Here is a 52860-nt window from a genome sequence, read left to right as displayed (position 1 = left end):
ATGGGGGAGGGGGGGTTATGGGGCAGGGATAGGGGCACAGGGACGTAAGTGCGGGTTATGGGGCGGAGATGGGGATTAACACGGGGTTATGGGGCGGGGATGGGGCGGGTTGGGGGGTAACGGGGTAGGGATGGGGGTAATGGGGGGGGTTATGGGGCAGGGATAGGGGGACAGGGAGATAACCGGGGGTTGTGGGGCGGGGATGGGGTGGGGTTGGGGGTAACGGGGGGTTATGGGGCAGGGATGAGGAGTAATGGGGGATAACGGGGAGTTATGGGACTGGGCTTATGGGGCAGGGATGGGGGTCACGGGGGTATTGGGGAGTTATGGGGCAGGGATGGGGGTGACGGGAGTAATGGGCGGGGCTATGGGGCAGGGGACGGGGGTGATGGGGTAATGGGGGCAATGGGGGCAGGGGATGGGGGCTGTGGGGCAGGGACGGGGGTGACGGGGGTAACGGGCGGGGCTATGGGGCAGGGATGGGGGTGATGGGGTAATGGGGGCAATGGGGCAGGGGATGGGGGCTGTGGGGCAGGGACGGGGGTGACGGGGGTAACGGGCGGGGCTATGGGGCAGGGATGGGGGGGATGGGGTAATGGGGGCAATGGGGCAGGGGATGGGGGCTGTGGGGCAGGGACGGGGGTGACGGGGGGTAACAGTTACCCCGTTACCCCCCCACTCCCCCTTGTCACCCCATGTCGCCCCCCACTGCCCCCCACCCTTCTGCCCCCTGTTACGCCCCACTGCGCCCACGTTACCCCCCGTTACCCCCATTACTTACCCCCACCCCACCACGTTACTCCCCGTTACCCGCTGTTACTCACCCCCCATCCCACCACGTTACTCCGTCGCCCCACGTTACTCCATTACTCCCCGTTACCCACCGTTACTCGCCCCCCATCCCACCATGTTACTCCCCATCGCCCCACGTTCCTCCGTTACTCCCCGTTACCCACCGTTACTCACCCCCATCCCACCACGTTACTCCGTCGCCCCACGTTCCTCCATTACTCCCCGTTACCCACCGTTACTCACACCCCCATCCCACCATGTTACTCCCCATCGCCCCACGTTCCTCCATTACTCCCCGTTACCCACCGTTACTCACCCCCATCCCACCATGTTACTCCCCATCGCCCCACGTTACTCCATTACTCCCCGTTACCCACCGTTACTCACCCCCATCCCACTATGTTACTCCCCATCGCCCCACGTTCCTCCATTACTCCCCGTTACCCACCGTTACTCACCCCCATCCCACTATGTTACTCCCATCGCCCCACGTTACTCCATTACTCCCCGTTACCCACCGTTACTCACCCCCATCCCACTATGTTACTCCCCATCGCCCCACGTTACTCCATTACTCCCCGTTACCCACCGTTACTCACCCCCATCCCACCACGTTACTCCGTCGCCCCACGTTCCTCCGTTACTCCCCGTTACCCACCGTTACTCACCCCCATCCCACCACGTTACTCCGTCGCCCCACGTTCCTCCATTACTCCCCGTTACCCACCGTTACTCACCCCCATCCCACCATGTTACTCCCCATCGCCCCACGTTACTCCATTACTCCCCGTTACCCACCGTTACTCACCCCCATCCCACTATGTTACTCCCCATCGCCCACGTTCCTCCATTACTCCCCGTTACCCACCGTTACTCACCGCCATCCCACCCATGTTACTCCCCATCGCCCCACGTTCCTCCGTTACTCCCCGTTACCCACCGTTACTCACCCCCATCCCACCACGTTACTCCGTCGCCCCACGTTCCTCCATTACTCCCCGTTACCCACCGTTACTCACCCCCCATCCCACCATGTTACTCCCCATCGCCCCACGTTACTCCATTACTCCCCGTTACCCACCGTTACTCACCCCCCATCCCACCATGTTACTCCCCATCGCCCCACGTTCCTCCGTTACTCCCCGTTACCCACCGTTACTCACCCCCCATCCCATGTTACTCCCCATCGCCCCACGTTACTCCATTACTCCCCGTTACCCACCGTTACTCACCCCCCATCCCACCATGTTACTCCCCATCGCCCCACGTTCCTCCGTTACTCCCCGTTACCCACCGTTACTCACCCCCCATCCCATGTTACTCCCCATCGCCCCACGTTACTCCATTACTCCCCGTTACCCACCGTTACTCACCCCCAATCCCACCATGTTACTCCCCATCGCCCCACGTTCCTCCGTTACTCCCCCGTTACCCACCGTTACTCACCCCCCATCCCATGTTACTCCCCCATCGCCCCACGTTACTCCATACTCCCCGTTACCCACCGTTACTCGCCCCCCATCCCACCATGTTACTCCCCATCGCCCCACGTTCCTCCGTTACTCCCCGTTACCCCACCGTTACTCACCCCCCATCCCATGTTACTCCCCATCGCCCCACGTTACTCCATTACCTCCCCGTTACCCACCGTTACTCACCCCCATCCCACCATGTTACTCCCCATCGCCCCACGTTCCTCCGTTACTCCCCGTTACCCACCGTTACTCACCCCCCATCCCATGTTACTCCCATCGCCCCACGTTACTCCATTACTCCCCGTTACCCACCCGTTACTCACCCCCCATCCCACCATGTTACTCCCCATCGCCCCACGTTCCTCCGTTACTCCCCGTTACCCACCGTTACTCACCCCCCATCCCATGTTACTCCCCATCGCCCCACATTACTCCATTACTCCCCGTTACCCACCGTTACTCGCCCCCCATCCCACCATGTTACTCCCCATCGCCCCACGTTCCTCCGTTACTCCCCGTTACCCACCGTTACTCACCCCATCCCATGTTACTCCCCATCGCCCCACGTTACTCCATTACTCCCCGTTACCCACCGTTACTCACCCCCCATCCACCACGTTACTCCCCATCGCCCCACGTTACTCCATTACTCCCCGTTACCCACCGTTACTCACCCCCCATCCCACCACGTTACTCCCCATCGCCCCACGTTACTCCATTACTCCCCGTTACCCACCGTTACTCGCCCCCCATCCCACCATGTTACTCCCCATCGCCCCACGTTCCTCCGTTACTCCCCGTTACCCACCGTTACTCACCCCCCATCCCATGTTACTCCCCATCGCCCACATTACTCCATTACTCCCCGTTACCCACCGTTACTCGCCCCCCATCCCACCACGTTACTCCGTCGCCCCACGTTACTCCATACTCCCCGTTACCCACCGTTACTCGCCCCCCATCCCACCATGTTACTCCCATCGCCCCACGTTACTCCATTACTCCCTGTTACCCGCTGTTACTCACCCCCCCATCCCACCACGTTACTCCGTCGCCCCACGTTACTCCATTACTCCCCGTTACCCGCTGTTACTCACCCCCCATCCCACCATGCTACTCCCCGTCAACCCACGTTCCTCCGTTACTCCCCATTACCCGCCGTTACTCGCCCCCACCCTACGTTCCTGTTACTCCCCGATACCTGCTGTTACTCACCCCCATCCCACGTTACTCCCCATCGCCCCACGTTCCCCGTTACCCCCCGTTACCCCCCCCATCCCACATTACTCCCCGTTGTCCCACGTTATGCCTCTCACCCTGCTGTTACTCCACATTACTCCCCGTTACCCCGTGTTACTCCCCGTTACTCGTCACCCCGTCACTCCCTATTACCCCACGTTACTCCACACGCACGTCACCCTGCATTGCCCCCCATCTTGCCCCCCACACTCCGCGTTGCTCCCCATTACCCTGTTACTCCCCGTTATTCGTCACCCCGTGGCTCCTCGTTACTCCCTTCATTACTCCCCGTTACCCTGCGTTACTCCACGTTGCCCGTCACCCCCTCACTCTGCATCACTCCCTGTTACCCCACGTTACTCCCCATTGCCCCCGCTGCCCCCCGTTCCCGGCGTTACTCATCCCCCCTCGCCCCACGTCGCCCCCCGCTCCTCCTCGTCCCCCTCGCCCCACGTTGCTCCCTCGCTCCTCCTCGTCCCCCCTCGCCCCACGTCGCTCCCTGCTCTCCTCGTCCCCCTCGCCCCACATCGCTCCCCGTTCCTCATCCCCCCTCGCCCCACATCGCTCCCCGTTCCCCGGTGTTCCTCGTCCCCCTTCGCCCCACATCACTCCCTGCTCCTCCCCGTTCCTCGTCCCCCCTTGCCCCACGCCCGCTCCCCGTTGCTCGTCCCCCTTCACCCCACATCGCTCCCCACTCCTCCCCGTTCGTCCCCCCTCGCCCCACATCGCTCCCCACTCCTCCCCGTTCCTTGTCTCCCCTTGCCCCACATCGCTCCCCGCTCCTCCCCGTTCGTCCCCCTTCGCCCCACATCACTCCCCGCTCCTCCCCGTTCCTTGTCTCCCCTTGCCCCACATTGCTCCCCGCTCTTCCTCGTCCCCCCATTGCCCCACGCCGCTCCCGTTGCTCGTCCCCCTTCACCCCACATCGCTCCCCGCTCCTCCCCGTTCGTCCCCCCCTCGCCCCACATCGCTCCCTGCTCCTCCCCGTTACTCGTCCCCCCTCGCCCCCACATTGCTCCCGCTCCTCGTCCCTCCTCGCCCCACATCGCTCCCCACTCCTCCTCGTCCCCCTCGCCCCACATCGCTCCCCGCTCCTCCTCGTGCCCCCTCGCCCCACATCGCTCCCGCTCCTCCCCGTTACTCGTCCCCCCTCGCCCCACATTGCTCCCGCTCCTCGTCCCTCCTTGCCCACATCGCTCCCCACTCCTCCTCGTCCCCCTCGCCCCACATTGCTCCCCGCTCCTCCTCGTGCCCCCTCGCCCCACGCCGCCCCCCGCTCCTCCTCGTGCCCCCTTGCCCCACGCCGCCCCCCGCTCCTCCTCGTGCCCCCTCGCCCCACGTCGCCCCCCGCTCCTCCTCGTGCCCCCTCGCCCCACGTCGCCCCCCGCTCCTCCTCGTGCCCCCTCGCCCCACGCCGCCCCCCGCTCCTCCTCGTGCCCCCTCGCCCCACGTCGCCCCCCGCTCCTCCTCGTCCCCCTCGCCCCACGCCGCCCCCCGCTCCTCCTCGTGCCCCCTCGCCCCACGTCGCCCCCCGCTCCTCCTCGTGCCCCCTCGCCCACGCCGCCCCCACGCTCCTCCTCGTCCCCCCTCGCCCCACGTCGCCCCCCGCTCCTCCTCATGCCCCCTCGCCCCACGCCGCCCCCCCGCTCCTCCTCGTGCCCCCTCGCCCCACGTCGCCCCCCGCTCCTCCTCGTCCCCCCTCGCCCCACGTCGCCCCCCGCTCCTCCTCGTGCCCCATCGCCCCACGCCGCCCCCCGCTCCTCCTCGTGCCCCCTCGCCCCACGTCGCCCCCCCGCTCCTCCTCGTCCCCCTCGCCCCACGCCGCCCCCCGCTCCTCCTCGTGCCCCCCTCGCCCCACATCGCCCCCCGCTCCTCCTCGTGCCCCCTCGCCCCACGCCGCTCCCCGCTGCCCCCCGGCGCGGCGCAGGCGGTGCTGGACGCGGCGCTGGTGCTGCGGGAGACGCAGCTCCGGGGGGGCCCCTCGCTGCCCCCTCGCGCTCGTGGCCGCCGGGCAGAGCCTCTACGCGCTGCAGCGCCTGCGCCACGAGGTGCCCGGACGCCTGGGCCCACGGGGGGGGGGGGAGGGGGGCACCCGGACGCCTGGGCCCACGGGGGGTGGGGGGAAACGTGCCTGGATGCCTGGGTCCACTGGGGCGGGGGCACCCAGGTCCCTGAAGGGGGATAAGCACAGGGCCCCCCCGGACGCCTGGGCCCACAGGCAGGGGATAGATGGGGGGGGAATGGAGGCTGGTGCAGGGCCCCCCCGGACGCCTGGGCCCTGCAGGTGGGCGATGGATGGGGGGGGGGGGGGACGGAGGCCGGTGCAGGGCCCCCCCGGACGCCTGGGCCCTGCAGGTGGGGGATGGATTGGGGGGGGGAATGGAGGCCGGTGCAGGGCCCCCCCCGGACGCCTGGGCCCTTCAGGTGGGCGATGGATTGGGGGGGGGAATGGAGGCCGGTGCAGGGCCCCCCCGGACGCCTGGGCCCTGCAGGTGGGGGATGGATTGGGGGGGGGGGAATGGAGGCTGGTGCAGGGCCCCCCCGGACGCCTGGGCCCTGCAGGTGGGCGATGGATGGGGGGGGGGGGGGACGGAGGCCGGTGCAGGGCCCCCCCGGACGCCTGGGCCCTGCAGGTGGGGGATGGATTGGGGGGGGGGAATGGAGGCCAGTGCAGGGCCCCCCCGGACGCCTGGGCCCTGCAGGTGGGGATGCATGGGGGGGGGAATGGAGGCCGGTGCAGGGCCTCCCCGGACGCCTGGGCCCTGCAGGTGGGGGATGGATTGGGGGGGGGGAATGGAGGCCAGTGCAGGGCCTCCCCGGACGCCTGGGCCCTGCAGGTGGGGGATGGATTGGGGGGGGGGGACGGAGGCCGGTGCAGGGCCCCCCCGGACGCCTGGGCCCTGCAGGTGGGGGATGGATTGGGGGGGGGAATGGAGGCCAGTGCAGGGCCCCCCCGGACGCCTGGGCCCACAGGTGGGGGATGGATGGGGGGGGGGAATGGAGGCCAGTGCAGGGCCCGCCCCGGACGCCTGGGCCCTGCAGGTGGGGGATGGATTGGGGGGGGGAATGGAGGCCAGTGCAGGGCCCCCCCGGACGCCTGGGCCCTGCAGGTGGGGGATGGATTGGGGGGGGAGAATGGAGGCCAGTGCAGGGCCCCCCGGACGCCTGGGCCCTGCAGGTGGGGGATGGATTGGGGGGGGGGAATGGAGGCCAGTGCAGGGCCCCCCCGGACGCCTGGGCCCTGCAGGTGGGGGATGGATTGGGGGGGGGGAATGGAGGCCGTGCAGGGCCCCCCCCGGACGCCTGGGCCCTGCAGGTGGGCGATGGATTGGGGGGGGGGAATGGCAGAGGCCAGTGCAGGGCCCCCCCCCGGACGCCTGGGCCCTGCAGGTGGGGGATGGATTGGGGGGGGGAATGGAGGCCAGTGCAGGGCCCCCCCGGACGCCTGGGGCCCACAGGTGGGGGATGGATTGGGGGGGGGAATGGAGGCCAGTGCAGGGCCCCCCCCGGACGCCTGGGCCCTGCAGGTGGGGGATGGATTGGGGGGGGGAATGGAGGCCGGTGCAGGGCCCCCCCCGGACGCCTGGGCCCACAGGTGGGGATGGATTGGGGGGGGGAATGGAGGCCGGTGCAGGGCCCCCCCCCGGACGCCTGGGCCCACAGGTGGGGGATGGATTGGGGGGGGGAATGGAGGCCAGTGCAGGGCCCCCCCGGACGCCTGGGCCCTGCAGGTGGGGGATGGATTGGGGGGGGGGGAATGGAGGCCAGTGCAGGCCCCCCCCCGGACGCCTGGGCCCTGCAGGTGGGGGATGGATTGGGGGGGAGAATGGAGGCCAGTGCAGGGCCCCCCCGGACGCCTGGGCCCTGCAGGTGGGGGATGGATTGGGGGGGGGAATGGAGGCCAGTGCAGGGCCCCCCCCCCGGACGCCTGGGCCCTGCAGGTGGGGGATGGATTGGGGGGGAGAATGGAGGCCAGTGCAGGGCCCCCCCGGACGCCTGGGCCCTGCAGGTGGGGGATGGATTGGGGGGGGGGGGAATGGAGGCCAGTGCAGGGCCCCCCCGGATGCCTGGGCCCTGCAGGTGGGGGATGGATTGGGGGGGGGGGAATGGAGGCCGGTGCAGGGCCCCCCCGGACGCCTGGGCCCTGCAGGTGGGGATGGATTGGGGGGGGGAATGGAGGCCAGTGCAGGGCCCCCCCGGACGCCTGGCCCACAGGCGGGGGATGGATGGGGGGGGGGGGAATGGAGACCAGTACAGGGGGCCCCCCCGGACGCCTGGGCCCCGCGGGAGTTGGGGGAGTGGGGGGGGGGGGGCCGGAGGCCGGTGCAGGCCCCCCCCCCGGACGCCTGGCCCTGCAGGGGGGGGCGGGGCCGCCGGCGGCCGGGGGCTTCCTGGGCGCCTTCGGGGCGCTGGCCTGGCTGCCCTTCGGCGCCAGCCTCCCGGCCCAGTTCCTGCTGGCCCGGCCCGGGGGGGGGCTGCGGCCCCCCGCCGCCACCGCCCTCGTCCTGCTCTACGGTGCGTGGGGGGGGGGGCACGGGGGGGACACGGGGGGATGGGGGGGGACGGGGGAGGGATGGGGGGGTCAGGGAGGGGGACTTGGGGGGGATGGGGGAGGGATGAGGGGACACGGAGGGGACATGGGGGGTAATGGGGGAGATGTGGGGAGATGGGGGGTAATCGGGGGGACACGGAGCGATGGGGGGCGTGGGGGGGGACACAGGGGGGGTGGAGGGGGGACGTGGGGGGGACACGGGGGTGATGGGGGAGACGGAGAGATGGGGGAGCGGGGGGGACGTGGGGGGTGATGGGGGGACATGGGGGACACAGGGAGATGGGGGGCACACAGGGGGGTGATGTGGGGAACCCGGGGGGGGCAGGGAGGTAACGGGGTGATGGGGGGGGATGTGGGGGGGGGATATGGGGGGGATGGGGGGAGGTGGGGGGATATGGGGGGCAAATGGGACGCCGGGGGGGGTCCTGGGGTCCCCCCTCACCTCCCCCCCCCCAGCTCTCGGCTTCACCATCTCGCGCGGCGCCAAGGCCCAGAGGAGCCTCTTCAGCCGGGACCCCCGGGACCCCCGCGTGGCCGGTGCGCCCGGACGCCTGGGCCCCCCGGGGGGGGGGTCGGGGGGGGAGGAGGGGGGGGACCCCCGCGGTGGCCAGTGCGCCCGGACGGCCTGGGCCCCCCGGGGGGAGGGGGGGAGGAGGGGGGGGACCCCCGCGTGGCCAGTGCGCCCGGACGCCTGGGGCCCCCCGGGGGAGGGGGGAGGAGGGGGGGACCCCCGCGTGGCCGCTGTGCCTGACGCCTGGGCCCCCGGGGGGGGGGGCAAGGGGGGGGAGGAGGGGGGGGGACCCCCCGCGTGGCCGGTGTGCCCGGATGCCTGGGCCCCCGGGGGGGGGGGGCAAGGGGGGAGGAGGGGGGGGACCCCCGTGTGGCCGGTGCGCCCGGACGCCTGGGCCCCCGGGGGGGGGGGGAGGACCCCCGGGACACCCACATGGCCGGTGTGCCCGGATGCCTGGGCCCCTTTTTGGGGTGTGTTTCGGGGGGGGGGGGGGGGGGGGAGCGGGATGCAGGAAGGCGCGGCCCCTCTAACCCGCCCCCCGGACGCCTGGGCCCCTTTTGGGGGTGTGTGTCGGGGGGTGGGGGCGCACAGGGAAGCGCAGCCCCTCCTCTGACGCCCCCGCCCCCCCCCCCCCCGGACGCCTGGGCCCCCGCAGGGCTGCCCACGGTGCCCACGGCCACGGGCCGCCTGCTGCTGGCCGGGGGCTGGTGGGGGGCTCGTGCGGCGCCCCGACGACCTGGGCGACCTGCTCATGGCGCTGGCCTGGACCCTGCCCTGCGGTGAGCGCCCGCCCGGACGCCTGGGCCCCCGCCGCGCGGCTCCGCCCCATCCCCCCCACCCCCACCCCCCCGGGACGCCTGGGCCCCGCCGCGCGGCCCGGCTCCCCCCCCAACCCCCCCACCCCCCCGGGACGCCTGGGCCCCGCCGCGCGGCCCGGCTCCCCCCCAACCCCCCCACCCCCCCCTGGACGCCTGGGCCCCGCCGCGCGGCTCCGCCCCATCCCCCCACCCCCACCCCCCCGGGACGCCTGGGCCCCCGAGGCGCGGCTCCTTCCCTCCCCCCCCCCCCCCGCCCGGGACTCCTGGGCCCCTCCAGCCCCACAGCCCCAGACACCTGGGGCCCGGACACCTGGGCCCCCTCCAGCCCCACAGGCCCGGACACCTGGGCCCGAGACACCTGGGCCCCTCCAGCCCCACGGGCCCGGACACCTGGGGCCCGGACACCTGGGGCCCTCCAGCCCCACAGCCCCAGACACCTGGGGCCCGGACACCTGGGGCCCTCCAGCCCCACAGGCCCGGACACCTGGGGCCCGGACACCTGGGCCCCTCCAGCCCCACGGGCCCGGACACCTGGGCCCCTCCAGCCCCACGGGCCCGGACACCTGGGGCCCGGACACCTGGGCCCCTCCAGCCCCCACGGGCCCGGACACCTGGGCCCGGACACCTGGGCCCCTCCAGCCCCACGGGCCCGGACACCTGGGGCCCGGACAACCTGGGCCCTTCCAATCCCAGAACCCCACACACCTGGGGCCCGGACACCTGGGCCCCTGCGGCCCCACAACCCTGGACCCCTCCGCCCCACACACCTGGGGCCCGGACACCTGGGCCCCTGCGGCCCCACAACCCTGGACCCCTCCGCCCCACACACCTGGGGCCCTGGACACCTGGGGCCCCTGCGGCCCCACAACCCTGGACCCCTCCGCCCCACACACCTGGGCCCGGACACCTGGCCCCTGCGGCCCAACAACCCTGGACCCCTCCGCCCCACACACCTGGGGCCCGGACACCTGGGCCCCTGCAGCCCCACAACCCTGGACCCCTCCGCCCCACACACCTGGGGCCCGGACACCTGGGCCCCTGCAGCCCCACAACCTGGACCCCTCCGCCCCACACACCTGGGGCCCGGACACCTGGGCCCCTGCGGCGCCCCACAACCCTGGACCCCTCCGCCCCACACACCTGGGCCCTGGACACCTGGGCCCCTCCGCCCCACACACCTAGGCCCCTGCAGCCCACAGCCCCGGACACCTGGGCCCCCACAGCCCCACAACCCCAGGCCCCCACAAGCCTGGACACCTGGGCCCCGAACACCTCGGTCCCTCTGCCCCACACACCTGGGCCTCACACACCTGGGCCCCACCCCCCCACCCCAGCCCCCGGACACCTGGGCCCCACAGCCTGGGCCCCTGCGGCCCCACAACCCCAGGCCCCCACAAGCCTGGACACCTGGGCCCCTCTGCCCCACACACCTGGACCCCAGACACCTGGGCCCCTGCAGCCCCACAGCCCCAAACACCTGGGTCCCTCCGCCCCGGACCCCTGGGCCCCACACACCTGGCTCCCCGGGGGCACCAAGAGCAGCCGCCCCCTCCCCCAATCCCCCCCCCCTCCCTCCCCCCCCGCAGGCCTGAGCCACCCGCTGCCCTATGCGCCGCTGGCGGCGGCGGCGGCGGCGCTGGGGCTGCGAGCGGCCCGGGACGAGCGCCGCTGCCGCCGCCGCTTCGGCCTCGCCTGGGAGCGCTACTGCCGCCGCGTGCCCTACCGCCTGCTGCCCTACGTCTACTGAGCCCGCGGGGGGGGGGGGGGGGGGGAGGGGGGGGCCCAGGCGTCCGGGACATCCCCCCCCCCCCCACAACACACACCCCCCAAAAATAAAACCGGCCGGAGCCACCGCGGCGTCGTCCCGCCGCCCCGCGCGTACCTGCCCGCTCCGAGCTCTGCCCGCGCCGCTCGCTCGCTCCGTTAGCGCTGCCCTCGTTAGTGCTGCCCTCGTTAGCGCTGCGGCCACCGGGGGGGGGGGGGGTTTATTTAGCCCCGGGGGTGGGGGTGGAGAGGAGGGGGACGAGCCCCCCCCCCTCCCCACCCACCCACCCGCCCTGCGCGCGCGCCGAAGGTTCGCGCCCGCTCGGCCGGCCGTCGAGGGTTCCCACCCGCCGGGTCTCGGGGGCTCGTTAGCCTCGCTCCTTAACGAGGAGCGTCCTTCCCCCTTCTGCCCCCCCCCCCCTTTTCAAATTAGGGCTGGGGGGGGGGGTCGTTAGCCCGGCGCCCCAACGAGCGAGTCCTTTTCCGGCGGCGTTTTCCCCGGACGTTCACCAACACACGGCTCCTGTCCCCGACAGCGGCTCGTTAACCCGGTTCGTTAACGAGCAGCTCCGTCCCCAGTCGCTTTTTTTTTTTGGGGGGGGGGGGGGGGGGGGGGCTCGTTAGCCCAGTTCCCCCAATAAGCATCCTCCTTCTCTTCCTCTTCTCCTCAGTGGCCTCTCCCGGACGTTCGTTAGCCCGATTCATCTGCAAGCGGCTTGTTCCCCACCGCTGGTTTTGGGGGCTCGTTAGCCCAGATCCTTAACGAGCGGCTCTGCCTTAACGGGCAGCTCTTCGCCCAGTGCTGATTCTGGGGCCTCGTTAGCCCAATCCCTTAATGAGCAGCTCCTTCCCCAGTTGTTTTTTGGGGGCTCGTTAGCCCAGTCCCTTAATGAGCAGCTCCTTCCCCAGCGGCATTTTGGGGGCTCGTTAGCCCAGTCCCTTAATGAGAAGCTCCTTCCCCAGCTGCATTTTTGGGGCTTCGTTAGCCCAATTCCTCCACAAATGGCAGCATTTTCGGGCTCCTTCCCCAGTTTGTTTTTTGGGGGCTCGTTAGCCCCGTTCCTCAATCACCAGCTCCTTCCCCAGCGGCGTTTTTGGGGCTCGTTAGCCCAATCCCTTAATGAGCAACTCTTCGCCCAGTACTGATTTCTAGGGGTTCATTAGCCCAGTCCCTTAATGAGCAGCTCCTTCCCCACTTGTTTTTTTGGGGGGCTCGTTAGCCCAGTCCCTTAATGAGCAGCTCCTTCCCCACTTGTCTTTTGGGGGGCTCGTTAGCCCAGTCCCTTAATGACCAGCTCCTTCCCATTTGTTTTTTTGGGGGGCTCGTTAGCCCAATCCCTTAATGAGCAACTCTTCGCCCAGTACTGATTTCTAGGGGTTCATTAACCCAGTCCCTTAATGAGCAGCTCCTTCCCCACTTGTTTTTTTTGGGGGGCTCGTTAGCCCAGTCCCTTAATGAGCAGCTCCTTCCCCAGTTGTTTTTTTGGGGGGCTCGTTAGCCCAGTCCCTTAATGAGCAGCTCCTTCCCCAGTTGTTTCTTCGGGCCTCGTTAGCCCGGTTCCTCGGGCTGGCGGCGCCTCCCGCGGGGGCCGTTAATCCAGTTCCTCGACGAGCGGCTTCTTTTCCGGCGGCCTTTTGCCGCCCCACATCCGCTCCAGCCGCCGGCTGACGGCGCTCACCTCGCTCCGGGCCTGCCGGAGCCTCTCGTACTCGGCCTCCGCCTCGGCGGCCAGCAGGCTCAGAGCCTCGGCGTTCTCCCAGCTCCAGGCGAGCAGGAACTCGCACTTCTTCTTGGCGCGGTAAAACCGGCTCCGCTCCTCCTCCTCGGGCACCAGCTTCCCGGCTCTTGCCCAGCAGCCGGGCGAGATGCGAGAGGGCGGCGGCGGCGAAAGCCGGCCGCTCGCCCCGCAGCAGCTGGGCCGCGGCCAGCGCCAGCCCCGCGTCGCCCAGGGGACACGGCGGGTAGCCGCGAGCGGCGACGGCGCCCAGGGCGGCTTGCAGAGCTTCGGCGGTGGAGGCGAAGACCTGCCGGGCTCCCAGGGCGCCGGAGACGTCGAGGGCGGCGGCGGGCACCTCGGGCAGCAGCTCGTCGTCGCCGTTGTGCAGGGCCAGGGCGAAGGCGTAGCCGCAGAGCGCGTTGGGCACCTGGAAGCGCAGCAGGGGCGAGGGCGGCCGGCAGCAGAGCGAGCGCAGCGGCGGCACGGCGGCGGGCGGCGCGGGGCCTTCGTCTCCCTCCTCCTCCTCCTCCTCCTGCTCTTCCCCTTCTCCTCGCCCCGGGGGCTCCCCCAGCTCCTCCACCAGCCGCCGCGGCGGCTCCGCCGCCACCACCACGGTCTCCAGGGCGGCACCAAGGCGGCCACGTCGCCGCTGGCCACGAGGCGCTGGAAAGCGGCTCGTTCCTGCGGGCTGAGGCGCTCCCAGAGGCCGCGGCCTAGCGGCTCCGCCTCATCCCCGGCCTCGCGTAGCCTCCTCAGAGCGGCGTCCAGGCGGGCGCGGCCGGCGGGGGGGCCGCGGCCGCGCTCGGCCTCCAGCGCCTGCAGGACCTGCTGCCGGTAGAAGGCCTCGGCGCAGCCGCCGTGGCCCCGGTAGCAGGGCAGGGAGCAGAGGCGGCGGTTGCAGCGCGGGCAGGTGTAAGGAGCCGCCGCGGCGCCGCACAGGCCGCACGGAGCCGCCGCCATCGCCGCCATCTTAGGCGCCGCCGTCTTCCTCACAGCGCCCGGCTCCTTCCGGTCGCGCTTCGGGTCCTTCCGGTCGCGCTTCGGCGCCTCTCGGCAGCGCTCGGCTCCTTCCGTCGCCCCTCGGGAGCGCTCGGCTCGGCCGGCCCCCGCCCCCCCCCGCGAACGTTCGGCCCTTTCCGTCGCCCCTCGGGAGCGCTCGGCTCGGCCGGCCACGCCCCCCCCCCCGCGAACGTTCGGCCCTTTCCGTCGCCCTTCGGGAGCGCTCGGCTCGGCCGGCCACGCCCCCTCCCTCGATGCTCCGCCCCTTCCCCGGCGCCGCTCGGCTTCTTCCGCCACCGCTCGGCTCTTTCCGCCCCTTCGCCATGCGCAGCCTCCTCCGCACGCGTGCAAACCGCCGCGCGCGTCAATTAGCGCTAATTAACGCCCTCCCGCGAGCCACCCACCCCCACAGGACCCCCACGGGACCCCCACACTCTCCCTGCAGCCACGAACCCCCCCCCTCAATCCGAGGTGGAAGCAGAGCCGGCTTTAACACAACTTTTAACACCCAGCCCCATTTTTTAACACTTTGAGGCTCAAAAAAACCCCCAAATATCTGGGCAAAAACACACCCAGATGGGGGAAAGGGGGTGTTAACCCCCCTCTCAGCACCCCCCCCCACACCCCCCAGAAGGATCGGGGCTCCCGGCGGGGTGTTTCCAGTGCCGTTTATTGAGGCCAGGGCGGAGCGGGGGGCGATTTAGGAGTTGGCGTTGGGGCCCTTCTTCTTGCCGAAGCCCGGCACGATGTTGACGAAGCGGCGGTTGTACTGCATGCGCCGCTTGGCCCGGCCCGTCTTCTTCTTCTTCTTCTCCTGCTTAGGCCACCTGCGCGGGGGACGCGGGACGCGCACGAGCTCAGCGGCGCTCGCCCCGACCCGAGTTTTGCGCCGTCCCATCCCAAAAATAAGAGGAGGAACGCGGAGCCCCGGGTTGTCCCCGTCGCTCACATCACCTTCGGGGTCTGACCCCTCACTTTGCCGGCACGGGCCAAGGAAACCGTGGACTTTACCTGCGCGGGGAAGCGGAAACGACACGTGTGTTGAAGCCGGCCGGCTCGTTAGGCTTAGGCGGTTAACGAGGGCAGCCGCCGTACTCACCCCCCAGCACGCGGGCGGCCACCTCCACGGTGGAGAACTCGGCCAGGCGGCTCTGCCCACGACGGCGTCGTCCTCCAAGGGGGCCCCGGCGAAGAGCAGCACCTGGTCCTGCGGCGCGATGCCCTCCAAGGCGGCCCACGCGCGCCTGCCGGGACGCGGGCGCCAGCGTCACCCCCGAGGGCGACGAGAGACCCCCCCACACACACCCCTCTCCAAATCCCAAACGCCCTCCTCCCGCGGGGCGCTCACCTTGAGCTGGGCGACGGTCTCATCGCCGGAGACCTCGAGGGCGTGCAACTTCTGCGCGCGGACGAAGAGCTGCATGGTGCCGAAGGCTGCGGCGGGGCGGAGAGGGGCTCAGCGCCGCCCCGCTCCCAGAGGTTGCGTCGTCGTCAACCCCCCCCCCCAAAAAAAAAAAAAAAAAAAAAAAAACAGAAAAGGAGCCGGCGAACGGCTTCCCCGCTCCGCTTCTGACTCCTCTCGGCAGCTCTCGGAAGGCTCCGGTCGAGCTCTCGCTGCCTCAGCCGCCGGAGCGCGTTTCGGCAGCTCTGCGCCTGCTCCTTTCCCCCAAAAGGGACTTTGCACCCCAGCCGGGTGCTGAACGCGGAGGCCGGCGGTGGCGGCAGCAACCCCAGGGTGCCCCTCCGAGGTGTGTGTGTGTGGGGGGGATGGACGGACGAGTCCCCTCCGGCACCTCAAGGAGTCACCCCGCGGCTTCCCAGATGCCTCCCCAAATCCTCCAGCACCTTCCAGGCCTCTCTCGTCCCCCTCCCAGGCTGCCCCAAAGCCTCAAAGCTCCCCTCTAGATTCCTCCCAGCTCCCTCGTCAGCACCCCAGGCCTCAGAGACTCCCTAAATCCTCCATGCTCGCTCCCAAGCCCCCCTCCCAGCCATCACAGCCCCCCCCTCAGTCACAAGGGCCCCCCTAAACCTACAGCCCTCCCAAAAGCCCCCTAATACACGGCTATAGACAGCTTTAGGCTCCTCAGACTCCCAGCCCACACAGCTACCCCCAAAGCCTCTCACACCCCAGCCCCCAAAAGGCTCCCCAGGCCTTTCAACCCCCCCAAAGCCCTTTGAGGCTCCCCAAAAGGCTCCTCTGGGCCTCTCACACCCCCCAGAAGCCCCTTCAAGGCCCCCCAAAAGGCTCCTCTGGGCCTGTCACACCCACAAAAGCCACCCGAGGCCCCCCCAAAAGGCTCCTTCAGGCCTCTCACACCCCCCAGAAGCCCCTTCAAGGCCCCCCAAAAGGCTCCTCTGGGCCTGTCACACCCACAAAAGCCACCCGAGCCCCCCAAAAGGCTCCTCCGGGCCTCTCACACCCCCAAAAGCCCCTTCAAGGCCCCCCAAAAGGCTCCTCTGGGCCTGTCACACCCTCAAAAGCCCCTCGAGCCCCCTCAGAGGCTCCTCCGGGCCTCTCACACCCCCAAAAGCCCCTCGAGCCCCCTCAGAGGCTCCTCCGGGCCTCTCACACCCCCAAAAGCCCCTCGAGCCCCCCCCTCACACCCCAAAAGCCCTCGAGCCCCCTCAGAGGCTCCTCCGGGCCTCTCACACCCCCAAAAGCCCCTCGAGCCCCCCCTCACACCCCCAAAAGCCCCTCGAGCCCCCTCAGAGGCTCCTCCAGGCCTCTCACACCCCCAAAAGCCCCAAAAGCCCCCTCAGAGGCTCCTCCAGGCCTTTCACATGCCCGGAGGCCCCTTGAAACCGCCCCCAAAAGGCTCCTCTGGGCCTGTCACACCCTCAAAAGCCCCTCGAGCCCCCTCAGAGGCTCCTCCGGGCCTCTCACACCCCCAAAAGCCCCTCGAGCCCCCCCCCTCACACCCCCAAAAGCCCCTCGAGCCCCCTCAGAGGCTCCTCCAGGCCTCTCACACCCCCAAAAGCCCCTCGAGCCCCCTCAGAGCTCCTCCAGGCCTCTCACACACCCCCAAAAGCCCCTCGAGCCCCCTCAGAGGCTCCTCCAGGCCTTTCACATGCCCGGAGGCCCCTTGAAAACCGCCCCCAAAAGGCTCTTCCGGGCCTCTCCCACACCCCAAAGCCCCTCGGGGCCCCTAAGAGCCTTCGCCCGGGGCCCCCGGGGCCCCGCGGCCGCCCCCGCTCCCGCCTCACCTCAGCGCCGCCACACAAGATGGAGCCGCGAAGCGCCGCGGAGAGGGCGGCGCCGCGCATGCGCGCGCCCCTTATACCGCGCGGCGCGTCACGCACGCACGGTGGTGACCGTAGCCACGGCGGTGACGCAAGCGCGTCGCCGTGACGCCGCTCCCAGGGTGCTTCGCGGCGCGAGATGGCGGCGCTGGTGCTGGGCCGGCGGCTGGCGGCGCTGGGCCTCGCGGGGGGGAGGCGCCTGGGGCAGGTACCGGGGTATGGGGCGAGCTATGGGGCGAGCTATGGGGCGAGCTCCGGTAGAGCCGAGCTTGGGGGGCTCCTGAGGGGACTTGGGGGGCGGGGGGGGAGCTATGGGGCGAGCTCCCGGTAAGAGCCGAGCTTGGGGGGCTCCTGAGGGGACTTGGGGGGCGGGGGGGGAGCTATGGGGCGAGCTCCCGGTAGCGCGAGCTTGGGGGGCTCCTGAGGGGACTTGGGGGGCGGGGGGGGAGCTATGGGCGAGCTCCCGGTAGAGCCGAGCTTGGGGGGCTCCTGAGGGGACTTGGGGGGCGGGGGGGGAGCTATGGGGCGAGCTCCCGGTAGAGCCGAGCTTGGGGGGCTCCTGAGGGGACTTGGGGGGCGGGGGGGGAGCTATGGGGATTGGGGGGGGGCTGCTGGGGGGGGTGGTGTGGGGGAAGCTTGGGGGGGGCTGCTGGGGGGGGCGGTGTGGGGGAAGCTTGGGGGGGGCTGCTGGGGGGGGCGGTGTGGGGGAAGCTTGGGGGGGGCTGCTGGGGGGGGCGGTGTGGGGGGAGCTTGGGGGGGGGCTGCTGGGGGGGGCGGTGTGGGGGAAGCTTGGGGGGGCTGCTGGGGGGGCGGTGTGGGGGAAGCTTGGGGGGGGGCTGCTGGGGGGGGGCGGTGTGGGGGAAGCTTGGGGGGGGCTCTAGGGGAATTTGAGGTCTCCCGGGGGGGCGGAATTGAGGTTGAGGGGATGGAGAGAAACTTGGGGGGCTGGGAGGGGGGGGAAGGAACTTGGGGGGGCTGCTGGGGGGGGGCAGCGTGGGGGTCTTGGGGGGTGGGGGAGCAACCGCAGCCTCGCCCCGCCCCCCCCCCCCCCAGAGCCCCCCGGGGGCCCCGGCCGTGCCCGAGCCCCCCCCCGAGAGCCCCCCCGAGCCCGGCTACCCCGGCGTCGTGGAGTCCGCGGCCGAGTACGCCGCCTTCGTGGAGCGCCTGCTGCCCCCCACCCGCGTCCCCGCGCCCCCCGAGCACCCGTCGTACCCCACGCCCTCGGGCTGGAGCCCCCCCCGAGGTAAACGGCCTAAACCCCCCCCCCCCCCCCCCCCCCCCGTGAAGTAAAAAGGGGAGGAAAAAAAAAAAACCCAGTTCAATAGTCCATTTTTTGAGCCCCGCGCGTTAAAAAGGCGGCGGGGGGGGGGGGGGACGACGCAGTTTTTTGGCTTAGATCCCTATGCAAAGCCGAGGAAAATATAAAAAATGGGTTAAATACCCCGTTTTCGGAGGCTGGACCCCCCCCCCCCATGAGATAAAGAGGGGTGGAAAGGGGTTTAAACCCCCCCCCCGCCCCAAAATAAACAGGGATAAAACCAGCCCCCAACAGCCTAACGCGTTGCAGCTACAATTTCCCAGGAGGAAGGGAAAAAAAAAGGGGGGGGGGTAAAAAGGGGGGTAAACAGCCCCGTTTTTTGGGACTGGAGCCCCCCCCCCCCCCCCAAAGTAAAGAGGAGCAAGAAACGGTTCAAAAAAAGAAAAAAAAGCAAAATGCTCTCTTTGGACTGGCATCGCCCCTGAGCTAAAAAACAGGAAGGAGGAAAAAAAAATCAGGTTTAATAGCTGTTTTTTTTTTTGCTCGTTTGTTTGTTCTGGAGCCTTCCCGCGAGGCTAAAGCGGGTAGAAACAGGCCAAACGCGCGAGTTTGCGGGCCAAAATCCCCCCCCACCCCCCCCCCCCCGAGGCAGGGAAAGGGGTAAAAACGGGTAAACACCCGTTATTTTTTTTCGCGCGGGACTCCGCTGGAAAGCAAAAAAAAGGGGTAAAAAAGAAAAAAAAAAAGAATAAACACTCTGCTGCCTCAGGTAAAAACGGGGTCGAAACCCCCCCAAATACCCCCCGGGAGGGGGGAGCAGCACCGCGATGGGGGTTATTCACCCCCCCCGGCGGCCGCTTCGTGCCCCCTCTGAAGCTTTTTTTGGTTGTTTTTGGTGTTTTTTTCTTTTTTTCCCCCTCTCCCCGCGGGCCCGGCCAGACCCGCCGCCCGCCCTGCCCTACTTCGTGCGCCGCTCCCGCATGCACAACGTCCCCGTCTACCGCCAGCTCACCAAGGGCAACCGCAAGATGACGGTGATCCGGAAAATCGAGGGGGATATCTGGGTAAGCGGCGGCGGGGAAAATAATAAATAATAATAAAAAAGAGGGCGGGGGGGGGGGGGGAAAAAAAAAAGGGGGGGGGGTTTTCTGACGGCTCCTTTCGCCAGGCGCTGGAGGGGGAGCTCAAGGCCTTCCTGGCCCCGCTCGCCGGGCGCCAGCCCCTCACGCAAGTCAACGAACTCACCGGCACCCTCCGCATCAAGGGCCACTTCGACGGCGAGGTGAGAGCGTGGCTGCTGCAGAAAGGCTTTTAAAGGAGTTAAAAGCCGCCGCCGGGGACACGCTTATTATTATTTTTTTCCCAGCCGCGTCCCTGTTTTATTTACACGACACCACAGGAAAAAAAAAATAAATGTACAGAAACAGTTTACAAAATAAAATAAAATAAAAAACACGGAAAAAAAAAAAAATAACGAGGAGGCGGGTGGCGGGAGGGTGAGGGGGGAGGAAAACAAACAAACAAACAAAAAAAAAAAAAAAAAAACCCCAATAAATCTTTCTCCGGGGCCGAGGCGGGGTCGAAGCCGGCGGCGCTCAGCTCTGCGAGTAGTACTGGCTGTAATTCCACGGCGTCTGGTAGCTGTAAGCGCCGTAGTTTTGCTGTGGGGAGGGGACACGGGAGGGGCGTTACGGGGGTTGGGAAGGGGGCCCAGGCGTCCTGCCCCTCCCCCCCCCCCCCCTCCCAGCGCCGCTCACCTGGTACCAGTAGTTATAAGCCGCCGGGTTGTTCATGTCCCCCCCCATGGCGAGGCTCATGGGGCCCAGGAGGCCGCCGGCGTCGTCGGGCCGCAGCCGCTTGTCGTCGGGCTCGTCGCCGCTGGGAAGAAAGCGGGGGGGGGGGGGGGGGGGGGGGAAGAAACAAAAAATAATAAAATAAATGGAAAAACGGGTTTTGGCAGCGGCAGCGCCGCTTTCCCGCCCGCCCTCACCCGTTTTCCAGGGCCCTCTTGCGCGTGGCGTGGTGCTTGAGGAATTTCTGGTGCTCGTCGTAAGCCGTCAGGAGGCTGCGGGAGGAGAAGGGAAAAGGGGGGAAAGAAAAAAAAAAAAAAAAGAGCTGAGGGCCGGGAAAAAGGATCCGGCGGCTCCGCTTCCCTCCCTGCCCTTTTATTATGTATTTTTTTTTTTTCCCCCTCCTTTTTTTTTCCAACCTGTGGATGCTGGAGCCGAAATCCTCGAGGAACTCGACGCGGCGCTGCGAGAAGACGATCTTGGTCTCGTCGGGCAGCCCGCTGCTCAGCGCCCGCTCGAAGCAGCTCATGGTGTTGCCCTCGTTCTGCCGCACGTCGGCGCTGAACTCCATCTCCAGGAGGTTGGCGTAGAGCCGGGCGTTCTCCTGCGCCCGCCGGAGGTTGGGGGGGGGGGGGGGGGGGGGGAAGAGGGGAAGAGGGGAGGAAAAAAAAAAATAAAAACAACCCCGCCGCCACCCCCCCCCCCCCCGAAAATCCCCCGCCGTCAGATTGAGGACGAGGGAAACACCCAAAGAGGAGGTTGGGGGGGGGGGGGGGAGGAACCTCAAGAGGGTTTGTAGGACCCCCCAAAAAGGGGCTGTGGGGCATCTAGAGGGTTTATAGGCCCCCCCAGGAACAGCTTGTGGGGGGGGGGGGGCTAGAGTGGGGCTTATAGAGCCCCCCAGAAGAGGTTGGGGGCCTCAAGGGGGTTTAGAGGGCCCCCCCCCCCAAAAGAGGTTGGGGGGGCCTCAAGGGGGTTTAGAGGCCCCCCCCCCAAAAGAGGTTGGGGGGGCCTCAAGAGGGTTTAGAGGCCCCCCCCCCAAAAAAGAGGTTGGGGGCCTCAAGGGGGTTTAAAGGGCCCCCCCCCCAAAAAAGAGGTTGGGGGCCTCAAGGGGGTTTAAAGGGCCCCCCCAAAAAGAGGTTGGGGGCCTCAAGGGGGTTTAGAGGGCCCCTCCAAAAAGAGGTTGGGGGCCTCAAGAGGGTTTAGAGGCCCCCCCCAAAAGATGTTGGGGGCCTGAAGAGGGTTTAGAGGGCCCCCTCAAAAAGAGGTTGGGGGCCCTCAAGGGGGTTTTAGAGGCCCCCCCCCCCAAAAGAGGTTGGGGGCCTCAAGGGGGTTTAGAGGGCCCCCCCCCAAAAGAGGTTGGGGGCCTCAAGGGGGTTTAGAGGGCCCCCCCCAAAAGAGGTTGGGGGCCTGAAGAGGGTTTAGAGGGCCCCCCCCAAAAGAGGTTGGGGGGGCCTCAAGGGGGTTTAGAGGGCCCCCCCAAAAGAGGTTGGGGGCTTTAAGGGGGGTTTAGAGGGCCCCCCCAAAAAGGGCTGTGGGGCATCTATAGGGTTTATTGGACCCCCCCCCCAAAAAAAAGGAGTTGTGGAGCCTCAAAAGGATTCATTGGAGCCCCCAAAGAAGCTGTGGGGCATCTATAGGGCTCCCAAAACACGTTGTGGGGCCTCCAGAGGGTTTGTAGGACCCTAAAAAAGAACCGTGGGGCATCTATAGGACCCCCAAAAGGGGGTTGTGGGGCCACAAGAGGGTGTGTAAGACCCCCAAAAGGGGCTGCGGGGCCTCAAGAGGGTCTATGGTGCCCCAGAAGAGGTGGTTGTGGGGTCTCAGGCGGGATTTGGAGAGCCCCAACCGAGTCTGCGCGGTCCCGAACGAGAATTAAGAGACCCTGCGCGAGGTCTACGGGGCCCCGATTGGGATTTACGGAGCCCAAATGGGGCCTCTGGGGCCTCAAAGGGGGTTCGTGGGGCCACGAGCCGGATTTCTTGAGCCCGCGGGGCTCCGTGCGGTGATTTATAAAGCCCCAGCGGGCTCCACGGGGCTCAAAGCGGGATTTTTTTTTTACTGTTCCAGCAGGGTCTCGAGCACCCGGAGCAGCAGTTAGAGAGCTCTAACACGTCTGCAAAGGCTCTGGGGGGGCATCGCAGCGCCCGAGCGGGGTTTATATAGCCCCAAACGCGGGCAGCGGCGCTCCAAGCCGCGGTCAGAAAACCCCAGCGGGGTCTGTGGAGCCCAAAAGGGGGTTTTTAGAACCTCAGATGGGGTCTGTGGGGCCGCAAAAGGCTTTTTTTAGAGCCCCGGCACCATCTTTGGGGCCCCAAACAGGATTTATAGAGCCCAGAGAGAGCTTTAGAGCGCCCCAAATGGGGTTTGTGGGGTCTAGAAATGGGAGTTTAGAGCCTCAAGCGGCATTTGTGGGGCCCAAGAGTTTTTAAGAGCCTCAAATGGCATTTTCGGGGCCTAAAGGGAGTTTTTAGAGCCCCAAATGGAGTTTATAGAACCTGAAACGGGGTCTCTGGGGCCCAAAGGGGGTCTATAGAGCCCCACGAGAGGTTTATGTAGCCTAAAACGGGGTCTGCAGGGCCCAAAGGGGGGTCTTAGAGCCCCAAATGGGGTTTATGGAGCCCCAAATGGGGTCCGTGGGGCCCAAAGGGAATTTTTAGAGCCCCAAATGGGACTTACAGAGCCTAAAACGGGCTCTGCGGGGCCCAAAGCGGGGTCTTACCGAGCCCCAAAGAGAGTTTACGGAGCCCCAAATGGGGTCTGTGGGGCTGAAAGAGGGTCTATAGAGCCCCAAATGGGGTCTGTGGGGCTGAAAGAGGGTCTATAGAGCCCCAAATGGGGTCTGTGGGGCCGAAAGAGCCACTTATAACACGCCAGCAGCTTCTTTGAGCCCCCCAAATGGCTCCCGACCTCGTCTCCGGGGCCCCGAGACCGAGCAGGAGCCGAAACCGCCTCCGGCGTGGCCACCCAAAAAAAAAAAAAAAAAAAAAGGAAAAAAAAAAAAAAATCCCACCGAAATAAAAAGAAATAAAACCAAGCCGCGAGCCTCGCCGCCTCACCGGGTCTTTCTCCAGCGCTTCCACCAGGACCTTGCGGGCTTTGATGAGGTTCTTCTGCACCTTGAAGACCTGGCGGGCGAGCTTGATGGCGTAGAAGGAGGCGAGGGGCAGCCCCTCGTTGGCGAGCATGGCCTCCTGCAGCAGCGCCTCGGCCTCCTCCAGGTTGCCCTGCCGCCGCTCGAGGCTCACGCGGCGCAGCCGCACCATGGCCAGGCCCGGCACCACCTCCTCGAAGCAGCGCAGGATGCGGCGCGCTTCCTCCAGGTTCCCTGCGGGCAAGTCGAGACGCCGGCTCGGTCCTCGGCGGCGCGACGGCGACCGGTATCGGTGGCGGCGGCGGCGGCACCGCCGCGCGCGCGTCCCCTCCCCGCCGACGACGGGGCCGGAGGACGCGGTTCGGGGGCTTAATAACGGGGTTCGGGGGATCGCCGTCATCTCAAACGGCCGGAAACGCGCAACCGTGGCGTCTCTGGATGCCTCCGTGGTGGCACCGCGCGAGTCTCCTTCCCCCAACGGGGCTAAAGGACGCGTTCTGGGGCTAAATAAATGGATTTAGGGATCGCCGTCATCTCAAACGGCCGGAAACGCACAATTGTGGCGTCCCTGGATGCCTCCGTGGTGGCACCGCGCGAGTCTCCTTCCCCCAACGGGGCTAAAGGACACGTTCTGGGGCTAAATAGATGGATTTAGGGATCGCCGTCATCTCAAACAACCACAAACGCGCAACCGTGGCGTCTCTGGATGCCTCCGTGGTGGCACCACGCGAGTCTCCTTCCACCAACGGGGCTAAAGGACGCGTTTTGGGGCTAAACAGATGGATTTAGGGATTGCCGTCACCTCAAACAACCACAAACGCACAATCGTGGCGTCCCTGGATGCCTCCGTGGTGTCACCACGCAAGTCTCCTTCCACCACCAAGGCCAACGGGGCTAAAGGACGCGTTTTGGGGCTAAACAGATGGATTTAGGGATTGCCGTCACCTCAAACAGCTAGAAGCACGCATCTGTGGCATCTCTGGATGCCTCCGTGGTGGCACCGCGCGAGTCTCCTTCCCCCAACGGGGCTAAAGGACGCGTTCTGGGGCTAAATAAATGGATTTAGGGATCGCCGTCACCTCAAACGACCACAAACGCGCAACCGTGGCGTCTCTGGATGCCTCCGTGGTGTCACCACGCAAGTCTCCTTCCACCACCGAGGCCAAAGGATGCGTTTTGGGGCTAAACAGATGGATTTAGGGATTGCCGTCACCTCAAACAGCTAGAAGCACGCAACTGTGGCATCTCTGGATGCCTCCGTGGTGGCACCGCGCGAGTCTCCTTCCCCCAACGGGGCTAAAGGACACGTTCTGGGGCTAAATAAATGGATTTAGGGATCGCTGTCACCTCAAACAACCACAAACGCGCAACCGTGGCGTCTCTGGATGCCTCCATGGTGGCACCGCGCGAGTCTCCTTCCACCAACGGGGCTAAAGGACGCGTTTTGGGGCTAAACAGATGGATTTAGGGATCGCTGTCATCTCAAACGGCCAGAAATGCGCAATCGTGGCGTCCCTGGATGCCTCCGTGGTGTCACCACGCGAGTCTCCTTCCACCACCGAGGCCAACGGGGCTAAAGGACGCGTTTTGGGGCTAAACAGATGGATTTAGGGATCGCCGTCACCTCAAACAGCTAGAAGCACGCAACCGTGGCGTCTCTGGATGCCTCCGTGGTGGCACCACGCGAGTCTCCTTCTGCCAATGGGGCTAAAGGACGCGTTTTGGGGCTAAACAGATGGATTTAGCGATCACCATCATCTTAAATGACCAGAAATGCGCAATCGTGGTGTTTCTGGACGCCTTGGTGATGACGGCACACGTCTCCTCCCGCAAATAAGGCTGAAGGACATATTTTGGGGCTAAATAGATGGATTTAGGGATCACCATCATCTTAAATGTCCAGAAATACGCAATCGTGGCGTCTCTGGACGCCTTGGTGATGACGGCACACGTCTCCTCCTGCAAATAAGGCTGAAGGAAACGTTTTTGGGGCTAAACAAAGGGGTTTGGGGACCAGCGACAAGCACGGCGCGGTCCCGCGTCCCTGGCCCCTCTCGATGCCGCGGGGTCGGAGCGAGCGATGAGTTTTGGGGCTGAACGCGGCGGTTCAGAGGGGTTTCCGTCACCGAGGCGGCCGGCGCCGCGCGTGTGCCCCGTCCCTTCCGTCCCCACCCGGGACGGGACCGAAGAACAGATTTTGGGGCTGAATAACGCGATCCAGGCACCGGCGCGCCCGTAGCTGCGGCGTTTCCGGCCGCCTCGGCGACAGCGTCACGCGCGTCCCCTCTCCCCGGCGAGGCCGGACGCGACCGGAGGAGGCGTTTTGGGGCAAAACGGAGCGGTTCAGGGAGCCGAAGCGAATCGGAAGACGCGTGAACGCGCAACGGCGACGCGCGCGGCCGCCGGCTCGACCCGTTTTTGGTTTGTTTTGTTTTTTTCGGAGGGACAAAACAACGCGTTTCGGACGCCGGCGCCTCGCGCAAACGCCCCATCCGAACGTTTCCGTCCCCGAACCGGCCCCGCTCGGGCTCGTTCCCTTCCCCTCACCTTGCTTCTCCTCGAAAGCCGCCCACAGGAGGTGGATATTGGGCTTCCGAGGCAGGTGGTAGCCGCAGGCTCGCTGGAAGACGCTCCTAGCCCCCGCCACGGTGTGGTTCTCCAGGTACCTGGTGTACTGCAGCGGCCGCCGCGAGAGGAGGAGGAGGAGGAGGAGGAGGAGGAGAGAGAAGAGGCCGAAGGGGACGCGTTAACACCCTCCCCGCCCGGCCGGGCGAGGACGTACGAAAGCGCTACGTCAGGTAGGGTGCACTCACGTTAAAAAGGGGGTTAACACACCTCTCTTCTGAATTTCCTGCACCCTCTTAGGCAGGGAGGTGCCACGGGCGGATAAAAAAGCAGCAACGGAATTTAAAAGAAGGGTGTTAGAATTGCGCTCCATAACACAGACGAAAATCAACCCCCGGAATCAATCGAAATTGGTGGCGGGGTGGGAAAAAAAAAAAAAAAAAAAAATAGAAAAACTAAAAAAGAAAAAAACCACACACGAACCCGATTTGGACGTCTCAGAGAGAGAGAAGCGAGAGAGGAGCAGGGAAACGGGGGCCGGATCCCTGCCGCCGGCGCCCTCGGGGGAGCCGGGCATCCGGCCCGCGGGAGCCTCCTCCGAGCCCCGATTTCGGGGTGAGGGGCTGAAAAGCAGCCGGAGGGGATCGTTGTAGGTGGGAGAGGGAAGGAAGTGGGGGGGGGGGCGGAAAAAGCCTCACCTTGACCCAAAACTCCTCGTAGAGGGCGCAGGCGATGACGCAGCGCTCGAAGAGGACGATGGTGCGCTCGTGCGACCCGGCGGCCATCTCGTAGTCCAGGTAGTCGCGCCAGTTTTTGAGCTGGGCTCGTTCCAGCGGCTTCACGTGGAAGTACGGCCTCTTGATCTGCGGAGGGACGGACGGACGGACGGGCGGGCAAGCGGGACGTGGCGCGGGGCGGAGGGGAGCGGGGGGGGGGGGGGGAGGGGAGACGGGCCGCGCGGCGGATCCGTTCGCGCTTACCCCTTCCTCGAAATTCCAGCGTTTGCTGACTTCCGCCTCGTTCTGGGTGTAAATCTGCTGCCGCATGGAGATCACCAGCTCGCGGATCTTCTGGTCTAAATCCTCCTTGGAAAAGGGGTGGGGGGGGGGGGGAAAAAAACGGCGAGAAGTTGGGAAAAACCGGCGGCGTTCCCAACCCCGCGGCGGCGGCGGCTCCTCGGCGGTGGCGGCGCTCGCCTACCTCGGCGTCGTCGCCGCCGTCCGGCTTCGTCTCCACGCCGGGAGGCAGGTCCTCTCCCGGCGGAGCCTCCGCCTCTTCCGGCTCCGGCGGTTTCGGCACCGTTTCGGTAGCCAGCTTGGATTGGACCCAGAGCAGTTCTTCGGGGGAGAGGATGTCCTTGGGGGGGTTCTGCATCACGTGTTCCTTGAACCTGCGGCACACGGCGGGGAAGCGTCGGGAAGAGCTCGGAGCGGCGCCCCCGGCGTTCCCGACACCGGGAGGTTTCGCCCCCACCCCGGGAAGGGATTTCGACGGGAAACGGCGACGATTTTGCCTCCCCGGGGAAGGTTTTCCCGCGGGGAACGGCGGCAGCGGTGATTCCGCCGCTCCGAGGGGGATTTTCCCGCCCGCTGCCAAGGCTCCAGATGCCCCGGGAAGGTGGGGGGGGTGGGGGGGGATTTTCCACGCTCCGGAGCCGCCGGCGGACACCTACTTTTCCCAGTGGTGGTTGTAGAGCTGGGTGGGCATGGAGAGCACCCGGTCGTAGATGCCGGTGATGGCCCGGAGGTCGCCCTGCTCCCGCTCCCACTCCACGTAGAGCTCCCAGAGCTTGTCGGAGCGGAAATCCATGCCGGCAGCCGCCACAGCCGACTCGAAAACGCTGCGGGGGAGCAAAGGGAGAGGTGGGGAGGGCGGCGCCTTCGTTTGCCGCCCCGCTAACGGGTTTCGCGCCGGGCGGGAGCGGTCCAGGTTTGTTTTTTTTTTTTTTTTTTCCCGGCTCCGTGGGGGTCACCTACCCGCGGATCTTCTGGATGGACTCGGGGAGGTTCATGTCCAGGGTGGACTGGAGGTAGGAGACGTAGTGGATCCACAGGTCCATGCTGAGGGGGATGGACTGCAGCCCGCGCTCGAACACCTGCGGCCGGAGAGCGCCGGGACGTCACGGAGACGCCTCGGAAAACGCTCGGCTCCGCGGCGAGGCGGGGACGGAAACGGCAGGCAAAACCCCTCCCCAAACGCCTCGGAGACGGAAACGGGAGGCGGAAAACGCTCCCCGCCGCCCCAGAACGCCTCGGCTACCTCGCTCCCTCACAAAGCAAGGCCAGGAATGGCGCAAAACGCCCCCAAACGCCTCGGGCTGTCCATCTCCCACGGCGGAGAGCGGGGACGGCAAACGGCACGTAACGCCCCGAAACGCCTCGGGCGCCTGGATCTGTCACGAAGCAGGGACAGGAAACGGGGAAGGGGAAAAACGGCCCGCAAAGGTCGGGGGCGCGGGAGAGAAACGGGCCGCGGCGACGCCTCCGGCGCCCCGGCTCGCGCCGGGAGGCAGCACCGAAACGCGCCCGCGCCGCCGCCGTCCTCCTCCTCCTCTTCCTCCTCCTCCGGCCCGGCCCGCCGCGGCACGCACCTCCTCGGTCTCCTTGGCGAAGTCGAAGCGGCGCTCCATGTCCGCGTACTTCTTCCAGTAGCCGTAGCAGTAGGGGTAGTGGGCGAAGAAGGCGTCGAAAGCCTTGCGGGCGGCGAAGATGTGGTTCTGCGAGGAGCGGAAAATAAAAGAGCCGGCTCCGTCGGGAATCGGGGGCGGAAACGGCCCCCGGCGCCCCCGAGACGCCCGGCTCCGTCGGGAATCGGGGGCGGAAACGGCCCCCGGCGCCCCCGAGACGCCCGGCTCCGTCGGGAATCGGGGGCGGAAACGGCCCCCGGCGCCCCCGAGACGCCCGGCTCCGTCGGGAATCGGGGGCGGAAACGGCCCCCGGCGCCCCCGAGACGCCCGGCTCCGTCGGGAATCGGGGGCGGAAACGGCCCCCGGCGCCCCCGAGACGCCCGGCTCCGTCGGGAATCGGGGGCGGAAACGGCCCCCGGCGCCCCCGAGACGCCCGGCTCCGTCGGGAATCGGGGGCGGGAAACGGCCCCCGGCGCCCCCGAGACGCCCGGCTCCGTCGGGAATCGGGGGCGGAAACGGCCCCCGGCGCCCCCGAGACGCCCGGCTCCGTCGGGAATCGGGGGCGGAAATGGCAGCTAACGCCCCCGAGACGCCCGGCTCCGTCGGGAATCGGGGGCGGAAACGGCCCCCGGCGCCCCCGAGACGCCCGGCTCCGTCGGGAATCGGGGGCGGAAACGGCCCGAGCGCCCCCGAGACGCCCGGCTCCGTCGGGAATCGGGGGCGGAAACGGCAGCTAATGCCCCCAAAACACCTGGCTCCGTCGGGAATTAAATCCCAGACGGGCTCGCAGCGCTCCGAAACGCCTCGAGCGCCCCCGAAACGCCCGGCTCCGTCGGGAATTAAACCCCAGACGGGCACGCAGCGCTCCGAAACGCCTCGAGCGCCCGGCTCCGTCGGGAATTAAACCCCAGACGGGCTCGCAGCGCTCCGAAACGCCCCGAGCGCCCGGCTCCGTCGGGAATTAAACCCCAGACGGGCACGCAGCGCTCCGAAACGCCTCGAGCGCCCGGCTCCGTCGGGAATTAAACCCCAGACGGGCACGCAGCGCTCCGAAACGCCTCGAGCGCCCGGCTCCGTCGGGAATTAAACCCCAGACGGGCACGCAGCGCTCCGAAACGCCTCGAGCGCCCGGCTCCGTCGGGAATTAAACCCCAGACGGGCACGCAGCGCTCTGAAACGCCTCGAGCGCCCGGCTCCGTCGGGAATTAAACCCCAGACGGGCACGCAGCGCTCCGAAACGCCTCGAGCGCCCGGCTCCGTCGGGAATTAAACCCCAGACGGGCACGCAGCGCTCCGAAACGCCTCAAGCGCCCGGCTCCGTCGGGAATTAAATCCCAAACGGGCTCGCAGCGCTCCGAAACGCCTCGAGCGCCCGGCTCCGTCGGGAATTAAACCCCAGACGGGCACGCAGCGCTCCGAAACGCCTCGAGCGCCCGGCTCCGTCGGGAATTAAATCCCAGACGGGCTCGCAGCGCTCCGAAACGCCTCGAGCGCCCGGCTCCGTCGGGAATTAAACCCCAGACGGGCTCGCAGCGCTCCGAAACGCCTCGAGCGCCCGGCTCCGTCGGGAATTAAACCCCAGACGGGCACGCAGCGCTCCGAAATGCCTCGAGTGCCCGGCTCCGTCGGGAATTAAACCCCAGACGGGCTCGCAGCGCTCCGAAACGCCTCGAGCGCCCGGCTCCGTCGGGAATTAAATCCCAGACGGGCTCGCAGCGCTCCGAAACGCCTCGAGCGCCCGGCTCCGTCGGGAATTAAACCCCAGACGGGCACGCAGCGCTCCGAAACGCCTCGAGCGCCCGGCTCCGTCGGGAATCGGGGCCGAAAACAGCGCGCGACGGCCCAAGCCGCTCGCTCGCCCGGCGCCGGCGCCGTTTTTTCCCGGCTCGCCGGGCCTCTTCCCCGCTCACCTCCTGCTCCACGTACTGCAGGAGCTCGGTCCAGGCGGTGAAGTCGTGGGGGTTGTCGCGAGCCGCCCGCCAGAAGCGCTCGAAGTCGGGCGGGTCGGAGGGGGCGGGCTCGGCGGGGGGCAGCGGCGGCGGCGGCTCGTGCTCCCGGGGGGCCGGCGGCTCGTCCTCGGGGGCGGCCGGCGGCTCGTCCTCGGGGCCGGGGGACGTCGCCCCGTTGCAGCCCCGCGGCGGCGGCAGCGGCGGCGGCGGCGACGACGGCGGCAGCGGCGGCAGGTCGGGGTCGGCGTCTCCCCCCGTCTCGGCGGGCGCCGGGGGCAGCGGTTCGGCCACGGGGGCTGCGAAAGGCGGCGGCGAGGGGGGGGGGGTTAATGAGCGCGTTGGGTTTAACGACCCCCCCCCCCCAGGGGTTAACGAGGGGACCCAGGTGTCCTGGCTGGGGGGGCTCTGAGGGTGCCCCACATCTCTTCGGGGTGCCCCACAGTCCTGGGGGGGTGCCCCACATGCCCTGGGGGGGCACTCTGGATCCCCAGGGGTGCCCCACATCTCTTGGGGGGGGCACTCTGGATCCCCAGGGGTGCCCCACAGCCCTGGGGGGTGCCCCACATCTCTTGGGGGGGGGCACTCTGGATCCCCAGGGGTGCCCCACAGCCCTGGGGGGTGCCCCACATCTCTTGGGGGGGGGGGCACTCTGGATCCCCAGGGGTGCCCCACAGCCCTGGGGGGTGCCCCACATCTCTTGGGGGGGGGGGGAACTCTGGATCCCCAGGGGTGCCCCACATTTCTTGGGGGTGCACTCTGGATCCCCAGGGGTGCCCCACAGCCCTGGGGGGGTGCCCCACATCTCTTGGGGGGGGGCACTCTGGATCCCCAGGGGTGCCCCACAGCCCTGGGGGGTGCCCCACATCTCTTGGGGGGGGGCACTCTGGATCCCCAGGGGTGCCCCACATCTCTTGGGGGGGGCACTCTGGATCCCCAGGGGTGCCCCACATCTCTTGGGGGGGGCACTCTGGATCCCCAGGGGTGCCCCACAGCCCTGGGGGGTGCCCCACATGCCCTGGGGGGGCACTCTGGATCCCCAGGGGTGCCCCACAGCCCTGGGGGGTGCCCCACATGCCCTGGGGGGGCACTCTGGATCCCCAGGGGTGCCCCACATCTCTTGGGGGGGGCACTCTGGATCCCCAGGGGTGCCCCACAGTCCTGGGGGGTGCCCCACATCTCTTGGGGGGGGCACTCTGGATCCCCAGGGGTGCCCCACAGCCCTGGGGGGTGCCCCACATCTCTTGGGGGGGGGTACTCTGGATCCCCAGGGGTGCCCCACATCTCTTGGGGGGGGCACTCTGGATCCCCAGGGGTGCCCCACAGTCCTGGGGGGTGCCCCACATCTCTTGGGGGGGGGCACTCTGGATCCCCAGGGGTGCCCCACATCTCTTGGGGGGGGGCACTCTGGATCCCCAGGGGTGCCCCACAGTTCTGGGGGGTGCCCCACATCTCTTGGGGGGGGGCACTCTGGATCCCCAGGGGTGCCCCATATCTCTTGGGGGGGGGCACTCTGGATCCCCAGGGGTGCCCCACAGTTCTGGGGGGTGCCCCACATCTCTTGGGGGGGGGCACTCTGGATCCCCAGGGGTGCCCCACATCTCTTGGGGGGGGGGCACTCTGGATCCCCAGGGGTGCCCCACAGTCCTGGGGGGTGCCCCACATCTCTTGGGGGGGGGCACTCTGGATCCCCAGGGGTGCCCCACATCTCTTGGGGGGGGGCACTCTGGATCCCCAGGGGTGCCCCACAGCCCTGGGGGGTGCCCCACATCTCTTGGGGGGGGCACTCTGGATCCCCAGGGGTGCCCCACATCTCTTGGGGGGGGGCACTCTGGATCCCCAGGGGTGCCCCACATCTCTTGGGGGGGGGCACTCTGGATCCCCAGGGGTGCCCCACAGCCCTGGGGGGTGCCCCACATCTCTTGGGGGGGGCACTCTGGATCCCCAGGGGTGCCCCACATCTCTTGGGGGGGGGCACTCTGGATCCCCAGGGGTGCCCCACATCTCTTGGGGGGTGCCCCACATCTCCTGGGGGGGCCCCCACAGCCCTGGGGGGGGACCACGTGCCCCATAGCTCCTCCCCCAATCCCAGTTTCTCCGTTTTCTCCTCCTCGCTCTGTATCTTAAACCCCCCGTAGCACCCCCAGCCCCGTCAGCGCCCCCCAAGCTGCCCCATAGCTCTGCCCTCAGCCCCCCAAGCTGCCCCATAGCTCTGCCCTCAGCCCTACCCGCCCCGCAGCTCCGCTCTCAGCCCCCCAACCTGCCCCACAGCTCCATCCTCTGCCCACTCTGCTCCCTAATCTGCCCCACAGCTCCACCCTCGCTCCAGCCTGCCCCCCAACCTGCCCCACAGCTCCAGCCCCACAGCTCCAGCCCTACCTACCCAACTCCATCCTCAGCCCAACCTGCCCCCCAATCTTCCCCCCAGCCCAATCTGCCCCCCCAAACTGCCCCACAGCTTCTTCCCACCCTACCTGCCCCACAGCTCCTCCCTCAGCCCAACCTGCCCCACACTTCTCCACTCAGACCCCCAACCTGCCCCCCAGCTCCTTCCCACCCTACCTGCCCCACAGCTCCCCACTCCGACCCCCAACCTGCCCCACAGCTCCTCCCCGCCATACCTGCCCCCCAACTCCACCTCCAGCCCAATCTGCCCCACAACCTGCCCCACAGCTCCATGCTCAGCCCAACCCACCCGACACTTCTCCACTCAGACCCCCAACCTGCCCCACAGCTCCTCCCTGCCCCCCAACTCCCCACTCAGACCCCCAACCTGCCCCACAGCTCCAGCCCCACAGCTCCAGCCCTACCTACCCAACTCCATCATTTGCCCAACCTGGCCCCCAATCTTCCCCCCAGCCCAATCCGCCCCCCAACCTGCCCCACAGCTCCTCCCTCAGCCCAGCCTGCCCCACACTTCTCCACTCAGATCCCCAGCCTGCCCCCCAACTCCACCCCCAGCCCAATCTGCCCCACACTTCTCCACTCAGACCCCCAGCCCAGTCTGCCCCACAACCTGCCCCACACTTCTCCACTCAGACCCCCAGCCTGCCCCCCAACTCCACCCCCAGCCCAATCTGCCCCACAACCTGCCCCACACTTCTCCACTCAGACCCCCAGCCTGCCCCCCAACTCCACCCCCAGCCCAGTCTGCCCCACAACCTGCCCCACACTTCTCCACTCAGACCCCCAGCCTGCCCCCCAACTCCACCCCCAGCCCAATCTGCCCCACACTTCTCCACTCAGACCCCCAGCCCAGTCTGCCCCACAACCTGCCCCACACTTCTCCACTCAGACCCCCAGCCTGCCCCCCAACTCCACCCCCAGCCCAATCTGCCCCACAACCTGCCCCACACTTCTCCACTCAGACCCCCAGCCTGCCCCCCAACTCCACCCCCAGCCCAGTCTGCCCCACAACCTGCCCCACAGCTCCATCCTCTGCCCTACCTGCCCCCCCCCGCGCGGCCTGCCCCACGGCCTGCCCCCCGCCGCCCCACGGGCGCTCACCGGGGGGGTCGGTGCCGCCGTCCCCCGCCAGGCCCCAGCGCCCCGTCGGCCCCGCCGCGGCCCGGGCTCGCCGGCGCCTCCGGCCCCTCCGCCGCCATCTTGTCGCGCGGCCCCACGCAGCCGCCGCGCACGCGCCGCGCCGCCGGGACCCGGATGAGCCGCCAGCGAGCGCCGGAGGACCGGCGGGCTAGAGCGGCCAGAAAGAGACTTCCGGCTTTCCTCGCCGCGGCTCGGTGGTCGAAAGGCGCCAGGAGCATAGAGACAGGCTCGGGGACGGGAAACCAGAGCGGTCAGGAGGCTCCTTAGGAACCATAGAGTCACGCGGAGGGGGAGCCGCTACCAGCAAAGCCTCTTCGCCAACCATAGAGCACTGGAGGAAAAGGAGACTAGAGCGGTCAAGCGGCTCCCTGACAACCACAGAGACAAGCGGGGAGAACGGCTACCACGGGGCAACCATAGAGATGAGCGAGCAGCGGGGAGACAACAGCCGCCATCTGGCTTTTTTTCAGGCACCATAGAGACGCTGGGGAAAGAGGCACCAGAGCGGCCACAGCGCCTTGACAACCATAGATGCTTTGGGAGGGGTGGGAAGGGGCCAGGAGAGGCACTTTGCACCTTAAAAACCATAGAGACGCTTGGGGAAGAGAGACCAGAGGCACCAAGGGGCTCCTCAGCCCCCCCCCCCCCCCGTGACACCTGGGCCAAGGGAAGAGCCTGGAGGACCAAGGCCTGGAGGACAACAGAGGCCGGGGACAGGCCCGCGCGGGGTCGCTACCCCCCCCCCCAACCCGCGCACAAAAGCCGAGCGCCAAGCTTTAATGCAATCTTTATTTCGCTGTATATACAATTAAGCTATTAAAAATTTGTACATTATTTACAAATTAAATAATTACCCAACCCCTCCAACGTGAACTCTGCCGCGCGCAAAGAAAACGGGGGAGAAGGGAAGGAGAGAAATGTAAAGGAAGCGGCGGAGGCAGGGCCGGGCCAGACTCGTCCTTAGCGAGTTGCTTCTTCGCTTTCCTCCCTCCCCTGCCCCCGGATTAAATCAACTCCTAAAGGAAGGAAAAGCCCAAGGAAGCCGGGGACGCGCCCCCGCGGCCTCCGTTTCTCCCAAAGCCCAACGTCAAACGGAACCATCCGAACGTTCTCCTGCTTTTCCACTCAAAAAGATTTAAAAACAAACAAACAAAAAAAAACAACAACAAAAAAAAAACAAAATCAAAACCCAGCCCCAGGCGGGGCGCTCCGCGGCAGGCGCTCGGATCGACTCCGCCCCGAGCCCGGGAAGCGGGAGACCCCGGGCGCCTCCTCGACGCTCGAGTTCCCCAAAAACCACCGCTTTTGTTATTGCCGAGTTGCTCAGAACACGCTATTTTTCGGTAACGAGCTCCTCCCCCCCCCCCCCACCACCCCCCAAAATTAACCCGGAGAAGAGGACGCCGCTCCGGGAGACCTGGCGAGAACGGCAGGAAAAGGATGGCGAAAAGGTGCCGGCGAAACGCTCTCCGTTCCCCTCCTCCCCGGCCCGGCGCTTCGCCGCGCCCTGGAGCCTCCGGCACGGTTACGGACGCGGGGGGGGGGGGGGGGGGCAAAGCCAAATTATCCCGCTTCGGGCTCGCCGCCCGGGAATCCGGGAAAGGGCAGGGGGAAGAGGTCCCCCGAGCTTCCCGCGCTGTCTCCGACTGTTTTCCCTGAGATATTTTGCTATTAGAAGCCGCTTCGGTTAAAAGAGAGGCACTGAAGAGTGATAACGTCCCTGGAAGGGAAGGCGGAAGGCGGCGCAGAGGGTCCGAGGGTCCCCGGGGCGGGGGGGTCGCGCGGAGGCCGGCGCTCCGTGCCGGCGCTCCGTCCCGCTACGCCGCGGCGGCTCCGGGCCGCTCCCCACCCCTGCCTCGGGCGGGAATTAGGCAGTCGGGGAGCCGAGAGTTAACAGGAAATGAGACTCAAAGCCGCCTCGCGGCGCCGTCAGCCGCGGGACGTCCGAACGGCTCCCCGAGGCCGGCAGGGAGGCGGCGCGAGCCCGGCTGCTCCCTCGGGAATCGCGCAGAGGGATAAAGGGAGAGGATCAAACCCGAGAATCGGAGAGTTTATTAAAATCTCCGTGCGGGACGCCGAAGCCTCTCCCCGCCTCGGGACGCGCCGGAGCGGCTCCCCGGCGCGGCTCCCCGCAGCCGAGGCCGTTCCTAGGAGAGATCCGCTAATACTGTCGATCGGCAAGAGAGCGTCCGCCCGGAACGAGCCCTTCCGGAAAAGGGAGGGCGTTAAAGCGAGCAACACGGAGCGGAGGCGAAGGAAAACCCCCCGCCGGAGCTCGCCAGGCCGGAGCCGAAGCGGCTTTTCGCCTCCCGCCTTCCCGAAACGCTGCTAAAACGAAGCGGGAAGAGAGCGAACGGGAACGAGCCCCGAGCGGGAACCGGAGCCGCCGGCGCCTTACGGGGACGTCGCGGCCGAGGGCGGAGAAGCTCCGGCCGCGTTTCTGCTCCCGGAGACGTGGGGATTCGTCCTCAGCCCGTCCCAAAGCGCTCGGAGAAGAACTCGGGTGAAAACCGGGAGCTTCCGAGCAATTTTCAAGCCTCTCCCTCGCTTTTATCGACTCCTCCGGCCTCCGAACCGGCCGCCCGGCGCGGAGGCGGCTCTTCGGAACGTCTTCCCGGCTGCCGTCGCGGAGGGCAGAGCCCGGGGACTCCACAGAGGTAGAGAGAAAACGGGATCCAAGCGGGAAAAGAACGGGCGGGAAAGAAGCTGCCGCCCGCCGGAGAGGAAAAGGCGGCCGCGGATGACGGACGCGTCCTCCGACGAGGAGCTGGCGGCTCCGGAAGAGGAGCCGGCGGGCGGTGGACGAGGCCAGAGTCGCAGACAGGAAGGCGGGAACGGGTTTGCTTCCAGGCTGCGGTTTTCTTGGGGTTTTCAGTCGGAAACGGGGCAGAAAAAGGCAGGAAAAAGGAAAAAAAAAAAAAAAAAAAAAGAAGAGGCTGAATCCGGCTCCTCGGCCTTCGAGACGAGTCCGCTTCTCCGCACGCGAGGGCCCCTAACGCGGAGGGACAACGGGACCGGCTCCGCCGCTGTCCCTGCGCCTTCGTCTTCGGCGAGGGGGAAGAGGGAAAAAGAAGAGCAGCAAGGAGGGGGAAAAAAAAATAGAAACATCAAAGCCCCAAAAAACCGGTCACGGAGACAAGCCGTGGAGGAAGGGCGTCAGTGCGAAGAGGAAGGGGGCGATTCCAGTTTCTGGAGCCGGCGTCTCCGGAGCTCGGCGGCGTCGGGCTCCCCGAGCAGAGACGATTCTTCTCCTTCCTCCTCCGGGCCGGCGAGAGGCGCGAAGCCCTCGGCGCCCGCCAGCCCGGCCGCATCTGAGGGGACGAAGCGGAACCGCGCGCGTTTGAGGGGGGAAATCGCTTTGAATTTATACAAAAGCGGCTGCGCAAGGAGATAAACGTCCCGAAAGCGGGATAAGGCACCTCCAGCTTGGGAAAAAAAAAAAAGGAATCGTGCCTCCAGCGTGCCCTTAATAAATAAATCCCTGCCTAAAGGCTCAGATGTCTTAAAACGGGGTCCAGTCTCAGCGCCGGGGGACTGTCAGAGCCTCAGGGAGGCCGATTCTCCCTCCCTTTTCCTGCCTAAACCTCCGTGGGGGGCTCGCGTGCCTCGCTGGGTGTTCCCTCCCCCCCCACCCCCAATTTCTCCTCCCTACCCGCTCAAAAAAGCCGCAGAGCGGCTCGAATCAACCCGTCCCGTCCCACTCCCGAAGGACAACCGGGCTTTCGGACACCGGCTTTCCGGAGCGGTTGGATGCCGCAAGTTTCGGGGACAAACCGCCGCCCGGCGCTCACGCACCGTTGGAAGCCGTCGAGTCGGGCTCTGGGGCGGCGGCGGCAGCAGGCGCCGAGGCGGCGTCCGGCGCGCGGAGCGGGGTCGGCTCCGCGGCCGGGGCGTCCCGGCTCGAGGAGGAGGAGGCGGCGGCAGGGGGTTGGGGCGGAGCGGGGCGAGGAGACCTGGGTGAAAAATAAAAGGAAACGTCATCAAAAAAGAAAAAAAAAAAAAAAAACAGGAAGGAAATTAAAAACACCCCAAAATCAGGCGGCTCCTAACGCTTTACCGACCGCGTCCACCCTGCGGGACTCCTGCCGGCCCCAGATCTCTCCCCCATCCCACCTCCCGGCGGCGGGAACCCCACGGATTCCTCCCAGCCCGTCCCGGGAAGGGGGAAAGAGTTCGATCCCCGCGCAGAACATCGCCACGGCCGCGGGGTCGGGCCCGGGCGGCGCCGGCGGCGTTACCCGATGGTCGCCAGGACCGTCAGGTACTGGTTGATCTGCAGCATGGCGGCGTCCAGGAGCGTGTGGATGTTCTGCAGACACTGCAGCCTGGCTTCCAGGTTCTGCCGGTCGTGGCCCTCCATGGCCCGCAGCTCCTCCTCCGTCAGCCCCGCGAAGCCGGCCGGCGGCACCGGCATGGGAGGAAAACCTGGGAGAAGGGAAAACAACCCCAAGCGGGTGAGGGATCACGGGAGCCCCGCGGACATCGGCCTCCGGGGAGGAGGCAGCGGCGGCTTTTCCTCCCCGCGCCGGGATTAAGCGCCCCGAAACGCGGGGCGAGTTCCTCTTCCTCCGCTTACCGAACAGCGGCGGCCACGGCATTCCCATCCAGGGCGGCGGGAAGGGAAGCCCGGGCACCGTTCCCGCCGGAGCGGCTTCCGACGTCGCCGCGGCGTCCCCGGCCCTCGCGGCGCCGGCTGCGGGGAGAGGAGAGACGTGAGGGTGGAGGGAGACCGGGAACGTTTCCCTGGGGAACGGCATCCGGGCAGGGAGAGGGGAAAGCCGGCGGCTCACCTGAAGCCGCGCTCGAGGCGGCTCCGGCGTTTTCGGCGCCGTTGGCCGGCTGCACCCCGGGGACCGGAGGGAAGGGACCCACCGGCGGCCAGAAGGGAAACATCCCCGGAGGAAAAGGGGGCAGGATTCCTTGGGGAACTGCCGAGGGAGAAAAGAGAGTTAGAACTACGGGTTTCCTTAAAACGTCCTTCCGGAGCAGAGCTCGGGCATCCCAGATTGGCGGAGCGGGTCTCTCTGCTCGGGTCACCCCCAAAATCGCTAGCGTTTCACCAAAATTCCCCCCTCGGCGGAGCCCGGAGCTCCGGGGCGGGGAAACCGAGCCGCGTTTCGGCACTCACAGTTGGGCGGCTGGGGAACCTGCGGGGTCTGCGGCGGCGGCTGCTGGGCCGGTTCGGGCTGCTCGGGCGGCGCCGGCGGCTGCGCCGGGAGGGAAGCGCGTAGCACGTCCATGCGGCAGGTGGGACACGTCTGCTGGCGCTGGAACCACGACCGCAGGCAGCTGCCGGGGGGGGGGATACGGAAACCGCCGTCAGGAATTAATCCCGCGGCCGCTCTTCATCAGCAACCCGGAGCAAAAAGAAAAATCTTCCCTCCCCTCCGCGACCCCGCGTTAAATCCCCCTCCGCGCGGCCGGGAAGGAACCATCCGCCCCCCCTCTCCCCCCTTCAAACCGCCCTCCGACTCCGGAGAATCCCGGGAACCCCCTCCGGAAAAGCCCCGCCGGCGAGGAACGGCCTTCGGCCTCCTCCTACCTGGTGTGGAAAATGTGGTTGCAGGGCAAACGCTTGGCGCCCGTCACCATCTCCTCGCGGCAGATGATGCAGACGTTGTCCACGGCCTGCAGCTCCTCCGCGGTGGCGTCGGGGTAGCTGGAGGGGGAGACGGCGGAGCTTAGGGAGCGGCGTTACGCCGAAGGGAACTTCGCCGGGCTCCGGAAACCTCCGGAAAAATCCTTTCCTGCCGGACCGCCGGGGAGGACGCGGGAAGGCCGGCGGGATCCTGGGTCCTCCCTGCCAGCCGTGGGTCCAGCTAACCCCTTCGCTCGCCCCGCTGTCGCCCACCACCTTATTTTTTTTTGCCGAAATCAAGCCATTCGCAGCAGAGCCGCCGGCCGAACCTCCTCCCCGCAGCCGTCGCGGATCCTTCCAACCCGTCCCGGCTTTTCTGCTACCACCACCGTGGCTAAATTCGCCCCGGGGCGGCTCCCGAGCCGCAAGCAAAGCGCGGAGGAGAAGCCACGGCAGCCGAAACGAGCTCCGGGCCGGCTCCGCCGGAGACGGGGACGCGAGGGACGGCAGGGGAAGAGCCGCCAGGGCAAAGCCGACGCTCTCCCGGACACTCACAGCGTGTTCATGTTGCGAATGGCCCGGCGCGACATGATAGCGTCCGTCACCGCTTTCTTAAACTGCCTGGAACGAGACGGGAGCCGCCGGGGTTGAGCGCGTTCCCGGGAAACGGTCCTCGTTTCCCCCCGCCTCCGGCGGGGCCGAAGCCGGGTCTCCGAAGCCGAGCTCGGGTCTCCGAGGCCGAGCTCACCTCATCGCCAGGTACATGGGGCGGATGGCGAAGAGCGGGAAGGTGTGAACTTTGATCATGATGGTCATGAAGGCCATGTAGAGCAGGACTTTGATGAAGCCTAGGGGCAGAAAAAAAGGGGAAAAAATGAAATAAAGAAAGAAAAACGCTTCGGGTAGCCGTTCCCCCTCCCGCTCCGGCACGAGTCGAGCCCCATCCAAGGAGGCCGGAAGGCAGCTTGGAAAGGGGAGGATAAAAAGCGGCGCGGAAACGACTTTCCGAAGCCGTCGCTGAGCCGCCGGGAAGCGCCGAAGCCGTTCGGGGAGCGGGGAGAGGCCGGCAGGAGGGGGGCGACGCACCCGTGAAGAGCTCCGTGTAGAGCATGTAGACGGCTTTGCTGTCCCAGGGGTTCTCGTTCTGCAGGTCGACGGAGTGCAGCACGTACTTGATGAAGACGGTCAGCACCATGGTCAGGAGGATGGCGTACTGCGGGGCAGAGGCGGCGGGGTCGCGGCGGCCCGGCCTCCCGTTTCTTTCTTTTTTTAAAAAATTATTTTATTTTATTTTATTTTGCAGAGGGGGGAGGCTCCTCGCCCTACCTCGAAGCCGAACACGAGCTGGACCGAGGCTCCGCGCGTGAGGATGCTGTGGTAAGCGTGGCTGACGAAGAGGAAATCCAGAACGCCCAGGAGGAACATGAGCGCTGGGAAAGGGAAAGAAAAAGAAAATAAGAAAACGGGCGGAAAGGTCGCGAGACGGAGCACGAACCCGGCTGGGGGAAAACGGGACGCAGAGACCCCCCCCCCCCCCCCCGACTCCGAGCAAAAAAATAAAATAAAAGCTGCTCTGAACCATTCCCAGAACGATTCCCACCACCCAAACGACAGGGTTTGGGAGGCCGATCCGTGAGGAACGCCAGCTGGGAGCGGTTTACCAACGGCTCCGCGGCCGACGTCCCGGCTCGCTCGGTCGCAACGGCCCCGTCCCCGGGACGGTTCGTTCCCTTCCGCTCCGAGCCGCGTTTCCGGCGTCTGAAATCTCCCCTTACGGCTAAATCCCTCCCACGCACGCGCGCGATTCCTTCCGGGGATGTTTTGAACGCCTCTAAACTCCCTGCTCCGGAGGCGGGAATACGCTCGGCCGCGGCTCCGGCTATTTCCCCGCGGCTCCGAGGTGCCGTTTCTTTGCCTAGCTACAGCAAAGCTCGTTAAATCCCCTGCAACCCAACGCCGCTCAGCTCCCGGGAGCCGTCGCGCAGCTCCGAAAGCCTTGGCGAACCCGGGAAGAGGGGGAACTCTCCGGAGCGGCGAGGCCCCGGCACCGTTTCGATAAGGTTATCGCGTCCGAGCAGCGCCGCGCTCGGCTGCACGCGGCTTTTCTCCCCCTCGTTGCCTCTTCCCCGGCCTTATGCAAATGGCCCCTGCCGAAATTATCTTTCCTGAGCAGGTGCCGCTGCCGCCGGCCGCGAGCGGCGGAGCGGCCGAGGAGGCGAAGCTCCCGCGCCGCGAGGCCGGAGGTACTCACAGACGATGCGGAAGTGGAAGAGCCAGGAGATGTTCGGGCTCCGCTCCATCTGCGGGGAAAGGCGGACGCGGAGCTGAGATCCCCCCGCTCCGCTCGCTCCCCGGCGCCGCAGCCCGCCGGCGGGGTGGGGGGTAGGAGGGGGGGGAGCTCGGCCCTCCCCACCACGGGGCGAGCGCGTCTCCCGGCCGGCGAAGCGCTTACAAAGTCCACCCGGTCCTCGGCCAGCCAGTGGAAACACTTGAGGAAGAGGAGGAGGGTGAAGAGGGCCACGAAGCGGGGGCTGAAGTCGTCCCTGAAGACGGTGAAAGCCAGGCAGGTCTCGGTGACGGCGTACCACGACCGCTCGAGCAGGTGCTGCGGGGGCGAGCAGAGGCAGAGCGGGGCAGCTCGCCGGGCCACCCGCCCGCCCGCCGAGCCGCGAGCCCGAGGGCGAATCCGAGGCCTCTCCAGCTCGGCAAAAGCTTTAAACCTCTCCGCCGCCGCCGCCTCCCTCGCGCTCACCTCCATTTCGGCCGCTCGCAGCTGCCCGAAAAACACCTTGCCCATAAATTTGCCCAGAAGAAAAACCAGCACGAAAGCCTGGATGTAGAGAACCTGCAGGGGAGGAGGGAAAGAAAATAATCGGAGAAAGGAAAAAGCGGAGCCGGCCCGTTCGCTGCCGGAAGAAAAGAAAAAAGCCGAGGGGAAAAAAAAAGCTGCGTTTGGGGCCCGGGGCGTAATTCGGAAGAGGCAGCTGGGTACCGGCTCCGGCGCCCGCGGCGCAGGCGCTCGCCCGCCGCTTCGCCCCCGAGGGTCGCCGTTTTTGGCAAACGCGGCGGAGCGGAAAGATTTGTTTCGGTCACCGGCCCGCGGGGAGGCGGAAAGCAGAAGTGAGGGCGAGCGAAAGCCTCCGGGCGACGCTTCGGGGCCCGGCGTGACTCATCCCGGCACCGCGAAGCAACCCGGCGAGGCGGCTCCGAGGTTCGGTTCCCCGCGGCCGACGGAGGCACCGGCCTCGAAAAGCAGCCGGAGCCGTTAAAACTAATCACCCCCCCCAAACAAAAAAAAAAAAAAAGGGGGGAGGAGGTTCAAGGCTGTTGGAGAAAATTCCACCCTCCCGCCCCGGGGCCAAAGGCCGCGACGGAGCTCCGGCACGGGCGGGAGGAGGTCGAGCCGCGGACGCTTCGGCCGCCCGATCCGAGCGGGAGAGGAGACAGAAAGCGGGGACGGGGAGGGGGGAAAATAACCCCCCCCCCCCCCCCGCAGCAGGCGAAGGGGGAGCCGCTCGTGCCCGTACTCACGGCCATGCTGGGGCTGGATTTGGTGAGATAAACCACGGTGGGGTAGAACTGGTGCTTCAGATAGTAGGCGTGGGCCACGACGGCCGTCGTCAGCGCCAGGCTCGAGGCCATCATCACCGCCGTGCGGAACATCTCCGCCCCCGGCCCCGGCCCCGGCGAGCTGCGCGAGGAAGGCGGCGCGGCGGCTTTGAGCGCAAAACACGAGGAGAAAGGGCAAAAAATAAATAAATAAATAAATAAATAAAACAAGCCAAACAAACAAAACCACCCCCCAAACCGCCCTCACCTCCCCACTCAACGCAGCCCGGCGGAAAAGGCTTCCCAGCGACGCGGCGCAAGGTCGGGGCTCTGAAACGGCCGGCGTTAACGCGTCCGGCTCCGCCGCGGTCTCGGCCGGCTTTAATCCGGCAAATCCCCTCGGCCGAGCCTCGCGAAATCTCCCGATGCGCCTCGCCGAGCCGCCGGCTCCCGGGGCCGGAGAGCGGAGCGGGTCGGCGGCTGGCGGAGCCGAGGGAGGCTCCTCCAAACGCTCGGGCGGTTTTTATCCTGCTCCGTCGGGCAGGACGGAGCCGGACGGGAAAACGCCGCCCCGAAACCACCGGCGCTGTCCGACTACAGCTGCTTTTTCCCCCCCCTTCCCTATTCGCAACCAGTTCCCGAGGGCTCCCAAAAAAAATCCTGTCGGAAGCCAGCGACGCGGAGCCGGGGGTCGAGGCGTCGCCACCCCGGACGCTCTTCCCCGTGTCTGTCGGGAAAGAGCTCCGACCGCGAGCGAAACCGCTCCGAGCCGTCGCCCGGCGCGCGACGGAAGGAGCTTTTCGCCCGCAGCTCGGCTCCCGTCGGAGCCTCCTTCTCCCAAAAGGATTTCGGCAAGGACGCCCGGCTATTAAATCCCGTTCGGCGCCGGCCCTGCCCTGAATACGGCAGCGGAGCAGAGCCGGAGGGAGGTCGAACGCCGGAGGCCGAGCGACGCCCGCGGCCGCTGCTTTCGGGGCGCAAAAGGGCTCCGAGCGCTCAGCTCGGCTTACGGCGTTCGAGGCCGAACGTCCCCGGACCGAGACCCGGAGCCGAGGCCGTTTCCGCCCCCCAAACCCTCGTCCCCTCCTTCGGGGGGGCTTCCCGCCGTCCCAGACGCCGGGCTGCCGGAGAGCCGCGATCCCGCGTTGCCGCCTCGTCGCTTGCTGGCCCCCCCCCCACTTATCGCAGCGGCCCCCGCGGTTCCTGTCGCTTCTGCTGCCCCCCAAACACCCTCGATTGCCTCGGTTCCCCCTCTTGGACCTGTCAACCCCCCCCCTTCATGGTCCCTGTCCCCCCCCGGCAACCCCCAAGTCATGTTTCCTGTCCTCCTCAGTGCCCCCCGCATCTTTCCCCATGTCTGTCGACCCCCCCGAGCGCCCTCCATGTGCCCCCCGAGTCCACCGCCCCCGAGCACCCTCCACGTCCCTCCCCCACGTCCACTACCCCACCGAACACACTCCACGTCCACCACCCCCCCGAGCACCCTCCACGTCCCCCCCCAAGTCCCCCGCCACCCCCGAGCGCCCTCCACGTCCCTCCCCCACGTCCACCGCCCCCCCGAGCGCCCCCCACGTCCCTCCCCGCGTCCACCACTCACCCCCGAGCGCCCCCTCCTAACAGCTCCTATCCCCCAAGTGCCCCCCCCCCGCTCCCCTCACACCCCTCCTCACATCTGCCCCCCCCCCCGGCGCCCCTCACATCGCCCCTAACGCCCCCTGCCCACCTAAGGGCCCCCCAGGTTCTTCTCGACGCCCTCCACACCCCCCTACGTCACCTCCCCCCAGCTGCCCCCCCACCCCCTCTTGATGCTCTCCGCCTCCCTACGTGCCCCCCTCACGCCCGCTGCCCCCTCCAGTGCCTCCTCTCACGCTTTCTACCCCCTTCGCTGCCACCCAGCTCCCTTCTCCTGCTCCTCAGCCCCCCCCTCAAGCGCCCCCCCCAGGACATCGCCTGTTCCCCCCCACCCGACCCGTCTCTCCCTCACATCCTCCGACCCCCCCCAATAACGTCACTCACTTCCCCCCCACCTCTCCGCACGCCCGCGGCCCCTCGCACAAGCCCCAGCCCCTGTCAGGCTTCGGCTTCGGCTTCGGCTTCGGCTTCGGCCTCCTCCGCCCCCCCCGCCCCGGGCCGCACTTACGCGGATCGGGCCCCGCCGCTGCGCCCACCACCTCAGGCCGCTCCCCCGCCCTCGCCGGAAGTCCCTCACTGCGCGACACCTCACTTCCGCCCGGGCTGTACCAGCTGCGCGGCGGGGGACGGGGCGGGGGAGGTCACTTCCCTCGCTCCTCCACCCCCGCCCTCCTGCCAACGGTTTCCCCGCAAGGCCGGACTCTCCCTCCGCTTCTCCGTCTGCTCCCCCTTCCCCGGGCCGCCGCGGCTCCGGGAACTCCCGCCTCCCTCCTCACACCCCCCCTCCGCCGCCCCGCAGATGGTACGGCCCGAGCCGCCGTGCCCCCCCCCCCCACACACACACACCCCGACGGCCTCGGCCGCCGTCCCGCTCCCGGGGGGCGGGAGCGGCAAGGGTCCCGTGGCTCCCTCTCATTGGCCAGCCCGCGCGGCGCTCCTCCAATCAGAAAAAAAAAAAAAAAGAAACGCCCCACCTCCCCGGCGCGGCGCTGGCCAATGAGGTGGCGGGGCAGCTGTTGCTAGGGGAGGGGCGGCAGGGTGATGAGTTGGGTTCGGTCTCACGAACGGCTCCGGCTCGGACGCCGCCGCCGCCGCCGCCTGAGGGGCGAGTTCGCGGCTGCCCGCGGCCGCAGCGGATTTCTGCCCCTAAACCGCCCACATTGGGCTATTTTGAGCCATTTCCGCGCCTTACAGACCCATGAGCAGCCTATGCGCCCCTATCCTATGGGCACGCGTCCTCTTCGCGGCGCTGCGTCCGCCCCCGTTTCCTCAAAACACCCCTCAAAAGAATTAAAAAAACCTCGTTAAATTCGCCGCTTTCCACAAAAAAACAATCTCCGTTTACAGGCGACCCTACAACAAACACCCGCCCCCCGCCAGCCCCGCCCAGCCTATCAGCAACGCCCGCCCCGCAGCTCCGCCCCTCCGGTTGGCTGACACCGCCCACAAGTCCCGCCTCCCCGGCGATGACGGACAGCACCCCCGAGGAGGAGGAGGAGGAGGGAGGCGGGACTCTCCTCTGATTGGCCGGGCGCCGCCCGCCCGCAGCCTATAGAAGGCGCGGCCGGCGCGGGGGGCGGGTTCAGCTCGGCGCCTCCTCGTCTCCTCGCCCGCGCGCGCGCTCCGCTCAGGTGAGGGGTGGGGGGTAAAAAGGCGGGAAAAGCCGTTGGGGAGGCGCGCGCCCTCTAGGGGCCGTGAGGCGCCGGCGCGCGCTCGGGGGGAACCCGCCATCTCCCTCTGAGGTGGTTTTTTTCCCCCCCTCTTTGCTTCCTCCGTGAGAGGAAAAATGGCCCCCCATGAGGTAAAGTTACCCCCTTTCTACCTGTCGAAGGGGAAGGGGTGGAGCCCCACGTGCTGTGAGGTGACAAGAGCCCTGTAAACCCCCCCTGCTCCCCCATCATCATCTCTTTGTAGGGGGGAGCAGTGTGGTGGGATGATTTCTAGTGTTTTCTGCCGGTGGTGAGGGGAGTTGTGGCCTGAGTGGGTTTTAAAGGAGTGTGTGTGTTAGTGGGGGGTGAATCTGGCCTGTGTGGGTGGCCTGGCTCTGTCAATGTCTTTCCCTCCCACCCCCCCTTGTGCTGAGCCTTTGCTGCTCTTAAGCCTGACAAATGCAGCCCTTCTGTTGGGCTGGAAAGTAGCCTGTGAGGAAGGATAGAGGTGGGAACTGGGTCCTCCTCCTCCATGGTGAAAGCTTGAGCCCAAGTGAGCTTTTTGGGTGGAGAGAAGCCCCAAGATGGGGGTAAAAGCACCTCCTTCTTGTGGATTGCAAGGAAATCCTTTCTTCTACCACATCTTTACCCCAAGATGAAGGCAAACGCAGCCAAGGGGGGGGTTGTGATAGCAGTGCTGAAGGGTCCCAAGATGCAGAGGAGAAATATGGTGTGAAATCTCTCTATGCTTCCCCCTTCGATAGTTTGCAGGGAACTTGTTCATCTCCTTTCTTAGCATTGGTGCGGGGTTGCAACGGTGCAACCTGTGCTCTCTGATGTGGTGTCAAACCTCTGATCGAGCAAGTGGGGAAAAAAAGAGAAGAAAAAAAAAATAAAGAACCCTGCCAACCTACAAAGCAGCAAAGATTGGTGTTTGCTCTTAAAACTGAGGCAGGATGAGGCTGTAAACCAGCTGAGCGAGGAAGACCTGCCTCCAGCAGCACCTGTGCCCTCCCCGGTGGGTAAAATACCCTCTGTGCACGGCAAAGACCTACATGGTCTTTCATCTCGGGGTTAAACTCCCTCCTTAACCAAAAATCTGCCGTTCCCCGTGTTGGCACGGCGCGGGTCTGCCCTGAATTTTCCCCTCGTGTTGCTAAAAGGATCCCGTGGGAGCTGAGGGGGCTGATTCACCTCAAGCCGGGCTCTTGGGAAAGGTAAGAAAACAGAGCAAGGGAACCGAGATTAATGCTTTAGTCCTCTTGGATGGCTTGTGTTTCGTCTGGTTGCTACGGGGACTTTCATCTACCAGGCGACAAGGTATTCGCTGGCTTTTTTTCGAAAACAAGTCTTTTTACTAAGTCAGAGTTGATCCGTTGCCCTAACTTCCCTCCTTTTACTGAGATAGGAGCTGCTCTATCCCCAAACTGTTGTTTTTGACACTTTACAGGGTATAAACTGAAATCCTGCAAGTCCTTCAGGGGTTTCCTTCAGTTTTTCCTTGTGTTGGTTATAAAGGGGTCGGATAAATCGGCTGCCGTCGGGAGGGAATATCGTTTTGGGGATCGCTTGACCACCTCGACACAAATGATGCTTCTCCAGGGGTCAAAAATTGGGAGCGGGGAGATGGGGGAGACTCCTGCGGCTCTACAACCCCCCCGTTGCTGCCGGGAGATCGGATTTCCGAGGGAGAAGCTGCTCCTGCGGTGGAAAAGCTCTCCTGGCAATCGCGGCAAGCGGCTTTTGAGCGGTTTAAGGCGCTCTTTAAAATCACAGCGCGCGTCGGCGGTGCGTGCAGGGCTGATTTGTAGAGCCGGCTTCGATGTTTCACCTGAGCGTGCCCGTTTCCCTTCCTCCTGCGAGGTCCCGGCTGACCTACGTAGATATGTTCTCGTTGCCTTTTCTGTCGCAGCTGCTTAAAAAACGAGGGGGGGGGGGGAATACCCAAAGTGCTAAATAAAGGTGAGCAAAAAGGTTGTTTTGTCCAGGAACAGCGTGTTTAGATGCTGGCTTTAGACAGGGGCGAGGGTTGCTTGAACGGCTGCGATCAGCGAGGCGATGCAGCGTTTATCGGAGCTGCCCGGGGAGCGTTTATGGCTGGGGAAGATCAAATTAAGCACTGTAAAACCTCTCGCAAAGCCTTGCTTTTTAAAAAAACCAAATAAATAAAGCTGCTTTTCTTTGGCTCCGGCGAGCCTAAGAGTGGTTTGTGTTTATTCAAGCGGCACCTCTGTTTCGGGGCTGGAGAAGGATATTTCCGTGGCGTTCTTGCGGCGCTGGGGGGAGTAGGAAGGAGTTAAGATTGCGTTTCGCTGAAACTACAGATGTTGTTTTTGATGTTAGGGCCTGTTTCTTGTCCTAAAGCTAATTATTTAAAATAGCAGCTGTGGGAATATTAAATAGCAACAGAGCCCTCCGAGAGGAGTGAGAGAAACAGGTTTGCGGTGATTTACCTGCGGCTTTGAGCGCGTCTGCCTCAGTTCTCCGTCAAGGTCGCCCTTGTTACCCCATGGAAGGCAGGCGGAAGCTGCCCTTCCTGCTCGGATTGTCCAACCTTGCTTAAAATTTTAGATTTTTTGCCCCGTTTTTGGCGCAGTCCGAAGCGCAGGGAAGGGGCTGAAGCCCTGCGGGAAGTAACGAGGGTGCGAACCGGGGCGTGCCGAGCGGTAGTGGCTTCCCAAGGCCGCCAGAGGGGCTGTAATTGCCTCGCTTCGTCAGGACTCATTTAACTGCCCGGACCTGTCTCCTTGACTCTGTTCTGAATAACTCGATTAAAAGCTGCTCTGGTGCTTCCTGGTGGCCGCCGGCTTTTCAGAAAGCTTCTGAAAATGAAGCTGTTTGGTTAAGCGAGCGCCTGAAAACTTTCACTTTTGTGCTTGGGTCAAAACATCCCACCTGGTTTTGTGTTTTTTCTTGCCTACCTCTTTCGGCTTTGGTCAGCCTGCTTTTTTGGGGGAAATTAGGAGATTTTTGGGCAGGAAAAGAGATCCGTTTCCCCTTCCGGAGGCCGCCAGGGCGAAGGGGTTGTCTCCGGGCTGGGGTGCGGGAGGCCGACAGGCGCGGAGCGAGGGCGTCCCACGCTGTTGTCCCCTCTCGTCCCCCCCCCCACAGGACAGCGCCGAGCAGCCTCCTCCTCCTCCTCAGTCTGTCGCAGGGATGAAGCACACCCAGAGCGTCTCCCCGCCTCCCCTCGGCGGTCACCCCCGGGCGAAGCCGGCCAGCGGGAAGGCCCCAGCACGGCGGCGCCGGAGCGGGCAGCCGGACCGCGCGGCCCCGAGAGGGAACCTTCCCTGGGCGCCCCGGCCGCCCTTTCCACCTTCCACCGCGAAGAGCGGGAAGCCTTCTTCAACCTCCTGGGTAAGAGCCGGCGCTCCGGGAAGGAATCGCCCCGTAACGGTGAAATCGACGGGGCGGTGACTCCCCGGGTTGGTTTGATTTTATTTTATTTTTTATTTTTTACCCTGAACGCGACGGGGCGGCGCATCCCCCAGCCGTTTACTCTCTCGCCTCTCTTGCAGAAGACGACGTGGTGCAGGAGTTCCTGTCGATGGATGTGTGCTACCGGATTTCGGATAAGGTTGTGCCAGGGCAGCGAGTTCCTTTTTTTTTTTTTTCTTTTTTTCCTGCTTTTCTCTCCCCAGATTAGCCCCCTTTTTTTTCCCGCTAAAACCACCGGTTTATTCTTCCCCAGTATCTTCTAGCAATGGTGCTGACGTACTTCAAGCGCGCTGGCCTGCCACCAGCGAGTACACCAGGATGAACCTCTTCGCTGCCCTGTGAGTACTCGCCCACTTGCCCGAAACGACCCAAATTTTGGCCGATTTAACCCCCTCGACTCGCTTCAAAACGTCTCGTTACCCAGCGGGAGCCTAACGCTCTGCTCCAAGTTGCCTTCGCCCCCTCCCGAAACGAGTCTGGCGCGCGCTCATCGCCCCCACCCCCCCCCCCCCCGCCCCTTCTCCCGGCCTGCAGGTACCTTGCTAACGACATGGAGGAGACGAGGAGGAGTACAAGTACGAGATCTTCCCCTGGGCCCTCGGCGACGACTGGCGGCAGCTCTTCCCCCGCTTCTCAAGCTGCGCGACAGCTTCTGGCCAAGATGAACTACCGGGCGGGCCGTCAGCCGCACTGCTGCGACGAGGTCAGCCCGGGCCCCCTCCCGCCCCGCGCGGGGACGGGGCGAAGGGGCGCAAAAGCCGGGGAAAAGGGTTTCGGCGTCGGAACCGAGCTTAAACCCCCCTCAAATACAGCGGTGACTGAGAGGACGGGATTTAAGTCCGGCTGCGAGGTCGGATCTTGGGTTTGGGTTGTGGCTGGTGTAGATTTTTTTTTTTTTTTTTTGCTGTGTTTCAATCGAAATTCGGTACCTGCTCTTGAGCTTTGTTGCTTTCTGGCTCAAACAATGATTTCCCGGCTCCAAACCCCCCAAATTTGGGCAAATCCATAGGAGAAAGGCGGGAAAATGAGGGGTGATCCGGCGCCCTCCGGCTTTGAAAGCCTCCGCTGCGGTCGGAGCCGCTAGACGCGCTTCCCGTGGGAGCTTCTAACGCCGTTCCGGTCACCGAAAAAATTACAAAATTAAAAATTGCCCCGAATTGTGGATTCTCCGTCCTGACTGCGGCTCTCCGGCGCTCGCAGTCATGGCGAAGGAGCCGTCCCACTGGGCCTGGCTGCGCGAGCGGCCCTCCCCACCACAGCGGGGCCACGCGGGGCTACCTGAGGACGAGAAGGACTTCTTCCCCCGCGGCCCCGGCGTCACCCTCCGAGCTGCCCCTCTGCGCCTGCCGGCTGCCCGCTGACGAGGAGGAGGAGGAAGAGGAGGAGGAAGACGACGGCTGTGCCGCGCCGCTGCCTGCCGACTGGCCTCGCGACTTGCTAATCCTCCGCCGAAAGTCCGCTGCGCCCGTGGCCGCCTACCGCCTGCAGCGTGAGTGTAGCTGCCCCTTCCCCACCGCCACCTCGTTAACAGCCGAGGCTCCCCGGGCTAATTAACGACGCTTGTGGGGGGGGGGGGGGGGGAACAGCGGCCCTAAACGGGCTCCGGGCGCCGGCCTGCCTGGGCTTATTCCAGCCGGTTGCTCGTAGCGCCGTCAATATTGATTTTTTTCAACTTAAAAATCACCCCTGCTTGGCGAACGGCGCGGAATCGCCCTTCCGGAGGGTTTTCCCCTATCGCTTTAGGGATCCCCGTATCCGTGGTTTTTTTCCTCCCCGCGGATGTTTTCCCTCTATTTCACGGTGCTAAACGCTGCCCTGAACCTCGCGTGGGTTTTTTTTTTTTCCCCCCACCTCCTCCCCGGGTCAAAGCCCCGTTTCGGGAGCCGGGACGCCCCGGCGCCCGCCGACGTGCCGCCTCTCCGCTCCTGCAGTGCTGCGGGAACCCGGACGCCGAGCGCCGGGGCACCGTCCTCGCCTGGCCCTCCGTGGGATGACGCCGCCGGCCCGGCCGGATCGCCGCCCTTTTCCCGACGGAGCCGCGGTCGGCGCTGCTCGCGGAACGTCCTGTGGGGCTTTTTTTTTTTTTTTTTCCTTTTTTCCCCCCCTTTCCTCCTCTCCGAGCACTTTATGGACTCGCTCTGACCGCGTGAGCGGGGCGAACGGGCGATAACGAAGTATTTAATGTAATTATTCCCGCTGTGCCGCGGTGATGCGGATGTGCCTTACGTGTGTGCGTGCGTGTGCGGGAAAAAACGGGGGCGGGGGTGGGGAAAATACGGTGGATTTGTGTGGAAATTGCTGGATAACACTAATAAAAGCGTCGGGAAAAGCTACCAGCTCGGCTTCTGTCCCGATTCCTGCGCTTAGAAGCTGGGCCGAGCGCCGGAGGCGATCCGCGCTGGGAGCGGTGGATCCCTCGAGGGCGGGAAGGGGACGCGGAAAGGGAAAAGAGGGGAAAAACTTGGATTTGTGGCCTAATTGCTCTTTGTTTTCGCTCCTCAGCGACCGCCTCGTTCTCCCTATCGTCCCGAAAAACGTGGGGAAGGGGGCTCCGGCGTCCGGTGCCCGTGGGGGGAGCGCGGCGCGGCTCCGGCCGCCCCTCGCGCCCTTCCGTAACCCGCGGCCGTTTCTTCCCTTTCCCTCTCCCGAGCGGCGGGACGAGCCCGGAGCCGGCGCCCAGGTAGGGAGCGGGATCCCGCGAATCCGCTTGCCGGAGGGAGGGGAAAAGCCGGGGAACGCTGTTGCAATGCGGATGGGGAAAGGGGGGAAAAAAAAGAATCTGCAGCAGCCGGAGACGGGGAGCGAAAGGCGGAGTCGCCCCGGCGCCGGTTCGGTTACAGACCCCCAGCAGCGGCGCTCTGGGGGGGCTCCGAGCCCCCCGGCTCTTTCCTCCGGGCGTTTTTATCCAAACTTTTCCCCTCCCGGCAGGCAGCTCCGAGGAGGAGTTGCGCAGGGAGGAGTCTGCGGCGCTGGAGGGAGGGGGGGGGGGGAGGTTACGCGCCGGCCTCGCCTTCCTGCTCAGGAAAGACTTTTTTTATTTTGCCCAAACACAGCGAGTTTCGGACTCCGACCCCGGAGAGG

General features: G+C 66.3%; 4 protein-coding genes across 18 annotated transcripts; 1 reads left to right on the top strand and 3 right to left on the bottom strand.

Annotated features, from left to right (window-relative positions):
* Nucleotides 1-12655: 12655 nt before the first annotated feature.
* On the bottom strand, nt 12656-13851 carry ZNHIT2 (zinc finger HIT-type containing 2). Its single transcript, XM_062600811.1, is given in 3 exon segments — nt 12656-12989; nt 12991-13460; nt 13463-13851. Coding segments are annotated over 3 exon segments (1092 nt in total). The 5' UTR covers nt 13839-13851; the 3' UTR covers nt 12656-12743.
* Nucleotides 13852-14519: 668 nt separating this feature from the next.
* FAU (FAU ubiquitin like and ribosomal protein S30 fusion) lies at nt 14520-17166 on the bottom strand. Its single transcript, XM_062600830.1, is given in 7 exon segments — nt 14520-14695; nt 14818-14864; nt 14866-14879; nt 14968-15027; nt 15030-15112; nt 15206-15302; nt 17073-17166. Coding segments are annotated over 6 exon segments (417 nt in total). The 5' UTR covers nt 15292-15302; nt 17073-17166; the 3' UTR covers nt 14520-14568.
* Nucleotides 17167-17218: 52 nt separating this feature from the next.
* MRPL49 (mitochondrial ribosomal protein L49) lies at nt 17219-19776 on the top strand. Its single transcript, XM_062600829.1, has 4 exons — nt 17219-17316; nt 18162-18351; nt 19306-19430; nt 19535-19776. The coding sequence occupies exons 1-4, from the start codon at nt 17248-17250 to the stop codon at nt 19679-19681; spliced, it is 531 nt and encodes a 176-aa protein (XP_062456813.1). The 5' UTR covers nt 17219-17247; the 3' UTR covers nt 19682-19776.
* LOC134154132 (E3 ubiquitin-protein ligase synoviolin-like) lies at nt 19028-45267 on the bottom strand. 15 transcript variants are annotated; one of them, XM_062600814.1, is made up of 30 exons: nt 45201-45244; nt 43043-43227; nt 42264-42356; nt 41964-42116; nt 41763-41811; nt 40838-40941; nt 40598-40724; nt 40260-40359; nt 40067-40132; nt 39476-39592; nt 39062-39222; nt 38724-38861; nt 38510-38626; nt 38172-38358; nt 37729-37886; nt 30352-30686; nt 28406-28531; nt 28075-28207; nt 27792-27910; nt 27488-27655; nt 27016-27205; nt 26796-26897; nt 26514-26678; nt 26064-26110; nt 25798-25924; nt 23216-23484; nt 20576-20760; nt 20357-20431; nt 20124-20244; nt 19028-20027 (listed from the first exon to the last, which is right to left on the bottom strand). In XM_062600814.1, the coding sequence occupies exons 2-30, from the start codon at nt 43172-43174 to the stop codon at nt 19962-19964; spliced, it is 3930 nt and encodes a 1309-aa protein (XP_062456798.1). In that variant the 5' UTR covers nt 43175-43227; nt 45201-45244; the 3' UTR covers nt 19028-19961. The 15 variants fall into 15 exon arrangements, with proteins under 15 accessions (XP_062456798.1, XP_062456799.1, XP_062456802.1 ...); XM_062600815.1 differs by having other exon boundaries at nt 26796-26900; nt 40598-40682; XM_062600818.1 differs by having other exon boundaries at nt 19029-20027; nt 26796-26900; nt 45201-45267.
* Between the last annotated feature and the right edge of the window lie 7593 nt (nt 45268-52860).

The sequence above is a fragment of the Rhea pennata genome, assembly GCF_028389875.1.
Source record: "Rhea pennata isolate bPtePen1 chromosome 35 unlocalized genomic scaffold, bPtePen1.pri SUPER_35_unloc_3, whole genome shotgun sequence".
NCBI classification, from domain to species: domain Eukaryota; kingdom Metazoa; phylum Chordata; class Aves; order Rheiformes; family Rheidae; genus Rhea; species Rhea pennata.
This window is presented reverse-complemented; position numbering and strand designations above follow the sequence as displayed.

What these genes read in the sequence shown, in the direction of transcription:
- MRPL49 (XM_062600829.1), top strand. Translation starts at nt 17,248, where the DNA reads ATGGCGGCGCTGGTGCTGGGCCGGCGGCTGGCGGCGCTGGGCCTCGCG. An exon ending in GGGCTGGAGCCCCCCCCGAG is followed by an intron (nt 18,352 to 19,305) that starts GTAAACGGCCTA and finishes GGGCCCGGCCAG; the next exon opens with ACCCGCCGCCCGCCCTGCCC. An exon ending in AAATCGAGGGGGATATCTGG is followed by an intron (nt 19,431 to 19,534) that starts GTAAGCGGCGGC and finishes TCCTTTCGCCAG; the next exon opens with GCGCTGGAGGGGGAGCTCAA.
- LOC134154132 (XM_062600818.1), bottom strand. Translation starts at nt 43,174, where the DNA reads ATGTTCCGCACGGCGGTGATGATGGCCTCGAGCCTGGCGCTGACGACG. An exon ending in TCGCCAAGGAGACCGAGGAG is followed by an intron (nt 28,208 to 28,405) that starts GTGCGTGCCGCG and finishes GCTTCGTGACAG; the next exon opens with ATCCAGGCGCCCGAGGCGTT. An exon ending in ACGAGGAGTTTTGGGTCAAG is followed by an intron (nt 26,111 to 26,513) that starts GTGAGGCTTTTT and finishes TCCCTGCCTAAG; the next exon opens with AGGGTGCAGGAAATTCAGAA.